A 72,089-nucleotide genomic window follows, 5' to 3' on the forward strand; every position below is an offset into this window, starting at 1 on the left:
TGAAATGAGCATGAACCATGTGTGAGTTTTGTTTGTATGTTCTCCTAAAATAGGTACTGTTTTCTATATTCCAAATGTAGAGTGCCCCATGGCCAGTTGGTACAAAAGAATCACAGAAGAAGAACTTACTGAGAAATAAAATGGAGAAAATATTTTTGCTTTTATGTAGTGATTATATCAAAGTAAATTTTAATGAATTTCACAGGAGAATATAAGTATATAAAGCATTTCTGCAACTTGAAATATTTCTTCCTTAGAAAATATGTTCATTTTGAGACATATCCATGCAATGAAAAAGGAGTCCAAGGGATTTCACTGAGCGATTAGGAAAGTTCTTACAAAAATATTAGGAAATGAATGCTTTGCTTTTACCGTACCTTAGCCGTGGCTAATACTAAAAACATTCAGGTCTGAATGAAATGGTCTACAAAGATCTACTTATCACTTTTCATTTCTGAGTCGATCTATGTCAATTTGTCAAAATGAAGGAGAAATACAGAACATTTCTTTAAGATTAAATGTAATAAAAGGAAATTATCTCAGTTGTTATACTTTATTCATTATTGTTCTATGGCTTGAAACATGTGGTTTCAAACAAATATATTTCTAGAATTCATTATTAAGATGAGGTGAAAATTCAGTGCAATAGAAGATATTTTAGATACAATTACTTATGGGATCCACAGTACTTGAAAACTACCATATCTGATTTCTACATCAGTAATAGATTGCTTAATATATTGGTATTTTATGGTAACAGAATATGTGATTAATTTAGTCTGGTGCTACTACAGTGACAGTATAACCTATTAAATATATTGTAGGGAAATAGAATACCAATTAAGTGAAAAGCCTGTGGTGAATTTGTTTCTAAATTTCCATTAAATGTAGTAGTATGTAATGACAAATTAAGTCTATGCTTTTGTCTTTCAGAAATCTCAAGTAATATGAAATATAATAAAGGTAATTCTTAAAGAGTAATGATAATTTCTTCCCATATATTCTCATAGCTTTTGTCTCGTAGTTAAAAAATATTTTAGACAGAAGCTTTTATTATAATCATTTTTACTCATATTTAGTTAAAGACAAATTTGTAGTATGATTCTTATCTTTCAAATTAAAAAGAAACTTTTACAAAAATGCTTTTTTTTCCAGCAGTGTATTCAACATCATCATCACCTATCATGTCATAACACTTTCATTTCATGAAATGAAATTTTAAATTTCTCATCTTTAAAGTTCAGAATCCATAGATTTTAGATCACTCTCATGCTGATAATGCACTTCAGTAATTTTGCTGTATAGCAAACATTTATTTCTGCAAGTATTAAGTAGGTAATTAATCTGGATAATGTCATAAATTGGAGGGTCTATTTAAAATGCCAGAATGCCAGGATGTTCTTTCCATTAACATTAAAAAAAAAAAAAAAAAAAAAGGAGACCAGAATTATTACCAGTGCATAACAAATATGATTCAATGAATAACAGCAAGGTGCATTTCCTTGTGTACAACTGCACTACTTTAAGTATAAAATTTCATTCACTATGTTACGAAATGTGAGACATACATTTTATCTTCTTTTTCTAAGCTAAGAATCTTTTAAACTAATAAAAAAGAAACAAAGGCAACATAATGCCAATGTATCTCTGTCAAAGTTTTTAGAAAAAAATGAAAATGGACATTGACTTAATTCTTAAAGGTTTTCAGAAGAGATAGTTTTCTAATTTTGTTCAATATCTATGAAAATGTTCAATAATATAGGCGAGCTGCTTCTGTGTTCCGTGCAAGCTAATTCACGGCCCTTTACCAAGTGTTGTCAACTTACAGTTTCAAAATCATCAAACCAGCCAAAAATCTTTATTGTTATAGCTACAGAAAGATGAATTGTTTAGTGCTTGATTTAACTGAGTTGAAATTTTATTGATTAATGAAGAAAAATCAAATAGTAGTTTTGTGTTCCAAGGATTGTGGGTTTTTTGGTCTATTAGGGTTATTTCGGTATCAGTTTTCCCACTATATTCTTTGTCCTCTGACATTATTTGAATTATGTTATGACAAAGTAAACCTAGGCAAAGGGAGTTCTTTTCTTTTTCTTTAGTGCGTCAATCCACATTGTTAATGATTCCCAGAGACCATTCACACATTATCTTTGAGTTTTTTTATTTGACCCACAAAATTTTTTAAAAATAACAATAAAGTACCTCTCATATATTACAATGGGACTTCTTGAACTGTAATCGAAAAAATTTTGGTTACAATCTCATAATCATAATTTTTATGTGGGTGGACAGCAAAAGTTACCTCATCTTGGCTGTAAATAAAGATTAAGGAGATAGTCCTTAAGCTACAAAAACTTAGCTGCTGTAGTAATTTTTTTTATTAGCTGAGAATGAAACTCAAGAATAAAGAGTCAAATACTCTTTCTTAATCTACAGTCCATGCGTATGTGTTAGAAGCACAAGTTTATTTGGACTGATTTCTTTTTTGAATATATGAGTGAGCATAGTAATCAACTGGTTTCTAGACTGAATGTTATGCTCCTGGTAACTATCACAAAGTTACTGTGAAGAAGACAGTAGTGCAGAAGATTTTTGACAGCAATCTCATTCTCAGTGACTGAATTGGAGATAGGTTACTGACAAGAAGTTATCTTCTCAATATTATGATTTTTGCATATTCTTCATACTTTTTCTGAAAAAATCCCCAACAGCAAACAAACCAATTCAAACAGGAAAATAAATTATTTTAAAATTATGCATCCTGTAAATAAGCAAATAAGACTACAAAATAAACCATTTTTTAAACTTTACACATGGATAACAGCTTAAAAAAATTAGGTGGTAACTCTTCTTGAATGACAATATTTCTGTTTGCTCAATAAATGGTCTCAAATCTATCAATGCCATCAGATTTGCCTTTTTCTGTTTCACTAGCCACTGAAATTACTATTCCTGTTACTTTTAATGATCATCTCTTCTTTGTAGAAAAACATGAAGGTATAAATCTTGTTCAATACTTGGAAGAGAAGCAGGCACATGCAAATGCCATTAGCACACTAGAAGCTTATTTTCTTGCAAGCTGTGGGACAAAAAGAGGGGGATGGGGGGCATTAAGTACTTTTTCTTCAGTGTTCCCCTAAAGAACATTTCATCTCTGTTTTTTCTGACAGTTTATTTATGTGCATTGGACCAAACAGATGTGACAGTAGGACTTCCTTCCACTAACAGGTCCAAAATAGATTTTTCAAAAAATCTTAAAAAAGATTTCCTTGACATGGATAAAAATAGCCTTATACTACATATCTTTATCCCACTGAGTAAAATGGAGGTAATGATTTCACTAAACAAGTCATTTTCTAGTCTTTCTATAACAGATCCTTTTGCCAGAGTCTTGTTTTCATAGCTAAGTTTCAGTGCAAATATCTTCACTAGTATTTATTGCGAATATGCATTGATAAATATTAAAATGTAATAAAACATTTGCAGTAAATGTAAAACATTGCAGATAAATTTTAAACCAACATTAGATATTCAATTAAAATAGTTGCAAAAGGAGAGATACAAATGGCCATGTCAGCAACTCTGATAAACTGATTAAGTGGAGGAAGAGGTGCATTTAAAAGTCAGAAACATCAGTGCTACTATATGTCTTAAAAATTTATAGCAAGATCCCATAACTACTGTTATTAAATGCTGCTGAAAGGTCAAGTAAAATTAAAATAATGTATGGGCCATAATTAGTAATTAGGAACAAGCCATCAATTTCTTTTGCCTGAAGAATTTTCAGTACTTAATGACACTCACTATGAAATCAGGCAAGAATGTATCAAAAAAAAGTCTTCATGATAATTAGTAAATAAATGACATAGGGAAAAAGCATTTGCTTTATCCCTCTTTTACCTTTAATAGATCATTAACAAGTAATTTTTGTTCTACTGTATAATGCAGTAATATCTACTAACTAAATCATTCAAAACATTTTCAATCATTATAAAATCATCTGTTTTATCATTCAGGGTTACCTGCAGGATAGTACTTGAAACATACATTTCCCCTGACTGAGCAGGGCTGGTTAAACATAGAGGTACCACATACATTAAGTACTGTAGGTATTAGAATGTCAGTATTTCTGTGAGCGACAAATAATTTTAATTATTTCCAGTACACAAACTCACCATCATATTATTAACAATAGTTTATATTATTTTATATATTAGATTGTCATATTGTTACAAGTCTCAGTAAGTGCTAATATGTGTTTGGGAAAGGAAATATAATTTTTGAAAATGCCACAGAAATAATACAGAAACCCAAATTTCATTTTCAAAAGTGATTTGGGCTTACCTTATTGTAGATACATTTTTCTGAATCCTGATGGAGCCAGTTAGAGGTATTGCTATATTTAAATATCTCAAAGGTTCATGGACATACATATTAAAAATGATTTTGAAAGAGAACTTCATACAATAGAATGTAGGTATGATTTCTAAAAAAAGATTGCTCTTGCTGAATGTTTGTAAATTAGTACAGAAAATACAACAGACTGTTTCATTTGCTCCTGATCAACATCACACTTCTTTATTTTTACTTCTACTCATTTTCATCTTGAAATATAAACATAAGCAGCTGAAGTTGCTGACCACATAAAATGTAGGACTGAATGAAAAGATCATTCAGTGCCGGCTCCTGAACACTGACCATAAGTTCCGAACAGCCTCATTTTCTAACCTGTTTTACTAAGAAATATTACATATAACTTCAGCTCATTCAATCTGACAGCAATGACTCCTGGAAAAGAGTTTTTTAAACTGTATTACAGAATACATCTTGCTATCATTATGACACTATTCATTGTCAAGTGTAATCTGACTGCAGCCATGATTTTATTAAGATAAAATTTTCAGGAAATATATATTTTATTGAGGCACTGAAAATGGTTTAGTGTAATATAGACACTGCCTCATATTTTGGTCACTGAAATATCAAAAATAAAGGGCAACTTCCAGAAGCTATACATAGATTCGTCCACCAAAATATCTTAGCATATGTTTTTTCCTTGTATAATTCTAGTATGCTATTATCTGAGTATGTCTGATATAATGAAAAGTTTTAAGTTGATGATAAGATTTTAAGGATGGAAATTTTAAACATTACTTCATGTATTAAAAATTATGGATTATAATTGATTTGGGAAAGAACTCAAATTCATTATGGGTATCTCTTTTTGGGAATAGTACTAGAATGTGAAAAGGAGAAATTTCATAGAACCGTATAAAAATATTTCAGAAGTTTGCATTCCACATTGTCTGGAGAACACATCCATGTCTGGATACACCAAGTTATGAAAAGGATTTTATTTTAATTGTGTTTCTATGATATTTAAAATTAGAAAGAATCTGAAATATTTTGCTGAGCTTTTGCCAGCTGGGAAAATGCATTAATGGTAGAAATAGAAAGCCCAGTATATACCTGACACTGTTTATGCTGAGTGTTCATGGAACTGCAACTCAATTGCAAGACAAAATAAGTTTTTCAACAGCACATTTTCAGTCATCTCAAATTCATCTTTTACCATTTTATGTTGTATGTTGTGATTATGTGAGGATGGATTGAGAGAGGTGGAACTGTTCAGCCTGGAGAAGAAACGATGCCAGGAAGGCTCAATAGTGGCCTTCCAGTTTCAAAAGGAAAGCTGTAAGAAGGAGGGGGACAGACTTTTTAGCAGAATCTGTTGTAAAAGGAGAGGGTGGAGGATGCCCCATCCCTGGAGACACTCACGGTGAGGCTGGACAGGGCTCTGGCAACCTGTTCCCACTGTAGGTGCTCCTGCTCATTGCTAGAGGGTTGAATTACATAATCTTTAAGGGTCCCTTCCAACTCAAATGATTCTATGATTCCATGATTTTTTTAAATAAATTTTATTTTTAAAATGCATTTGTCGATGTAATAATTCTAAAATAAGAATCATGAAATCATCTGTAGAATTTCATTCACAGTCTCAAATTCTTTCCTGACAGAGCTAAAGAAAATGAAGTCATGATTTAGGTAACATACTGTGATAAAAATAGAATGGATGAGGGAGAAAGATTTGTTTCCTTCTTTAAAAGCACATACAATCTGAATGATATCTATGATAACCTTCCAAAACAGGCAGCTGTTATCTATCTGGAACATGCATCAAATTAAATTGATCTCCTGTCCTGTCTATCAAATATATTGTGCAGCATTACATCATTGATATGTAATGAAAAAAGAAAACTCTGCTGTGACTGAACTACATCTGGAACTGCACTGATGATGGATTGCAGCTGCCGTCTGCCTTTTATGTGAAATGTGATATATAGGTACACAGAAGTATGTACTTCAAAATCCTTTACATATAAAATAATATCTAATAGGTGTATGCATTTTTACTTCATCCAATGTGCGGTGTTCAAAATACTATCAAACATGTAAAAAAGATATACATACAATATTTCTAAGACAAGTTTGTAAAGTATGGAGTCTCCAGACAACAGTTTACCTTAAATCATTATGAACCATTGGGAAATTCAGAATCTTGTAAGTTTGGAGCTGAGTTCAATAATGACAGATCATTAGCATGAAAGAAATACATGGGGTATATTATATGTTTTTGCTGTTCTATTGAGCACCATTTAACTCTACCCTTATCCAACTGTCTTTTCATGTTCTAGAAAGTTGAAATCTGAAGACAAAATTTAATTCATATTTTGTATTTCTTCTTTCTTAAGCACAATATTTATATTCAGTTTGTATTTTTGTTTGTTTGTTTGTTTTTAAAAAGCCCATAGAGAGAGTTTGCTCATCTTTCTATTCAATCTGGTAATCTTGACAATAGTTGTGCATACTTTTTGCAATACTTCTTAACACTAGACAAATAATAACATTCTAGTCTCCTGGTCTTATTTATATAGTTTTCTTGCCCTCTTGAGAATATCCTTCCAAGAAGCTTATAAATATCTACAGTTTATCCCATTAAACACATTTGGCCTTTAAATGATAAATCAATGCAATTCAATAACACTTACTCTGAGCTAAATCTATATACTACCTGTTACTTTTCTAAATAATCTATGTAAAGCTCTATACTTGAAAAATATATTATCAAACGTCTCCCTGCATCTGACTTTTTAAAAAAGAACAGTTGAAACTAGAAGAGAATATATAACTCCTGACATAGATAATATTCCTTGATTTAAAAAACTGAAAAACTATGCACATTTTCTCATTTAGAAAGCCATACATTGGTTGTTATCTCTTCTAAAAAGACCAATCCAGAATGTGCACAGTACCCAAGGTACTGGCTTTTCACTTTAACTATTTGTAAAAAGATATAATGGAAAAATAATGAATACATTTTTCAGGCCAGCTTTCATGAAATCAGAATCATAGAATATCCTGAGTTGCAAAGGACCCTCAAGGATCATTAATCCAGCTTCTGGCTCCACACAAGATCATCCAAAAATCTAGCCATATTTCTGAGAGTGTTGTTCAGATGCTTCTTGAGCTTTGGCAGCTCAGTGCCATGACCATTTCCCCAGGGAAATCATTCCAGTTCCAGCCTACCCTCTCAGTGAAGAACCATTCCTGATACCCAACCTGACTGCTCCCTGTTGCAACTTTCTGCCATTCCCTTGGATTCTATCATTGTCACCAGAGAGAGGAGATCAGCTCCTGTCCCTCTGCTTCCCCTTTTGAGGAAGTTATAGAATGTGATGAGATCTTCCCTCAGTTTCCTCCTGGCTGAACAAACCATGGTATTTCAGCCACCTCTAGTATGTCTTCCTTTTTAGACCCTTCTCCAGCCTTGTAGCCCCTTAGCCTATTCAGAAACATTGGTGCTTCCTGGACATGCTAAACTTGATGACTGGCATATGGCCCTATGTTTTGACAAAGCAGAACTGTACTAGTTCATCTCCCCTCACCGTCATTAATACTTCATATGAATTCATCCTATGTCATTACAGGTATAACATGAGAAACCTATTTACATGAACTCTATTTGGTCAGCTGAAAAAAACTAGCAAATTAATTGCAAATTAATAATCATATCCTTCAATGGGATAAATTGCTCTTTGTCTTTATCTTTTCAGGATCTCTATATTTTTCCTTTTGACTATGGAAGAAGTCCAAGGTGACTTCAACTCTGAGTTAGAGTGTATATTTAGATGCTTAGTGCTAAATGGGATTAAGCTAGTCTTAAAAGTTTAGGGCACAGTAAGGCTGATGCTTCAAAAAAAGATTTACTTAAAATGATTCCACCCTTTTTTCTGCATTAGTAGTTTGAAGTGTCTGGAACAGATTACAGAATTTGAGTAAATGCACCCAAATATCAACAGTAAAGAGACGTAATTGAATTCCATTTTAAAAATAGGTTAATTCCAAGTAATCTTCTGATTTATTGCCTAATATTAGCTAAGTATAATGTTATAGCAAGATCATGCTGAAGTTCAGGAAATTGCACAGGAAGCGTAACTTGTGAAGATGTTACAAATAAAAAAGATAATTTTCACATTTTTTCCCTCACACAGTATAACAGCAGTCTTTCAAAATTGTAATGGGAATAATAGAAAGAAAGATGTCTTTCAAAGATATATTAACCAATTATTGGAGAATCTGAAGTGAAATCATCATCGTAGCTCAAGAATAACAAGAAAATTTCAGACCTGAATGAAAACCGAAAGTAATTGAATTTTACAGTGGGAAGGAGGCTGTAATATAAAATAAATAGCCAGATTTTTCACTATTTGAATTTGGTATGGATTTTTGCCTGTGAAAAATACTACTAATTTAGATCTTGAGGATTCTAGAACAATTTCTTGTATTCTTCTTTTCGTTGTTGTTTTATTTTGGGAAGGGAGGGTCTAATTACATAGCCTTGTTTTAAAACCCTGCTGATGTCAGTAGGTCATTTGATTCCTCCACTCCATTTTCAGACTGATGGTACATGTGCATAGATGTAAATAGATTTTTCTGTATCACCATGAAAAAATGTCATAACTGTGCATTAATCCTAGCTCTCTAGTTAAAAGCCAACACATTAACGATATTAAATGGCTAAGACTACACTAAAATATGCAAAATACAAATTCAGTTAGTATTTCAATATTTCCTTTGCTGTAAGAGAAGTTAAAATTTGATGTTAAATTTTAAGGTACCTGAATATCCTCATACCTTGGCTGATCCAAAAGTAATAACTCCTATTTTGTCAGCCCATGAGATTAGAGGTGGATGTTGGTGGTGTGGCAGAAGAAGTTGAACCTTCCTGCCAGAATTCTATTACTCTTTGTTGTCATATGGCAGCAGCATATGTTGACAAATGGCAGTAGAGGGGCAACCTGACAAAATGGCATCTGACTTGGAAGTGCATATCAAGTAAGGGTGTGGAACTGAATTCTTCCATGTGGAAAAAATGGCACCCACTGACGTTCTTCAATGCTTGCTGAGTGTACCTGGAGACAAAAAGTGAATGTGAGCACAGTGAGGTGATGTGCTTCAGCAATGACACAGCAACAGTGGGTCACTTCTGCTGGTGCTGATTTTTACAAGCACAGCATCCTGGCTCTAGTTCATTGCTGTTGAAAATGCACAGATTATGATGGTGACTATGTTGAAAATAGTGTTTTGTAGCTGAGAATTTGTTCTGTCAAACTTTGTTATTGTGCTCTTTGTATCTGTTGTAGTTTTCATGGAAATGTATAAGCGGGTTTTTGAGCAACCTACATAATCTTCTTTATTGAACATTTTCTAAACCAAATATAAAGACAATATTGAAGGAGTTTCCTCATTATTGAGTTCCATGGAACAAGAACCATAGTTCATTTATTATAATAGGAATACGAGTGTTGAATTTCCTTCATTATTAACATTAATACAACTAGATTGAGATGATTTCTGTTTTATGATATCTTGGATAGATAATATGTAAACATTTTTAGTCACGGATTTGTATTTTGTATTTTTAGTATATCTATCTCAATTTTACAGATTTTTGGGAGTCCTTGATTTTAATGAGATTGCTGGAAGAATGAGTGAAAATTTCAGTATTCACAAAATGCAGGTATGCTATAGACCATTTCCAAAGCTGATAAATAAGAAACATTCTTAAATCAAATTTGGACAAACCATGAACTAAGCAGGCAGATTTCCCAGAACTTGTTTTGCACTTTTACAGTATATCTTCATGATAATCTCTTGTAAGCTAGGACATCAACGTTTACATATCTGGTATGAAGGAAAACAATTGCAATGTGTGCAATAGTTTGTATGAACAGCCAAAGCACCAAGCTTTTGATGAACTATTTGAAGCCTGAGGACATAACATTTATGGGAAACCACACAATGTTTTCTATAAATATATACAGAATATTCTATAATGACATTAACATGTTATGAAAGGAAACTTAATTCAGTCTCATTTTTTCACTTCAGAATAGTGGTGCAGATGATGAGATTGTAAAATGGTAAGCACTGCACAAAAGTCAATAGGATAATAGATCTAGTAATGTACATAAAATCATACTTCTTTCAACATTCAAGCAGAAAACTAACAAGTAAAATTTGTAGCCAAATTCATGTTATTTCTGTTGAAGTTTGACCTCTCCACAATTACAACATATAGAAATAGAATAGAATATATAGAATAGAATAGAAACAGAATACTATGGTGGGAATGGTAGCAAGATTTTTCTATGTTCAACTTATGACTTAATATGCTTTTAAGAAAACATTAGATAAATAGGTTCAACTCTCCATGTAATGTGAAAATACACATTTATAAATATATAAAAGATTGTGTAATCACTTAGGACAATTTTTTAAATTTAAGACTAATTCAAAAATGTAATCATTTTTAAAAATGACTAGGAAGAAATATGGTTAAAATAATATTTTCTTTTGCTATGACAGGTCTTTTGAGGTATCTAAGAACTTATTATATTTGATTGATATTTTATAATTTGTCTACTTCCGTAAGTAAAGTAGCAATTAATACTTTCCATTATTTGGAAAAAAAAAAAAAGTTTAATATTTTACTCAAAGAATATCCTAGGAATTGGTTACACTTGAGAACAGTAACTTTTTATGCATTCTTCAAAATGAAACAAGACCTTTTCAGAATAAATTTTTTAAAAGATCTGTTCATTTTTCCAGTCTTTTGACCCAATTATCCCTGAAAGCATAGAATATCATGATAAGTCACTTCCTAGACTCTGGTCCATTCAAACTATACCTATCTAATCATTAAAAGAATTGAGTTTTTCTTCTCTTCCCCCACAGTGAAATTAAATAAAATGCATTACCTTGCATTCTGAAAATTTTATAAACATTTTCTAAAGCAACATATAAAAACATAGAAACTAAGAAATATTAAAAAAAAATTAACTCTCTAAAATTCTTCTAAAATTAATTAATCATTATTAAAACTAAAAAAAAAATCATGATGGTAGTATCTAAATCCTACCCTGCAATAATAAATAACCTAATGTTGGACTAATTACTTCTCCATCTGCAGCTAAGTAACTGATTATCAGCAGTTGGGATTAAAGCTTAAATCTAAGGTGATATTAAGTACAATTCTTAAAGTTGTTAAAGTTTATTTTATGGAAAATTCTATCTGAATAACTGCAACTTATTGTCATGATTTTACCAAGAAACTGCTTCAGGAGAGGGCAAAAAGGCTGAGAAACAGGTGAGTGAGAACCTTTCTGATTTGTTATGAGATAGTGACGATGAAAGTTGATATTAGGAATTTTAGATGATTATGGAACTGAATTCCACTAGGCATAGCCCTGGAAATAATAATACTTTAAAATGGATTAAGGAGTAAATATCTTGAAAAGGGTATAGTAGAATTCAGATATTAATCTAAGTGCTTACAAATAGATCCATAAAATTTCTTTGAAATGATAGAGGATCATCAATGATTATAAGAACAAAACGTGGTTTTACAGAAACAGAAGGAAAACAAACAAACAAAAAGTAGTACAGGTAGATGGTGATTCTACTACTCCAAAAATAACAACTTTTCTCAAAATTAACTACTACCTCTAGTCAATAACAGCAAGAGGAGATGTAAAACCTGAAATTGTTATTAATTTCAGTTCAATAATGATAGCTGGGGATCTTGCACCTGGACAATTTCTGACCTGGCTTAAAACTTGCGTATCGCCAATGAAGACACAGGCTATTGTGGAAGGAGGCCAGCCTACTTTGGTAAGTCAGTGTTTAGCTGGATCACTGCTCCCACCATTCTCCTTTCTTGAAAATCTATCAAGCTGAAAAGAAGAAAAACTCAATTCTTTCAGTTGAGGAAAATTGATTGATTTTTCTGGTCCTAGGGAGAAGTACAAAAAAGGGGTGTTTTTTTCAGTTGTGTTGGGTGTTTTCGTTGTTTTTTGTTTGTTTGTTTTTGTTTATTTTTAAATTGTTTTGAAGGTTTTTGTTTATGTCAATCTTTTGGTCAGGCTCATGAGAAGTCTAAAGCGTTTACAGATTAAGTTCATTTTGATTGTGTAACCCGGTATTTCTTCATGTTAGAGACAATGAACATAATGATTATGCAGACACAATACTGAGATTGCTGCATAAAAATATATGTATATATTTCATATTGCTGTTTTCAGTCTCTCTATTCTCATTTTCACCTTTCTTCCAAAACAAAAATCTTTCACAATCATTTTGTGAGCAGCCAAGTGAACCAAAAGGTCAATTTAATTAAAAAGGAGGAGAACTTCAGCCCGTAGGGAAAAGGGTCCAGTAAAATGCCAGAGGAGTTTCTATTAAAGAGATATAAACAGTCAAAGAAACAATGACAAAAATCCACACTGGTGTCAAAAACATAAAAATGTAATGAGATTATATGACCTTTTCCTATCTTAAAAATAAATTGTCTTGTCTATATAACAGAGAAATGTTGTTTATTAAATAGCAGGAGTATAATTTTCAGTTACATAATTTTATCTACAATTTTCTCAGAGGTTCAGGAAAAATTCAATTTTAATTAGTATTTTGAAGAGTGCGGTAGTAAGCTGAAACTTGTTTTAAAGTTTCTCCCCTGAAAGATGAATTTACTGAATCTAATATTATCATTCAGTAAGCCTCAGAGAAAAGATATAATTGTAGTGCATAACTAAGTTAAACACTCAAAGAGCAGGAGGTTTAATCTTCTATGGCCTTCATTAGTCTTCTTTAGTCAAAAAAAAAGAATTTATTAATGAAAAATAAAATGCTCTGTATACTTTTATGTCTAATTTACTGGTGGGAAAGATCTCAGTGTGAAATTCCTTTCTCACTTTACTGAAATACTTCACAAACAGTAATGACAGACATAAAATAGAGGCACCTTATTTATTAATTTAAAAAAAAAAAAATCATTAGGTTTTTTTCATTATAGTACAGTAAAGTGCATCCTTCTGCCTTTTGAAATACTGACAAAACTTTTGATTTTGGCAACTTTACCTCCAGTCTTCAGCATGAGCTTTTCATAAAATGTAGAAAGGATGTAAAGCAAAAAGATTATATGATATAATACATAGTATAATATTATAAAATGATTTTCTTCAACTTAGGACTTGTCCCAAAGCCGTAACACATTAACTAGCTGTCTCATGACATAACTGCAAACTGATAGCTGATTCTGTAACAGACATGTTTTGAGCTCTATTTTTTTTTAACATACAATAGAAAGCATTAATTGCAATTCAACATAACTTTTCTCTATGAAATGACTGTATGAAAACTGTATTGAGGAACTTCACTATTCAGTTTCACAGTGCTTCCAAAATGTATTAGCATTTAAAAAAAAATGGGAATTTGCACTGCATAATTACATCTTCTATGAATAGTAAAATAATTGTTTTAAGTGAATTTCTCAGATCATTTATTCATCCTGGGTTTTACAAATGAATCATCAGCACATTTGTTTTCGTACCAGTAATAAATAAAAGCTACACAAATTCTCTCCACCTGTATTTATATGTGTAGACTCTATCTGTAATGAGTAAGTTTATCTGAAAGAACCTAGGGCCTTACAATTACTGCTTAGTTAATTATTGCACTGATGGAATAAACAGTTGAATCAAATTTATTTTATTGTTTTTAATCTGTAGTTTAAATAGGGAAAAATAAAAATAACTGTTATGAAGAAAGGAGATAGCATTTTGAATCCAAGGGGAGTTAGGAGTTAGGTCTGCTGAACAGAAAAGTAGCCTCTCTCTTTTTTTTTTTTTTTTTTTTTTTTAAATAGAAAGTTTCAGACCCATTTTGATATGTCATTGATGAACAAAATTTCTTTTTCCAGATTTACAATATTATTTTTAAAATAAGTGAATAATAATAAGTAAAACAACAATTCTAAGTGTTACTCTAACATATTATTCCTATGGTTCCTTTTAGACAGGACTTTATAGCAATATTTTACAGCTATCTTGAGGAGCTTAATAAGAACACTCACACTACCATTCTTTGGCTGCCACAGGTGAATTCAGAACTATTTTTGTCCAAGGTATTAGAATAGATCTGAGGATATAATAATGTTTTCTATTCTTCCATTTGGTAGTTAATTGAAAAATATATGTTTTTTTTTTTTTTAATTAAAATATATTAAGAAGTTCAAGAAAAGATCTGGAAAGATTTTAGATCCATTACTCCTAACAATTGGTAATAAATGGAATCTAAGCTTCTAATTAGCTTTCAAAAATTGAATTGTATTTCATATTCTCTGAACAGTTTCTTCTTGGGTTAATATTTATGAGAATTTTCACTTCATTAGACATCTGTTTCATAACAGTTGAGAGGGATCTCATTAAAGAAACTTGATTCAGTATCTGTATTTATTGTATTTTATTGTATTGTCTCTGCAATTGTCTCAAACAAACAAAACCAATCAATTAAATACCAAAGGACCTTGCTACTATAGGAGTACATTAATGGTTCAGAATAAAATGTTAGTTTCTGTAGCTAAATCCCATTTTAAGATTTTGTAGGATTGAGTTTGTTTGTTTGTTGGTTGGTTAGTTTGTTTGTTGGTGGTGGTGGTTGAAGTTTTGTTTCTCCAACTAATTAAGTCTTTACTTGCTTAGGAATATTTTGAGAGAACTTTGAATTCAGTAATGCAATTTAATTTCTTAAGAAACTTAGGAAAGCAATCTGTACTGATTGAAAAAACAGACTGAGAAGTAATAGTTATCAATGTTCACATGTGTTTTGTCTGAATTACCACTTTGATTCCATATCTCTTATTTGTTAGTAAAGGGATATTGCTGTTAGACATTCTTTCATTTGTTTAAATGACATACACATACTGTGTATGAAATTTTATAAATCCTTTCCTAATAATTCTCATAATACAAGCATGAAGAAGAGAAAGAAGAACAGAATTTCAAATGGTCCATTCAATGAGATTGAATTAGCAAGATTTCATAACTCTGCACAGCTTTCAGATTTTCAAGAACTACTAAAATTAGAAGAACTTATAAAATTTCCAGAACTTAAAAAAAAAAATTAAAATTAAAATCATTGTATGAAAATGAATATTCCTAATCTTTTCAAACTCAGCCTAAAAATAGCCTTAATCTGTAAATACAGATTTATGCACTGCTTTTAAACGGGTTTTTTGAAATTCGTTTTTGGAAGAGGATGCTTTCTGTTTGGTTTAGTTGGTTTTTTTTGAGACAAAATGGATCAAAATTCAAAGTAATGTATTTACTAATAAATTATAACAATTGCTATTAGCATGACAATATCTGTTATATCTGCTCAAATATTAAAAATAATAACCTACAATAGGACAAATATTAATATAATATATATATTTATTTAAATTAAATTTGATTATTTTTTCTTTGAGCAAAACATGAAAGACAAAGATCTAAATGCCTATGGAAACTCAGCTGTTAGTGAGAATCTCAATTTTTCCATATACTAAAATTCATGCAATCAAGGAGAAATATTATATTCAGTTAAAAAAAAGTTTGTTCTGATGTTTCTAATAGATTGGTGAGTTATCTTTAATTTTGTAAATAAGGAAAAAAAAATTCTTTTTTCTTCTTTGCAATACAGTTAAACAGCTGTTATAATGAATTCCAAAGGTGGCTGTACTTCTATACTGACTGAAGTGCTTGTTATTGACAAATAAGCATTATTATACACTCTCAGATTAAATGTATTAAACTCACACAGCGTGTAAAGAAGTTTATGCTTGCTTCCCTCAATAACTGAATTTAGTGCATGAAGAAAAGCATGAGGGCTGCTCCAAAAATAATGCCTCCTGTTGTACCATTTTCAATATTCTTATTGTTCTCTTTGTATCTGTTGTAGTTTGCATGGAAAAAAATTAGGAACCCTTACTTTCAGAGCAACCTACAGATCTATCTTATGAGTGTACAAGGTGAAAATCAGTCATAAGTGCAAGCAAATCTGTTCAGCTTTATGGCATATGCAGTTGTACCCTCCCAGTGTTTGAACCACACCCATATTGGAAAGGATATGGAAAGGTCGACGTGACTCAGTTCCACTCCTGCATCTCAACATGTGAGGAAGTGACTTTTGAAACAAAGTCTCATAGAGCAATCTAGAGATAAACAAATGCAACGTATAAATTTACTTTTTGATCTAAGTTTGAAATGCTGCATACGTAAATTCTTTTTCACAATTGCTGGTCTTCTTAGGATAAAACTCTTCTTCCTGCACTATAATAAAGAATTCAGAAGCTTTAGGTTTCTCTATAACAATAAGGCTGCTCTTTAATTTTGCTATACTACATCAGAAATGCTTTCTTTCTGCCTCGATGGAGAGACCCTTAAAACTAATCTAAGGAGGTGCCCAGTCAGCTATTTTGAATTCCATACTCTGTGTATACATTATTGTGGATTTCTGCATTTTAAAGTATTTGTACAATCTATTGCTAAAACACTTGGCAAGTTATCAAAACATGACTTGAATACTAAATGCTCTTGATTTGACTCTTGGGTATAGAGAAGTTTAACAGTGCTCTTTGGAATTCCACAGAGTATGAGGAACATGTAGTAATTGAGCTTTATGTTCAGTTAGACTCAAAACTGAGAACATTTTATTAATCTACTGGAATAACAAAACAAAATAAATAAATAATGATCATATATCATCATTCTGAAACATTTTATTCAAAGCTTATTAAATAAAAGAAATCCAAGCTTCCTAATGCTTATTTCAGAAATTACTTCACAGCCTGGGTTGGAGGACATGAATGTATAGGCTTTGTGCAGAAAATGGCACAAGCTATAGTTGAATTTTTTTTTTAGAAGTCCCCATTACTACAGTTTTCATATTATGTGATGTAAAATTCTGAATCGGATTTTAAAAGTACCCATAGAAAAACATAGCTCAGACACATCCTTACACGTTTGACAATGGTGGAGCTCTCTAGGCATAGCTATATGAAACAATGCCATACTATACAACTATCTGAGCTACTTCCAAAAATTCTACTGGAAATAGAAATTGTAAAATCAAGGAATTATTCTTGAACTAATTAATTCCACTGAGAAGCTATGTAAGAAGAATCATAGAATCACAGAATGAAACCTGATAGCAGCTATTGAATCATAGAATGAATCATACAGTGAATCACAGAATTGTTTGGTTGTAAGGGACCTCAAAGATCAAATTCTAACCCCCAGTCATGGGCAAGGTTGCCAATCACTAGATCAGACTGCCAATCTGGCCTGGAGCTCCTTCATGAACAGGGCATGCACACCTTATTTGGGCAACATGCTCCTTCTTTCAAAGAAGCACTGCAATAATTCAGCACACTGCGTCCAAGTGCAAAGGAAGGCTGCTGTTGTATGGGGTTGCACAGAGATAACTTAACATGTGATTACTATGTCAGATTTCTTGTTCTTCTAGTCTTACCTGACCTGACTCTTGAAACTCTCTGACAGATTTCTTATTCATGTTATTTTTCCAAGAAATATAGAAATATATTTTGGAGGCAGAGATTCCACATATTTCTTTATATTCCCATGGTGAGAGACATCATGGGAGCAGGAAAATAAGAAGAAAAAACATAGTATTAAGGAGTATGCTTATCACGGCATAAACAGCAAAGCCCATAGTTGCTTTTTCCAGATCTGCAGATCTTATATGACCATCTTCATCACAAAATAATCCAGTCTCCATTAGTATTCTTTCACATTTTTAAAGCAGCATTACAAAGTAAAGATATAGTCAATGCATGCTAACACTTCACTACTTCCAGTATATTTTTCAGTTTTTTCATAACATAAAGCCTTACAGAGGAACAAAGAGGGGGAAAAAAGAATAAATCTGCTGAAAGCAGCTTAATAATTTCAATACTGGTTGAACCTTTCTTGCCTCAAGTCAGACCAGCAGATCAGGAACCTGCTTTAGCATGGGGGTTGCATTAGATGATCTTCAGAAGTTCCTTCCAATCCCTATGATTCTGAGATTCTTTGATTTAGTACATTTTCCTTCCATCAGCTGGAGTTGAACCCCAGACTTGCTCTAGGCTTTCTGCTGCATGAACCCAAAGGTAATATTTGTTGGTATGTGTTATAGCTGGATGACTCTAGCAGGTTAACAGTACAAGCTATATGTAGAAGTCACAGTTCAGATACCAAATTGAAATATGTTTTCTAAATATATGATGACCCTAATATCTTCTTGAACAGTAAATTTTCTGTTTTGTGATAGTCTTGTGAGTTCATTTGTAGGAGGTGTAGGTTTTATGTTTTTGAAAAGTAAAATTAGTCAAGTACCGGCTGTCAAGCGATGTCCCCAGTGAATGAAGAAAGAGAAACATCACTCCCATTTTTAAGAAGGGGAGGAAGATAGACCTGGGGAACAACAGGCAGATAAGCTTACATCTATACCTATGAATATGTATAGATATAATAGATAGAATATCATGGAGATGCCATGCAAAGGACAGGCTTGAAAAGTGAGCCCATGTGAACCTAATGAGGTTCAACTAAGCCAAGTGCAATATGTTGCGCGTGGGTTGCAGCAATCCCAGATATGTTTACAGACTGGAAGGAAAACTCATTGAGATCAACCCTTCGTAAAAGGACTTGGGAGTTCCTGGTAGATGAAAAGCTGAAGATGAGCCAGCAGTCTGTGTCTGCAGACTACAATGTGAACTGTATCCTGGGAGCGGGAGCTGATTATCCCTCTCTATTATACCCTCATGAGATCTCATCTGGAGTACTGTGTCCAGGCATTCTCAGCTGGGAGAAGAGAAGGCTCTGAAGACCTCACTATGATTCTGACAGCAGTAGGAAAAGACGGAACACTTTCAACTAAAAGAAAGGAGATTTAGATTAAATGTTAGGAGCAAATTTTTCACTGAGGAGGTTTTGAGGTATTGGAACAGATTGCCCAGAGAAATTAGTGATGCACCAACCCTGGAGGCATTAAAAAGAAGGCTGGTTGGAGCCCTGGGCAGCTTTTTGGCAATCCTAGTGAGCACAGGGAGGTTGGAAATGGTTGATTTTTAACATCTCTTCCAAGCCAAGCCATTCTATGAATCCATGATTAACACCACTTTCTGCAAGTTCTGTGTTCACCAGTCAAGAGTGCCATGATTACCACACTGCATAAATACTTCAGTGACACATAAGTAGGTGAGGCAGGTTACTTGAGAAAATACACATTGCATGCTGTTCCTGACCTCAATATGACAACTGCAGACTAGATTTTTTTTTAATCGTCAGAGAAGATGAAAGTTGATCTTGTGAATTCTTGTCCAAATCCATGTATTTCATTTAGGACTTCTACCATATACCAACTATATACCAAGCTTAGGGAATCGGGAGATATGTGTTAATTAATTTGTCTTCTTTAGCAGTTAAGGTTTCTGGATAGGATGGAATACGAGTATTTAATTCTAACAGCATTAAATTACAGCTATCTAATTGCAGATTTTTAGTTTACATGACATGTTGAAATTCATGTAAGCTTGCTCTTATTTACCACATACATTCCCTCATTCCACTGTATTAGCAGGGAAGCCTACACCTCAAAGGTGACTTATTGGCCCAAGACAGCTGTCTAGCTAGTCACAGTGTCAGGCTATGAATTGATTCCTTTCCCATAATGAATGCACCAGGGATGTTACTGTTTGGCAGTACATGGATACAGCTTCTAGGACTGTGTCCAGCTTATAGCCAGAAGGAAAAGTTTCTATTAAAATTAATAGCCTGCTTGCTGCTTTTTATCAATGTATTATTGAAATGGTGTTCTTTCAAGGTTGCACAGCCGGTTTAATGCTGATTATGTTTTAAGCCAGAATGGATAATTAAATAGGACAAAAATGAGTGTAGGGTTATTCATGACAGAAAAGATGCCAAGAACTATACAACAGAGGCATCTTGCTGATAAAGCAGAGAGAAAAGTTATATTTACTGCAAAATTAATAATCTATGGGCTCTCCCTTCTGCACAGGAAATCAGTTCTTAATTTGCAACATACTAAAGCTAGTCCTCAGCTGTTACTTGCGCTGGAGAAACTCTTATGTGAAAACAGCATAGGAAAAGCAAAATAGCATACGTTCTCCAGCTTTTATGGATTTACCTATACTAAGTAGGTAGGTCCAAAAGTAATCCATCTTATTTATTTCCATGGAAACTACAACAGCTACAAAGAGCACAATAACACTATTTGATAGAGCAAATTCTCAGCTACAAAACAGTTTTCCAACATAGTCACTACCATTAGCTATGCATTTTCGACAGTGATGAACAAGAGCCTTCATTCTGCTCTTGTAAATACATGTACAAGCAGAGGTGATATACTCTCTCTGTTGACTCTGCTAAAACAGTGCTTCACTGTGTTCACATCCACTGTTTTGTCTCCAGAAACATTCAGCAAACATCAGTAAATATTAATGGAAGAAATTTTTTCAGGATGGAGGAATTCAATGCCTCACCTTTGCTTCATCTGCACTTACATGTCAGACAACATTTTGTCAGAATGCCCCCTCCTGCTGTATGTCACATGGCAACAAGACATAATGGGATATTTGTTGAAAGGTTCGACCTCTTCTGCCATACCACCAATATCTGCCTCTGATGTTGTGGTCAACATAATAAAATAGAAGGTATTACTTTTGGAGCAGCCCTCACTATTTTATTTTCTTTTTAAGAAAAAAAAAAAAAAAGTTGAAAAACGAAAAATTATAGAGAAAAATAATATGCACTATATCAGGCACTATCTTTGACAGCTATGTTTGCCTTATTTTCTGAACTTGGAATAAATATTTTTTGTTATTTTATTTCAGTCCAACAATCATTAAGTGATTTCTCTAAACTACATTTAAGTTCCTGAGAAAGATTTATTTTCCAGTTTCCAGTAAAATGGATGGTGCCTGCAGATCTCTGCAGTAGCACTGCAGAAATAATAGCTTAGTGTCAAGCAGCTACATTACATAATACTAGAATATAAATTCTGTTAAGGTTTTATAAAATGTTTTATTCTTTTTATCTTCATTTAATTATTACTGGGTGTTTCTCAACAGTGGTAGTACCAGCTTTGTTTTTGTGTCTTGAAAATTAAATATTAACTATATAAAGTGAAAAACTGAAGGTTTTATCTCAAAACATAAAATCTTGATCAAAGATGAAAGAATAGCTGGCAAATTAAGATTAAGTATCTAGGAGATATGCAAGCATAAGTAAACTTTATCCATAAAGAAAAAAAAAATCTTTAATTATGGTAATTTCTAAATTTTTTTAATTGATTTTACTTAAAAGATTTTAATAGCAAGACAGTAAAAAGGAAAGAGATTTTAATGTTTCCAACAAAAGTTGTTTTCTAGGGAAAATATAGCAGTTTCAATTGATTTTATGTATGTAAAAGAGAAATTAATGATATTTAGATTGTATTGCAGAATTGATTTCAACACTGGAAGTGCTAATTATAAGAATGATATCAATCAAAAAACAGGTATTAGTGAAAAATTAGTGTTCTTAAATATTTCTTAACTTCAGAACTAGAGATTAGAGGGAAAAAATAAGAAATCAGTTTTACTCATTTTCACTTTATTTTTCTAAACAAATAAGTTCATTATGAAGAAGAGAACCACTCTAAATATATATTTTGCTACGAGTACTTATGTAATAAGAAATTGTTAATTCACTCTCAGAAATCTATTTGTTTCTTACTAACTCTAATTATTAGTTCTAACTTTTTGCTGCTTGTTCTATATGGATTGCAGGTTCTCGTGGGACCTTGATAAATTAATTTCAGTCACTGATTGTCGCTGTACAGCATTGAAATAATTAAAAAATATATTTGAGAGCTGATCTTCCGTTTTAAATTGAACTCTTTTTTGATGCAATTTTGATTATGTTCTTACCTCCCAAATGAAAACCTAAAGATCTACAATCTTCCCAAGCACAGGCGATTTCACACATTTTTATGGCAAAAAAAAGTTCAGTAAGATCTTGCAACCATTAAGTTAGTTTCAGCACTAAATGAAAACCACTAATATGAGCTATTTTCCTCAGTCTGTAATTGGAAAAATTTTCTATGAAGTTTTTCTTAACCACACTTTAATTTTTGTCAAATATCATATTCATTTATGTTGGTCAACATATTACTTTGGAAAACTACTGGATATCAATGGAAAATGAGTAAGCACTGCGATATGTCCTCTGCCTCACATGATGCTGAGGCCAGAAGAAGTTATTGCTATTGTTATCAGCAGCTCTATTTTCTATTTTAATATGTAACTTTTGCAATTATTTTCCGAGTTCAATTAAGAACTAGTGTTCTTCCACATTAGTACTTGTCAGTACCACTTAAATTCCATATCTATGACACAGTATTTCACAGTCTTTAAATGATGAACAAGCCTAGTATACACAAAAGAATGAAAAGAACATATCTGCCAGCTGTTTGTAGGGTTCTCCTGATGAAAAACTTCACGTTCTCTAAAAAGTTGAGTTAGAGGTCTAACAAGGCAGTAGAATAAATTCTTGAATTACAGTTTTACATATATTAAATTATTCTCCTCATCTGTCAGTGAATGTCTCCATAAAGTTTTAAATCTCAGTTATTCAAACATGGAATGACTTGTTTTCTCTTGGTGGTGAGATATGTGAATAACTAACCTTGTAAGCACTATTGTAATCTGATTGTCAGACATGTTTTTCCTGTAACCTAATATTATAGGCAGAGGTAATTTTGCTCAAGTTCATAGTTTCGTTGCAGAATTTGCTTTCAAGCAATATACTAGAACTTGAAATGCATTTGAAATATTAGTTTTCTGCTCACAATTATTGAATTTATGAAGAGATTTCATTCACATCTCAACATATGTAGTGGTATTTGAAATTAACAAATTTCAGATTGAATATCTAGTTACATAACTGTGCCTAGTTTTTATCCATGGATTTAGTAAGAATGCTCACAAAGAACTTGGTTTTGAGTAACATCACTTTCTAGTTCTGAAGTAGCCAGTTGTCAATCCACCCCACTGTTCCTCTAGCCCACATTTTCAAAGTTTCATAACAAGAATGCTGTTATATGGGAGACCACACTGTGTCAAATATCTTGCTGAAGTCAAGGTACACAACATCCACTGCTCTCCCAGGCAGCGATGACATCATAGAAGGCTATCAGGTTGGTCAAACATGATTTCACCTTAGTGAATCCATGATGACTACTCCTGACAACCTCCTTCCCTTCCAATTGCTTGGAGATGCCATCCAGAACAAATTGTGCATCATCTTTCCAGGGACAGAGGTGAAGCTGATTAGGTAAATATCTATGTAAATATTATGGAAAGTTGTTTCCATTACTTCCTCGCTCAATTTCTTTGAAGAAACAAACAAAGAAAGTGATATAAACCATGTGTTACAAATATTTCATTACAAAATCTGCCATATATATAACATCCCACTGATTTTTAAAGGCTTAATATTCATGATCTAATGAGCAGTGTTTAAGCTGCTGATTCTCCTATTATGAATCTTTAAACAGGCTTCAAACGGTATAGAAAATAAATGTTATGTTCTTATTTTTTCTATGATTTGGCATAAAGCGAACCTTTCCTTTCACCTTATCTCATTTGATAAGATTGCATTCTGTGGAGGACAGAGATGTATCTTGATGAGTGGTGTGTAGAAGTTGAAGATGCATACTATCTCTGATAGGTAACAGGTACTTACTACTGAAGGGTACTACAAACCTTCAGCAAATCTTTCAGTCTACACCACCATAGTCACTAGACATTAGTACAGTGACAATTCTCCCTTTTTAAAAAAAGTTTTGCAGTGGTATTCCATGAAAACAATACTTTTAACACATTGCAAAGTGATATTTACCAGCTGAATGAGATATACAACATTGCATAAATCCTAGGTGAAATTCTTGTCCCAGTGAGACTTTTTTCTTCTAATTATAGAATGGCTACTACTCTGTCATAGTCCAGCATATAAAGTTTCACAATAATGCAAACTAGAATATAAAATATAAAAGCATACATTATGACCTCTACGGCATTATAAATGGATGTGTGACATCATTTCTTTTATAATTTAATTATAGGACTTTGCAATTAAAAACACTGTACTTGCTAAGAAAATACAGGAAAAGATGGCATGACAGGAGGGAAAATTAAATAACTGTTAATATTCCCTGTCTCTGATGGCATGGTTTATGTATCTTTTTTTCTTGTTCATAATAGCAGCAATTCAGAACAAATAGAAAAGTGAAATATTAATGTCTTAATTTTCAATTAGGAGTTTTTGCACTTGAGAAGTGGCACCGATACTTTCTAGAAGAATCCTGTGTATGTTGGTTAATATGTTTAAATGAAGAAAAAAGTCAATCTCAAATTCAGCTCTAATGAGCCATGCACAAACGTCAGGTCTCTGCTGTCCACTCAAATGCCATGGAACACATCTGACTTTATAATGAGCCAAACAGTTGTCCCCTCATAATCTCATTTAGCCTTCTGTTAGGTATCTGTTTCCAAATTTCACAATACTATAGTGGAGATTATATGCTTTCAGGGCTAAAATCCAGTAGAAGATGTACTTGTTATAAAATCTCTCACATTTTGTCAAAATTATTTGCAAGCAGTTGCCTTCATATCCTTTGCAGGGAGAATGTTTGACCTCACAGAGTCCAAATGGCTTATTGCCTAGTTTTGATCTACTTTGTACACTAATGGAGAAGAGATCAAAACCAGATGACAGACATCAAGGCAAATGGCCAGTGGCAGAATGGTTGGCCTGTAGGCAGATAACTGAAATAAACCTGCCAAGTATTATTCATCTCAAGGGAAAACTACTTCAAGCTGACTGCTTATATGATTAACTCCTGAATGGTTACTGAGTACCACCACCAAAATTTATTTTGAAATTTGACAGCTTAAACCTTATTTTTCTGTTATAAAATGTATTTTCTTTCATTGGTTTTAGAAAGAAATGCAGAAGAACTACTGTTTCATAAATGCATGTGAATGCAGACAGCTCTTGAGAAAATACAAATATGGCTGTAAGAAGAACACAGTAATTCAGTAGTTTTATTTTCTTTTTCCATATTACTCTTAGGGAAATGATAGCGTTAAAAAAATTTAGTTTCAAATACCTATAATCAAGTGTGTTTGTAATTTGTGTGCTGGATTACTTTCTCGTATATTACCCAAGCAAAAGGTTTTAAATATAGATCTGGCGAAAGAAAAAGTTTTAAAAAACAAACTTAACAACAGTTTATTTTCTTGCTGAAAATAAAATGTTAGAATATGTTTATGCACTATGATTGTTTATCACCTTTGCTGGCAAATAAATTCTAGATTCAGAATTGCTAAGAGCAGAAGGGCTTTGCAAAATTAATGTCTTAGTAAACAAATGCTATTATCATAATTCAAAGTCACAATACATCCTCCATAAATTACACTTCTTTTTAAAGTATGATAGCTTGTATTTCTTAACTCTTAAATCTCTCAAATGTGTTCATGTTTAGATGTTGAAGATTAGAATACAGAAGAGTATAGTAAAAGAAATCCCAACATACCATTAACATGTTACTGTTCTCTTTCTTACAGAAAGTAAAACACACAGAACATAATTATCATACACTGATCTAGACACCCCACTCCCATCCCAAAAATTATAACTTAGCCAAATATCCTAACTATTTTTTCCTGGGTTTTCACCTGTATGTATATATATACATACAAACTGAAAATCATGTATTAGCTTCTAATAATAATATGATTATTATGTGTTACAATCAGATCCTTAGCTGAGAAACATGAGAAAACTTTAGTCAGCCAGGAATCCTGCAGGGTAGAGAGGAGGAGAAGCACTTTACATTTATCCAGAAGTTTCAGTCCTTACTCTGAATTATAAGGACCACATCATTCACATGCAATTTCCAGAGACCAAGGTCTCCAAGGATGTTCTCAGATCTGTATCTATGACAACTAACCCTAGATGATCCAGCTGTTTATTTTACTGATGCAAATAATAAAAATTTTCAGCAGACATTAAAATATAAATATAATATTGACATTTCTTAACTTGTAGACTTAGTAAAAACAGATTATGCTGTTGGAATGATACAGAAATTGTAAACTTAAGTGTTTGCTTTGGGTATCCAGTCCTATACAAAAACACTACTGGAGTTCCTGATATTCTACAGTTTTAATTACATTTAAAACCTTGCAATGGGATTTCAAAGTAATCTCTTGCATAAGCTACTGATAATGTTGGTTTTATACAATCCTCCAAGTGTAAGACTACTGTGGTGGAATTGCTTTCTAACACAGATAATGTGGTAACTGACAAATGAAGGCTATCATAATAAAAATGACATATAGTAAGTTTTAAATCCTTCTTACCCATTGTTGTTGGTATATTTTCATTTTTAGCTATTTTGAGGTGGCAAAACTTGCAGCATGATTTTCTTCTCTATACTCATAAAAGAAAAACTTAGTCAATCTCTAATAACTTTGTGTATGTTGGATGTTTTTCAGACTCCATCTTCTATGTTTTCTTTCCTCTTCATTGATCTGGAAACACGAAAACACACAGTTTAAGAATATATGAGCTGAATGAGATTAGTGTCTGTAATTGAGACAGCTTTGCTTATGTACGGAGTAAGACTTGTTAAACTTTTTGACAAAGAAGTGCAAGGCATATTCAAAGTCTCCTTAATTTTACTTTAAGAATTAGAAAATAATAATAATAAGTAAAATCTCTGTGTAAAAGTAGCATTCATTTGCAAGAAAGTTAATTATAGCCTACTAAATGGCAGCTGTTTCTTGCAGCATGTGCAGAGAATTTCTTTATTTATAGACTGTTACACAAAACAAACCGAAACATATTCTCTCTATAGGTAAACAACTAAGCTAAACTGATAGCAAGTTTCTTCAAAGAAAATCTTGTGAACATATTTTATTTCTACCTCAAAGTTTCTGTTTATCTTATCTTCTGTTTAGCTTATTCTGTTTATCTGATCATATTCTGTTTTAGTTTACACTGTCCTTTTTACAGTGCCTTTCAGTTATATTGATTCCTCTGGTAGGTAATGACAAGAAAATAGATATGGAAGATAGGTTTGAGACAACAGTTAATCAAAAATATAAAACATTCCATTTAGGTTTGCTAGCTAGATTGGGTTCAGGCTAGACGATTTTCTATGAAAGTGATAATGTTTTCTTTTTGGGGGAAAAAAAAAAAAAAGAACAGTTGGATAGATATTTAATTGTATTTATTAAAGTAAAACATTCTGTTTCCAACAACAACAACAAAAAATTGTATCATAAAATTTCAACAAAAAACAAAGTTACCTCTGAAAAAATCCTTAATTCCAAAAATATCTTATTAAAAATGATGATCTTACAAAATATTTATAAATTTATATTTAATTTATTGAAGTTAACTGGGACCATCACTTTCCAAATGAAAGCCATTTCTTCAGTTGCAGAACAGATGATCCATTCTATGTTTAATTGTTGTTTACTTTTCAGTAGTTGAAAATCCTAGGGTATTCTGAAGCAATTATGGTTATCAACACTAAGTAATGCTGTAATTATTTTGTAATTGATAAATGAGCCTTCTTTAGCAAAATAACAATAGTATATAACATCTAGAATTAGTATCACTACTGCTTTCTAATAAACATATACTTCCCAGTTATTTTATATATATTACATATTTATATATACATATATAAATGTTATATACTATGTTGGGAATTCTATATTACTTGACAATTACATTCATACATTTTGCTTACTGCTTTTTTTTATTGTTTTTTTTTCCTCCCTAACTCATTAAAAATAAATATTTTATGGGGAAAAAATAGAATTTCTAGGGTTTTTTTCTTATTTTGAAGAGAAAGAATTTGGGAATATGAGATATTACTTGAGAGGAAAATCAGCTCACTCAGCATTCTTTATTTTCCTTTAGAGTTCATTTGAAGAGAAGAAGCTGTGTTAGCAACTTAAAAGTTTATTTTTTCCTTGACAACGGAATGAGATGAGATGTTGACAGTTGTTTCTGGAAAAGAGGCATAGTTACGGTTTGCTGTGTGTGTAATCAGAAATTGCACTGCAATCTGTTTTGTCATCTTGTTTCAGTACTGTATAATGTATATATGTATTGTCCTGTGTTGCCAGCAAGCCAAGAGAGGCTATCATTCCCCTCTGCACAAGTAGGATTGCATCTGGAGCACTGTGTTCACTTCTGGCTTTCCAGTCCAAGAAAGATATAGAGCCACTGGATAGAGTCCAGTGAAGAGCCATAAAAATGTTTATGAGACTAGAGCATCTCTTGTGTAAGGGGAGGCTGAGAGAGATGAGTATCTTCAGTTTGAAGAAAAAAAACAGCTCAGGGAATCTCATCAATGTGTCTAAATTTCTGACGTCTGGTTAAAGAAAGGATGGCTTTTATTTACTTATTATGGAATGATAGAGTACATTTTCAAAATGCTAAAAACTAATCTATCTAATTCAGGCTTATTTTTTTAAATTGCAAATAGTAAACTTCTTTTGAAAAAGACTTTTTCCTGTTCACTTGAGTTTTCAACAACTGTCATTTGCTTTTAAATGGAGCATTGTTTGCTTGTTCATTATTTCTGTGCAGTTTTGTCCCAGTGTCTTACCTCAGGTTTGCGATTAACCAATTTTAATGGACCATCTATTATCTGACTAACAAGAAAACAACAACAACAACAAAAAAAATTTCAAATTCAAAATCTTTGAAATAATGTATTAGACTCACATGTTGGTACTAAATCCATTGTCTCTGAGTAGAAGTACATTAAATACCTTCTTCTATTGAAGACAATGGAGAAACATAAGTGTGTTATCTTACCAGGTAAAAGGAAAACATAAGCAACACAGCTTCTTAATATTTTGCACAATATGCTACCAATGTTTCTTCATGTTCTGAAACACTTCAAGTTTTATGAGTCTTTGATATTCTACTGAAGTTGAAATATTAAATCCTTTATACACATTTTTTGTATTTGATGTTTAAGTATAAACTGAATTTAGTTCCTGCACTTAAAGACGTTACTAAAGGCATTACTAAGTATAAGCATCTGAAAAGCAAAAGAATAATGGAAATTAAGATAGATAAAGGACATTGAGAGTTAAATTTATTGAGCTAACCAAAACATTAAAATATGTAAAATATTGTATATAAGTAAACATGCTGAAAGATTCTCCATGTACTTGGAGAATGGTTTTGTAATAATTTGAAGGCATGCTTTTTATTTATATTCTTGGTCTAGTTTCTTTTACACAATATTTTTACATTCTTATGAAAAAATTCAAAGCAGAACTTCTGAATATCTTCAAAGTTTTTTGATTTTATTAAACTTATATAACTTCAAGCTGAGCAGTGCAGTTGATAGACTGGAGGGAAGGGAAGCCATCCAGAGGGACCTGGAACAGGCTGGAGAAATGGGCCCATTTAACAAGGCCAGATGCTGCACTTGGGCTGAGACAATCCCAGGTACTTATACAAATTGAAAGAAGATCTCCTTGAGAGCAGTCCTGTGGAGAAGGACCCGGGGGTCGTGGTGGATGAGAAGCAGGACACAAGCCAGCAGTGTGTGCTTGCAGCCTGGAAGACCAAAAGTGTTCCAGGCTACATTAAAAAAAGGGGGGGATCAGCAGGGGGAGGGAGGTGATTGTCATCTTCTATTCAGCTCTTGTGGGGAGGACCCCTCTGGAGTACTGCATCCTGGTCTGGGACCCCCAGCACAAGAAAGATGCAGAGCTCTTGGAACAGGTCCAGAGGAGGGCCACTAAGATGATCAGAGGGCTGGAGCACATCTCCTATGAAGAAAGATTGAGGGAACTGGGCTTGTTTAGCTTGGAGAAGAGAAGGCTCTGGGGAGACCTCATTGTGGCTTTCTAGTACTTGAGGGGAGTGTATAAACAGGAGGGGGGTGTGACTGTTTACAATGGTGGATAGTGATAGGACAAGGGGGAATTGTTTTAAACTGAGACAGGGGAGGTTTAGGTTAGATATTAGGAGGAAGGGGGTGGTGACACTCTGGAACAGGTTACCCAGAGACATTTGTGAATGCCCCCCATCCCTGGAGGCATTCAAGGCCAGACTAGATGTGGCCTAGTGGCTGGCAACCCTGCACGTAGCAGGGGGGTTGAAACTAGATAATCATCGTTGTCCTTTTCAACCCAGACTATTCTATGGTATGATTTTATGATTCATTCAAAAAAAAAAATTAAAGAGGAAAGCTTTTACATTATTACATTCATGTAAATGAATTTTTCTACATTACATACATCCATGTAAATATGATTTGTTTAAACATCAGAATAGAGTAAGACGACAGCCTGATATGAAAATGACCATACAGCAGGATACTTCTCCTACAAACATATTTGTATTTTGTAACTGCTTTAAAAAAAACTTTCATAAAATATAGTCATGTTAAGATTTCTTAGGTGGCCCACCAGTTTATTTTTATTGTCATTCAAAATTCATTGCATCAAATAAATTTCTGGCTGATCATCCTAGCAAGTTCTTGAAGTATTCGTAAGGGTTGTAGGGCAAATTGAACTCCTCTGGAATATACTAACCCACAAACCCTGAATAAAATTTATGACAACTAAACATTCCAGAAGCTCCTACCTCCATGAATTCAATGCCTTTCAGAACTTTTCACTTTTTTTTTCCCCAACATCTGCGTGACCTACTTTCTTCTTATTAACTACGTTTTATTCTGTTACCGAAGACCAGAGGTTATACAGCATAGGAACTCTCTGCTTTATTTAAGACCGAAAAAACCTGTTGAATTCAATGTCACAGCAGAGTTTTGTGGTAGTGAGGAATTGCCTTGATAAATGGCCCTGACATTAATATTTTCATGACTCTACCTTCAATGTCATTGCATCACATTGCAGAGTGCTAAAGTAAGGCCACTGCTACCTTCTGACAACATATTAAGCTGAAACTCACTCTATCACTCTATTTCTGTATCCCATAGGCACAATAAATGGAGAAAATAACACATTTACAAACTGATAAAGCCCAGCAAAGCTAATAAAATCAGACACTTTATAGCTTGGCTAATAGTGTCCTTTGAAGGGCATAACATAACACATCATGTACTGCTTTGGAGGAAATCAAATTTCAGAATATTGCTGTACTGAATATCTGTTTGAATAGGCGGGAGATACTAAAGCTAATCAACTTATAATAGAAAAGTTTTAATTAATGCACTGTTTGTGTTAATGTGAATGTATTCGGCTTTGATAGGAGCAGCAATAACCTACCAAACTGTTCCAATTTCAGTAAGTGTTCTCTAAAAATTTTAGAAATATTTCAAATATTACACTCCCCTGCCTCACATTGTCTAACAGTCTATTAGAATCATCATATATCACCATAGAACACTGAATTTTTTTTTGTTAATGCCAGATAACTGTGACATTAGAATATTTTTTAATTGTTCTGGGCCCAGAAATCAATGTAAACTTTCATATTCTGATATGAGATTCTATGCAGCCATAAAAAGATATGAGTTATCTTTGTTGGCACATTATTAGTTTAAAATAATACTACCATTCCACATTTCTTTTGATCTGACAAAGCTTGATTTCACCATGCTTATCTGAAGTAAAAATTTCTAGTCTATGTTGACATCTAGCTGCTTATTCCAGCTACCTTGAGCCCAGACCCATTTTAACAGTGTTTGACCTGTAAGGAGTTCAATAACAAACTTTTTAAGTAGTATAGAAATGTGGTGAAGAATGCCTTGAAAAGAAATAGCACTTATTTGTGCTCTGATTTTATCAGATCTGACAAGCTAATCAAGGTTAGGGCTGGATACTAATAACAGGAGAATTCCAAGGGCAAACTAGACTGAGAAAGAAAGGCTGTACTCTTCCAGTTTTGTCATTATCTGGAAGATTCTGGAGAGAATTTTAGTGTGGTTTACAGGCCTTTTTGGTGTTTTAAGTCATAAAAATCTAAAAAGTGAGATCAACTTACTATAATTATTAAAAAATAACATGTAAACACACCAAAACCTAAAAACAGATAATAATGTTCTTTCTCCAGGGAGCTTAAAACTAAAAGGCACAGCAGTAGGTCAATAAATAGTAGCACAATCAATTATTATTATTATTTTAAAAACAACAATACGAGATATTGTTTGTGAATAATTTAAATGAAAACCATCAAATGATATGAAAGCTTTTATAAGTAACTGGCTTGTAATGCTTTCAAGGTACAGCCTTACCTTCCACTGAGCTTTAGTGCAATTGCTGATTTACGTCATTCACATTTATTTATATTTTGTCTTTGAAATGGATGCACATCTTAGGTATGTGAAATAATCTTTACTAATAGGAAGTTTGAAAACTCTTAAGAGATTTCAGAATTTAAAAATTCTAACCAGATTTTTGTGAAGTTATAGTTCTCTGAATACTGAATTACAGGACATACTTGTCTGAAAATCTACTCTCCATCTTGCAAAATAAGGGTGCACTATGCTGGCAGTTTGAACTAAGACAAAACTGACTGTTTTGAAAAATTCCTAAGAATGTTACAATGCAAACTATAAATAATACAATTTGCTAATTATTACAATAATTCTATAAAATGGCTAAAATATTTGAGTCAAATATCTTTGAAAAACATTTAGCCACGCCATATGCATGCTGCTCATATAGTTTTCTGCAGCATGAGAGAACTTCTACATAATGGACAGAAGTGACCAGATGACAGTAGTCTTTCACTCAGTGAAAGCATCCAGCTTTGGGAGCAGGTCCAAAACCATCTCATCGTGGATTATGCATGGCCTATTCTTTTCCCCATCCCTATCTACCATCGCAAGGGTCTGGGTCTAGAGAGCAATTAGTTTTACTATCAAAGACTGAGGCAAAGAAGGCATTAAGTAACTCAGCCTTACCATGATCCTTGGTCACTGTATTACCCTTGACATCCAACAAGGCGTGGAAATTCTCTCTTGCCATCCTCTTACTGTGGATGCTTTTATAGAAACATTTGTTATTGTCTTTCAGTGATATACTCCTTTGCTTCTGGCTTCTCTCATCTATCAGAATAACAGAAGGGAAATAGTTTAGAGAAACTTATATTCCCTTGGTGGTATGATGTTAGATATCAAAGTTTTATTTAATGAATAGGATACAAAATTGACTCAAACTTTTATTTCTTAGAAGGTAGATACTATTTAATAACAATTAAATTCTAATATTCCTAGTTTTACATCCTTAAGCTTCAGTCTGTAATTTCTGACAAATTAAAAATAAGCCATGTGCCATTTTCATAATGCATGAATTGAAGTATACATCACGCATGGCTCATCCTTCAAAGTTATGTGACGTTCAGCATCAGGACATATTCCTGCAATAAGTAGAAAAAGCATTAAAGGTTAGCCAAGGTGCCCTCACGTTGACTCGTAGCCTTGATATTCATACTGCTAAGCAGTGTGATAAAGTTTATGTTCCATTAGTGTGTGAATGTGCTCTTTGGAATTGCTTTTTCTTCATGACCAAGCAATTAGCAATAAGGAAAAGGGACACTGCAAGTGAAGCAGATCCCATCCAGAAGCACCCTGATGTCCTCTCTCAGCACTGTACCAGATAATGGTACTGTTACTGAAGATTATGAGCTTTAGTTTTGTATTCAGTAAAAATGAGATTAACAGACCAGTCAGATTTAAGTCCCTCCTTCTGTGTTTGAGGCTTTTTTCTTCTTTTTTCTACTTTTTTCTTTTCTTTCTTCTCTTTTTTTCTTTCCCTTTTCCAAGTAGTAGGAAAGTGCACAAGAAGGTAGAATTTCACTGTCAAGCAACAAACAATCTAAAACACAAAGAAACCTTACATGAAGTTTTCTTAAGTGAAAATATAAGAAGATTCAAACACCATACTAACTACCATGCATACTACTGCAGCTTTAAAATTATCAGGGTCTGATTTCAATGTTTAAACAAGTTCAAATATATGAGAAAGTGGTACACTACATTCTTAAGCTGCTATTCATCTCTGTGGGCCCCAGTCATCTTCCCTTCCATCTTCTTTGCTTTCCATCACCTTTCCTTACTTCTTTTTCCTTTCTATTGTTCCTTTCCTTTATTCCTTTGATTTTTTTTTCCCCCTTTTCCTCCCTTTCTCCCTCTCTTTCTTTCATTCCTTTCTTTCTTCTCTTATTACTTATTACTTTCCTTCATGTCTTTTTTCTTCTTTTCTTTTTCTCCTCTTTTCTTTCCCCTACTTTTCTTTTTCTCCTCTCATCTCTCCCTCACCTCTTGTGAACACAAAGCTAAAGCTTGGCCAAATCTCATTAACATGTGGGAATGTAAATAACAAACTAGAAAAACTTAAGTCTTACAAAGATCAGATAACCAAGGAGTGTAGGTAGCAAACATCCTAAAACAAGCAAACAAAGCAGTATTGTTAAGGTAAGAATTGTTAAGATACCAATTTTCTACATCTGCATTTGCAGAGATAACATTTTGAATAGATACATAGGAACTGAATGAATTTTTTTTTTCAAGTGTAAAGGATTTGTCTCCAGATAAGATACCTCATGAGTGTCTTCCAAGCTTCAATTAAAAAAAAAAACTGGTGAGCTAACAGCTTCATATTTGTAATGTATATAAATAAAAATGTTTTGAATTGATGGATTACACTGTAAAAACAAAGGCCTTCATTCTTAAAACTGATTTAAGGCAAATAGGAAGAATATAATCATTGAATGGTTTGGGTTGAAAGGGACCTTTAAGATTATCTAGTTCTAATCCCCCTGCTATAGGCAGTAACACCTCTCTTAGACCAGGTTGCTTAAAGCTCCATCCAGCCTGGCCTTGAAGGCTTCCAGGCAGGGGACATTCACAGTCTCACTGGCAGCCTGTTCCAGTGGGAACTTCACCAGACTGACATGCCCTTTCAAATGTAATGGATAGTGGCTTGGCAACTCCATCTACCAGTTCCCTCAGAACCTGTGGATGGATCTCATCAGGTCCCATGGACTTCCTCACCTTCATGTTCTTTAGATGGTTTCAAACCTGATCTTCACTTAAGCAGGCAGATCTTCCTTCTCCAAGTTCTTACCTTTGCTTTCTGCAGCTTGGATAGCGTAGCTAGAGTCCTTGCTGGTGAAGACCAAGACAAAGATGTCATTGAGCACCTCAGCTTACTCTGTATCCCTCGTGACCAGGTCTCCAGCTTCCTAACCTAAAAGGGCCCACATCCTCCCTGACCTTCTTTTAATCACTGATATACCTGTAGAATTTCTTCTTGTTCCCCTTTTACATCCCTAGCTAGATTTAATTGTCTCCATTTTAGCTTTCCTAACATTATCCCTGGCTGCTCAGACAACATCTTTGTAGTCCTCCCAGGTAAACCATTCTTACTTCCACTCACTAGACTTTCTTTTTGCACTTAAATAAGTCCAGGTATGCCTTGTTGATCCACAGAGGCCTCCCTTGTACTCTTCCTTGCCTTTCTTTTCCTCAGGATGCAGTGCATCTTGAGTAAATCATTGTTTATAATAGGATACATTGTTATGAACTCTGAACCAGTAACTTTAATCAGCTTATTGAGGATTCTACATAAGAAAAATAGCTAAATAAAACCTAACTTCACAAATAGAGAATTCAACTCTGTTTTACACTAGTTTCATTTGTAAACATTTCTGCCAGTCTAGACATTTGAAGCCTGAAGTCCAGTGGAATAAAACTTGATCTCATTTTATGATTAAGGCTGACATTTCAGGTAGAATATGAATTAGAGTGAAAATTAACAATGCTTATTATGCCTGGAGGTTGCAAATCCAGGTCCAGCAATGTGAGAATTAAGAACCCTTAGAAATATCTAGCAAGATCAAGAACTGCTAAGCATTTCCCTACAAGATCCAACAAGTTTATGAGAAGAAACTTTGTCAGAAGGCACAAGTCAGTGCTCATCCTGAAAATATAATAAAAGCTAAATGATTATTCTCCAGTTTAGTCAGGAGTCACAATACAGAAAGGAGAAGTGAGAGATAAGAAAAGTGGAAAGGAAAAAGTAGTAAGGAAAAGTAATAGAAAGCAAATAAGATGGAAAGGAATATGACTAGAGCCACAAAGATGAATAGCAGCTTAAGAGCGTAGAAAAGAAGTGAACGTAGTAGTTTTTACACATACAAGTAAGAAAAGATTCTGAAAAGGAGGGAATTGTTACAGATGACACTGCATGCTTTTATTTTGCTGAGCTTCATTCTCTTTCATCCATAGACTCCTAAAAAACATCCAGCAATAACGGAAGTCATATGTATATTCCTTTCCTCAAACAACTGTCATTCATATTCATAAGGCCAAATTGCTCTGAGGAGCATGGTCCACAGCAGAACCCAACAGCTCTGAACATTTTGCTCTCACAAGTACAGTATCACATCCTCTTAATTGATACAATGACACAGTGCTGTTTCATTTATCTTGTACTACCATGAAAGTTGGCTTATTGTCTACTTCAGACAATCTAAGCTTGTCAAAAGAATAAATAAAAGTGGCTTCCTGGAACAGTAATTTTTTTTTTATTTTTTTTTTTAAGTGACTATCTGGCAGGTACCAGTTCCTGAACTCATGTGCTAGAAAGGGGATAGAGGATAGCATTCTAACTTTTTGTTCCAACTCTAATTGTACTGACACTGGATTAGAACAGTCATTAGCAAAAATTCTCCTTGAAAATGTAAGATCTTCACCTAGGAAATTATAAGAAATGGCAACATAAAACCACTTTTTTTAGCTTCTTTTTTTTAATAGATTACATTTTAAGGACTTTTATTTTAAATCAATCTTCAACATTATTTGAATCTATTCTAAGGGGATCATAGTACTGTACATATAATTCCCAATTCTACTAATTCTATAGCATTATCAATTCCTTATATTGTTGAAATAATCTTCTATAAGCCCCTGGAAGATTAATGCTTTTATCTATGTAAATATAAAAGTAAACATAAAAAGTAACCTCTAATATGATATTAGAAGCAGCACTAGAAAGCTACTTGAAAGTCAGTTCAGAGTGCCTTTTCAGAAATCTTTAGCAGAACTAGCGCAGAGCATTCCAAAGGTAAACTAATGAAAAGTTTGGTTTGTTTCTTTCAATCTGCCATTAAAAATAAATGTTAAAATAATTTAATCAAGAGGCTGTAGCAGCCCCACAATTCAGAACAGGAATATGAAATATAGCCAAACCCATACTATCAGCAGCAAGGATAATCTACATTTCTTCTAGCAGGACTCATCTCACTAAGAGGGAAGTCCAGATAGACATCTATTTGCATGTGCTTTGTAGAAATCTATCACAATTTAGTAGGTAAGTTCACCTAAGATTTCATTTCTATTGAACGCTTATTTTCGTTTACGTCAAGTCCTATGGCAGGAACATATTCTTTCATTTACTGGATTTGTCTTGAATCTGTTTATTTACCATTCTGCCTTCCTTTGTTGTATGTGTAACAATGTTATGAAATGTTTCCTATGATTTCCTCTTCAGCTTTCCCTACAGCAGCTCAAATTGTTCACTAACTTTCATGAGAAGGGAAGATGAGAAAAGCTTCCATTGCAATTAGCTAGACTTTAGTTAGCAGGACAATAGCACAAAACATCACTTTTAGTTACCGGAAGTACCTCTATACTTATATTTATTAGAAAATTATTTTTCATAAGCTGCAATAATTCTTTTTTATAGTATTTAGATCAAAGAAGTGTATGCAAAGAGAAAAAATAGAAACAGATGAATTCACAAATTAACCCCAAAACATGCTAATTGTGCATTCTTACATTTGAGCTCTATTTAAATTTTTTACATTCTTACACAATAAGAATGTGTAACATTCCTAGTAACAAACTCCACATTTGCAAATTCAAGTAGGGATGCTTGACAGATTACATATTCTAGTTCAGTAACCTTGATTTTCTCTTTTACTGGTCCTCAGCAATTTAAAAGACATTGGCAGCCTAGGGGCATACTATTAAAATGGATTTCACATGATGTGCATTTCTTTTCAGTTTTTATTATTCTACTGAAAATTTAATATTGTTCTAAGAAAAATAAAAAGAATATTGTGTTCTATTCGTACTTCTCATCCCTATTCTTCTCAGGATTTCCTTGAAATAATGGTATTCAAAATGAAATGCAGGGCTGCTCTAATTTCCTAAAATGAGATTCTACAAGGGTTGGCAGCTACATTTTTTAAAAGCCCTTAAGAATTGGGAAATAAATAAATAAAATCTATCAACTTTTTTTTTTTTTCCAGTCAGAAGCTGTACGGTCTCTAAGTTCTACTATGTATATAAAAACTTTAATAATAATTTATTAATTTTTGAAGAGTTACACTTACAATAACGGAAGTGTGTTTTTCCCTGAGCACAGCATTTATAATAGTGAAAACTCATGAGTTGGACTTAATAATTAAGAGCAAAGTTTTCTTTGGTGTTTCTTTATCTGACAAAATAGTTTAGAATGATCTAAAATAATCTACAGAAATTGTTAGGAGTCTTAGCAAGGTTTCATATAGCCCTGCAGCAGATGATGGAGGATAAGCTTATTGAAATCATTTACCTTCAACTGGTGAACATCTCTGTGTTCCAATATGTGAGAACTGGTGCTGCAGCATCCAGAGAGGGGCAAGACAAGAGGACACTCACTCCACTCACAGGATTGAGCAGGAACACCCCACTGACTTGATGCATCAAGTCCTCCATTCCCCCCTGGAAAGTCAAAGCTAAGCAGCATCTGTTTTCAGGGAGGCCTAAAAGGAAAGCTCAATTGCTGTCACCCACGCAAACAAGGAAAGGAATGGGAACTCTTACACACAGGTACAGCTTTCTAGGAGGGAAGGAGAACACAGCGCAGCCAATGACCAGGCAAAAACCCGGATCCACAAGCAGCAGACAAGAGCCTCTGACCCACCCCCAGGCTGCATGGAGGCCACAGACTTCAACATGCCAGGGGGTCTTTCTCAGGGGGCCAAGGGCCAAATGGTGCAACACGCACCCCAACCACAGGGCTGTCACTTTGGCAGGTCACCAGCAGGTAACCACACCGAGTGGCTGGAGGAAGAGTGGCAGGGAAAGGGCACTACCCTGCTTACAGGGTGCCCTCGGGGTCCAGCGAGCTCCATTTCCCACTGGGGTGCGGAAAGGTGGCTCTCACCCTCCATACAGACGGCCACACTTCCCAGGCAGCCAAAGGAGCAACAAGGCAAAAGGCCAACTACAGCAAAAGACCTGAGCCCTGATTGCAGGAAGGTCGCCCAGCACAAAGCTGACCTGGACACCCAAGATGCCGGCAATGCTCTCATGTGACGTGACATGCTTTTGTCCAGGGAGCCTCTCTCTTTGCCCATCTGCAGTAGTTTCCTTCCTTCCTCTTCTTGCTCACTCTTGCCTCGGAGCTCCACCTCTTGATTCTTCTTTCTTCAGCAGCTGATCCTTCAGATGAAGGAGGCCACCCTTAGACCCGAGGACCGCCAACTGCCCCAGCTGAATCCTGAATGGAATCAGACTTTCTGCTCTGGTAGCATTGCTAACTTTTCCCAGGTACTTAAGCCACTAAATGTCAGGTGAGCATCTTTTTAATTCCCTGGCAGTCCTTTCCAGCATGGATTTTACTGCTCTTCTCTTTCCTCAGCCTAGGAATGGGATTTCTTATTTCAGGCACCCGCCACCCCTCAATTGGCATTTGCCTCATTCCCCTCACGTCTCAGCTCTCCAGCAACACCCTCCCCTTTCCTTTGCTCACATGTGGCACTCCTCAGCCCAGAAGTGGTATTTCTCTCCACCTTCCTCAGGTGCTTTTCTATCTGGGAACTCCATTTCTCTTCCGAGCCTCCTGTGTCACTCAGCACAGGTACAGCATTTGTCTTTTTCAGCCCAGAAACTTCTATCTGTGCTCCCTTCAGGCCATGAACAATTCCCACCTCTTCTTCCTTACTCCTGGCACTCCTCAGTCCAGGAAGGATTCCTGCCTCTCATCCCTCACACCCAGCACTCTTCAGCTCTGGAATGATTCTCACCTCCTCCCACACACTGTCAGACACTCCTCAGCCCAGGAGTGATTTCTACCTCCCACCCCACCTCTCATGTCCCCTTCAGCTAGGAAGGACACCCACCTCTCCCACCCCTCAATCCACCAACCATCCTCAGCAACTCTGCTCACGCTTTCCCGCTCTACATCATTCTGCCCTGCCACCACCTTCCTTCCTAAAAACCCAGCAGTGATGATGCTTGTCCCCTCACCTTAGACCAGACAGCTTTTTTCCAGTTTCCCACTTCAAACATTCATCAACTTGCCACACTCTGAAGAAAACACTGTCACTCACTTGCCTGTCGTGCGCCTTATATAGGTATCCCACTGCCTGCCAGCCAATAGGAGCAAAGAACGCCGCTCTTACTTCCCACTTTCTTTTTCTTTTTTTTTTTTTTTTTTTTTTTTTTCATCCCATTTCACCTTTTTCATTTGGGTGCAGCTGGGTGGGGGTTATCTCAAGGTTTTCTCTCAGGTGTTACTGCCTGTCCACTCAGAGCAGGGCCACCTAGCAGGTGGTCTCATCTCATAAACCAAGCACTCCCTCTGAGCCTTTCTTCTCTTCTGGTGTTTATTTGCTTTGATTGTTGCATTGACTTCTCAGGTGTCTGCCCCCAAGGGGAAGATCCCATCTGAACTTAGAAATATTGTTACAGAGAGAAAAATATGAAAATAGCTGATGCCTGATGGCCCCACCTCATCTAGTTTAACACTTAGCAGACAGATTGTATCTCATTGTAGCCATTTATTCCTGGAGTTTAATCTGCAGTTCCACTTCTTTGAATACCCCCTGGTCAGGTCACAGTAGTGACTGAGCAGCTCCATGGGGTAACAGCAGACAGCTGGAATATGTGTGCAGCTGCACTTCTTTCACCTGTTTATAGCCTGATAGAAACACAGTAAGGTATACATTCAAGATGTTATGAAAATGAGTATTTTTAACTATCATGAGAAACAAAATTTTTTTATTATTGTTATTTTATTTTTTATTTTTATTTTTATTTTTATTTTTTATTTATTTTTTTTTTTTGAGTAGTTGAGAGAAAAATTGTAAGTTTCCATGCAGAAGTTTTGTAACTGCAAGGTGTGGAGTGCATTCCCCAGGTGAGGTCTGTACCACCACCTAGTTAATGAGGCTGAACAAACACAGAGACCGTGGAAAACACCCACAAATTTGTTTTGCCTGAGTTAGCAATTCTCACTGGCTTTTGACTAAGATGTTATTCCAATTGTCCTTCCCATCTGGACCTTGTATATGTATGAGTCCATAGTGCCTGCAGAGAGAAATCCAGACCCCAGCAGGACCCACCTGGCCATGTTGGAGGCAAAGGGCTGTGTCTGAATGGCCTTCTGCATCTAATATAGCACACCCACACAATTCCATATATTAATATAAATTAAACTTAAGTAGTAGAAAACAGTGGATTTTCACTATAGGCCAATAGAATGCAACAGAAACTGTAAAAAATGAAGGGATCCTATCACACATGGCACAGCCAGCTACTGATAGCATGCCATCTTCTAAGGATTTTGATGATTTAATTATATAAATAGGGGGGATTTTTCCATCCTCAAAACTCCACTAAAGAATAAATAATTACAGCTCAAACAAACACAAATGAATTTTGAGCCTTATCATCACAATTATGATTTTACAACTGTTATTATGTGAGTAGGGTAGAGGACATTGGGTTCCAGAGATTATTTTTTCCTGGTTGTGATTTTAATTGATTGATGTTACTTAGCTTGCTGGGAGGCTATAAAGAAATGGCTTTAGTTTTCAGAAAGTGGATCCAGCTTCTTTATAGCCACCATTTCCACTTGCCTGTTGCTCTGCTCTCTACCTAATTCAGACACCTTAAAGGCCTGAGCCAAAACATTTTGAAGTAGTCTTACTATCGCTGTCTGTAAACTCAAGATCAAGTACTAGGCCTCCATCTGTTACTATTACAACAAGTGAAGCTGAAAAACTCTTTCAATCTCTCCTCCCTAAACAAAATTTTAACTCTTAACTATCTCTAATTCTGTATGGTGCTGATAAAGGTTCAGTAGAACATGTAAGTACACATTGAACTCTTATGTGTACTTCACCGCAGGCTTCCGTGGATCATTTTGCCTTAGAAATGCCCCAGAAATATTGTTCTTTCTTCAGGAAGCTTTTAAAATGAGTTTCTTGTCATAACCAATCATATAGCAAAAGAGAAATGCAGATCACATCTAATATTTAGGTGGAGCACAGTCATCTGGGACTGCTGCTGGGTCCTTATTCAGTGCAACAGCCAGTTTCCAAGCAACAAGAGATCCAGGCTTGGAGCTCCATAAAAATATGTTGCAAAAGTTCTTCATGATGTTATGTCACAAGTGCTTATAGTGTTTCAGCAAATTTGATTATGTTTTCACTGATGTTTACTGATATTCAAACATAATTGATTATAGTGATTTGGGCCAGACTCATGTTGTGAATATAGCAGGCAAATAATGAGATCTGTTATAAACACATTTATAAAAGAAGAAAATGTCTGAATGCTTGGTAAATTCAGAGAAATTGAAAGAAGTATCTGACATCTGTATTAACTCAAACCCCTAAAAGAGCTAGACTTGATTACATTGCTTTAGACTTATTACAGGTTGAATTTTACTTTATCATAGAATCATAGAATGGCTTGAGATGGAAGGGACATCAAGGATTATCAGCTCCAGCCTCCCTGCTGCAGGTGGGGCTGCCAACCTCCATACCTAATACTAGACCAGTCTTCCCAGGGCCTAATCCAACCTGGCCTTGAACACCTCCATGAATGGGGCATCCACAACCTCTCTTAACAGCCTGTCAGCTGCATAAAAGGAAATTACCTGCTTTCTAATGATACACTGAGTTTATTGCTTATTTTATCAATTCCAGGCACAAGCCTACAGATGAATTCCACCTTCTCCGTCTGCAGTCCCACTTCTTGGTTTTTCTTAGCAGTATCAATTTCATCTTTATCCATTTCTTCCCTTTTACCTCCTGGAATACACACCTCCCCAGGTGGTCTTCTCAACTGGAATTTAAATTGGAATAATAACTGGAATTACTACTGTTATACATAATGAGCTTGTTTCGTCTTGTATGGCTCATTTTGCAGAACCACTTCAATGATATTATGATTTTATAAGCCCACCCTAGTGCCACCAGCCTGCAGGCAGGCTTTCCTTTAAAATCAGAAGATCATAAAACATCCTAAGTTGGATCACCAAGTTCTACTTCTGGATCCACTCAGCACCACCCAAACCCAGTGTCTGAAGGTGAGCGGTGTCCAAATGTGTTCCTTGAGCTCAGGCAGCTCCCCACAGCTCTGAGGAGCATGTTCCTTTTAATGCTGCAGCCTAGCATGAGAGTTGCTGCATAACCAGAGCTCCTCTGTTTTAATTAAAATATTGTCTATATGACAACCATTTTTCTTCATGGCAAGAAAATTATTTACAATGACATTTTCAATTGAATTCTGCTGGAACTTCATATATTTGGGCCAACAACTCAAATGCCAGGGCAATTAAAAAGCTAAAACAGATCTGAAAAGATTTACAGTTAATCAATGCATGGAGGGAAATTCATTAAACTACTTAGAGTAGATATTTTCCTCACTAATAGACAGAAATTTTACCTTCAATTTCTCAAATTCCTCCTAAGATCTGGAATCATGTTACTTCTACCATTTCCACACTCAACACCTTTCTGACATGGAAAAATTCAGGTGTCAATCTGTTTTTTAGTAGCAAGCATATAATAAAAACTGTAAAACTGTTTAGAGGTGAAATAAGTGCTCCAATATTTCTAAGCAGCTCTACTTGATCTTGAACAAGATTGAAAGACAGTAGGGACTCTATTGAAAGGCATTAAAGATATTTTCATTGCACTACTGATTCTGTAAACTTCGCTCTATGCCAGATTTGCCAGTTTGATAAAACATTTCTCTCTATCAAGTAAATATTTCGGTTAAGACCTACAAAATCTTATTTCCACTTTTTGTTATATCAAAATAACCTTGAAGACATTTCTGTAAACCAAAAAAGCTAAGACTGTGGCATAAAGATATCAACTCTTCCCTTCTACAATGTGCCACACTATGACTATTTCAAATGATTATCTGAATTATTTCTGTTTTTCATATCCTTATTATTTTCTTTATTTTCTTCTATTTTCCCTCTTGGTTTCACAGGAAGATATAATTAAATATTTTTCTCTGTTCTGTATAGTACTAAACTAATATGTTCTATGGAAGCATGATTTTCAGCTCCAGAGTTAAGAATGGTCCAAGTTTTGTGTGCAAAGCAAGGAATGAATGACATTATTTTGTAACAAAGCTATGTATTTCTGTTGTTTTCTGAACATTTCAAACTAAACTTTTGTGACTGAATTTAAAAATTTTATCCTGTTATTTGGGCTTGACAAATATTGCTCCTCTGCCTTCTATTATCCTCAGAATAAGAGGATAATTTTCAGGATTTCCTGTGTTCTTCAGTCAATGTTTGAAGGATTTCTTGTTATAGCCCGTACTTAATATCCCAAAGGATGAATGGATTCTTGCTCTTATGGGCTCATTCCTGAAATGGTTTATCCACAGAGGCTAATACATACTATTTTACTGCAAAGAATTCCATAAAGCATTGTCTCCTTTCAAACTTTACAAACATTTTGGCTATTATTCTGAGATAGCTATCTGCCTCTCATTGTTTTCAGTTTTTTCATAAGAAAGATATCTACTGGCTTTTTCTATGGGAGCAGTTAGAATTTTCCAAGAGAGATCAGCAACTTAACAGCATATAGCAGAAAATTGAGACCATTTTGAAAATAAGTGATGTATGATCTTCTCTGAGAATTTTAAAAATCTAGTGAAAGTAGTGGTAAATGTGTCTTCTTAACTTTTTTCATAATTTAGTTTGAAAAAATAACTCTCTTGTTTTGTTTTTTCCTAAGGCTGAATTGAACATTCTTTCTGAGAGACCCTTGTAATTTTTACATACATAACCTTGCTCACTAACTAATTTATGTATTTAGATATTCTTAGCACAAGGAAGTCCTTAAGAAAGTCTTTCTTAATATCTAATGGCTTAATTTTCTACAAATTAAGATCAGTATTTCTTGCCCTATCCACTGGCATAGAAAATACTGTTGTTTTTTATGGCTTTTTTTTTTTTTTTAATATATATATATATATTTAAATATAATAATAATATAAATTAAAATAAAAAATTAGTTGTTTCAACCTTTCTACTGGTCGTATTTCATAGATACTTGCCTTCTTAATCATATTCCTCAGGACTGACTCCAGTACCCAAAAGCATTACTCCAAAAACTGATCAAAATTATGACAAAATATTCCATGAGAACCTCATCAAGTAAAGGAGCAGAATTATTTGTATATGCAAAATAATTGCATACAGTGAGTATATGACTATACACACCTGCAGTTTAACTTTTCAGACTTCATGGTCACCTACTTATTTCCCATCTTGTATTTACTATTGCTTTTTTGAGAATGGTAGTTTGTACGCATCAAACTGAATTCTATTTTCTTCGTGTAACATGATTTTGCCAGTCTATCAAGATCAGTCATTTCAGAAGTATGTCATCTGTCCTCGTTTGTGTGTAGACTTTGTGTAAACCTACATTGCATTTCAGCAACCAGGCAAGTAATGTCAGTGCTGACCAGAACAGGATTTGGGACAGACTTTCTATTAACCAGTGGTTATTAATCTCTAGCCACATGGTGTTTTTACAAAAATATTTGCTTACAAAAAATAGTATGTGAGACCTCTCATTCTATCATTAAAATCACTTCTCCTGCTTTATTCCATATCTATACTCCAATCATTGATTAGAAGAGAAAGTTTATCTGGCTTGACATGTGTTCTTCCTTACAAATCCATTTCAGCTGCTTCTTCACCTTGCTATCCTCTATGCTCATAAGTAAGTTGTTCAATAATTTATTCTACCATCTTTTGGGGCAACAAAGTTCACCTGTCTGGTCTGTAATCTTCTCATTTTAATATTTTAAGGTAGCTTAATTAGCATTGGAACATTGTCATGTTGCTAGTATATATTGTGAAAAAAAAAAAAAAAAAAAAAAAAAAAGATTGTTAACTACCTGCAGTATCTAAGATTCAGTGAATTTGGTGCTTTAAACTGACAGAGAAATTTACAGGAAACTGCTTTGAACAATGAATTGCAGGTACATAGCCTGAAAGGAAAAAGGGGGATTGGCTTAAAACATTTTGGAAGTAAGGGAAAGCCTCCTAGCTGGGGATTCTGACTTTGGATAAGGCCCTTAGTATGTGTCTTGCACTTGCATGAGTCTGGCACCTGCATCAGTTTGACAGATAGATCAATTTATGAGCCTGACTATGCAAACTGAGAAGTATTCACAATGGCTTTGCCTTTACACAAAATGGGAAACAATGATATACAGACCATAATTTTTATTGACAAATGTAGTACTGCAATTTTATGGGAGTCATCACTGTGATAAAGTTTTCTGTGTCCATTCTGAACAATGGAATCACAGTGAACTATACTACGATTGAGTAAGTAAAAATGGAGAATTTGAGGAATTTTATATTCTAATAAATCTGCAGCTAAATAAAATATCTAGAGGAAGGTTTTTGCTTTGCAATCATTTTATAATCATTTTATTCTGTTTTAAAATCAGTCAATCAAACAAAATCACACTAAATATAAACCAAGGAAATGATATTTCTTCTTTTGTGAGTTATTTATGAAACTATAAGGTCACCATCTGGTAGTTGTCTTAATATCCATAATGCAAACTTCTTTTTGAACAGCTGTTGATCTGTGACTGTGGGGTTTTAATTTAATCTGAAAAAGAATATGGAAGAATATGGGTTCAAATACTCTCACGCTGAGGATTCTTTTTCCAAAATTTCACCAAAAATTTCCTAAGTGGAATATGGAATGATCAAAACAACTTTAGACTAATGATTATCCTACTAAAATGAAGGGAACAAAGGACACTATAATGACTTTAGACAGGGTGGATTCCTTTGTCTTTTCTCTTATGCATCCAGCATTCAATACCCGGCACTATTGAGGCCAGAGTTTGGAAGAGTGCCAATAGGGACTTGGCCTGGTTTGTTTCCAACCGCTTTTAATGTGCAGATATCTATGCACTGTATCAGACATTATGAGAGGTAACTCCAGTAATTCTGAGAAGAACATTAATTGTCAGAGCAGTACTTCAGAAATGTGCTATAATATTGCCTCAGCCATTACTATCAATAGCAACTTAGAGCCACGACAAAAGTTCTTCTACCGAAATTGGGATGTAATTTGTACGTAACTACTGGAATCATTTTTAAAAAAGATTGTTAAGAAGTTTGATAAGGCCTTTCTTGCTTTAATGGAGAAAATCAGGACAAGATTTGACAGTGATAACTACATGGGTAATAAAGTTATATGACTTAATGTTATGTTTGTAAAGAAAGATCAAATTTTCTGATTAAAAGGTAAGGAAAAACTATTTCATTAAAATACCATTTTAACAATTTCAGTAATGGTACTAATCCCTCATTTTATACCAGACCTGGCATAAAAGCATATATTTGTTTATCAACATACTAACACATTTAAAAAACATATGCTAATCTTGAATATATGCTAGAATTCTTCAGTCATAAAATTAGGTTTTACAATGTGCTGTGAGAAATTAATGCAATTTATGAAATGTGCTTCATTAACATCTACGGCTCCAAGGCAGTCTTTGATGATGTGTAGTTTCTTAGTACCCGTGGGACCATTGTCAATAAGCAACGACTGCAAGCAATGCATGTCCTGCAACCAGGTTTTGAAGATCAATGAATTTGTCATAGAAATTCAAACAATCTTATTTAATTTATTGTTACTGTTGCTTATAGAATTATTTAAGTAAAATCAAGCTAAACATGGAATTTACTTTATGGCCAGGGAGTTGAAACTACACAGAAGAGATTTACAGAGCATTCGATTTGCATAAATACAGAATTATTCTTGACAAGAAGCTTCAGAGATATTCAAGATTTAAGCCAATACAGTTCTGCACTTTAAAAATCATGCATAATGTTAGACAGCTCTAGAATTAGATACCTCATTAATGCTGTTAAATCATATGAAAGCCTGCATTCTGAAAAACAAACAAACAAACAAACAAACCTTCAAAAGTACTTAATGTCAGAAAAACAGAACTTCATTTGCAAAGAGCATTATAAAAACAAGATTCGGAATGAAATCTTTATGAGATAAATTTTGAAGAAATCTAGAATGAACAGAAGAAGGATTTTTGTTTTTTGGGAGGGGCATGTCATATTGATCTTGATTATTTTACCGTTATGACTTTACTGTTGCCTCCAGACTAGGATTTTTTGCTTTGACCAAATGATGTTAATTAACAAATGCATAACACATCGTAAGAAAATATTGTCCTGTATAAAAAGAAGAAAATCTGTGGCCCTTTGAACGTAAACAGTGCAGATTCATGTTTCTGAATTACTGGCTGAATCCAAGACCTTGAATAAAAATAACAAGATGGATAAAAATCTGCCAGGATTTTATGGCATATTGTTCACATTTCTCTTTCCCTGAAATGTTCTTATTCAGAACAATTAATTTTTTATTGCAGTAAGTAAACTGAGGTAAAATTCAAGAAAATATATATATATATATATATATCAAATCAAAACTACATTTTTGGGGCTTCTAAATAGCTTTTATGGATAGGTCAAATTTTGAGAAAAAGCTATCTATAAGTGCCATATTTCAATGCATTTACTTACAATCTAGGCAGTTTCCAGTGGATGAAAACTCAAGATTGGATTTGGTGTTTAGGCTAAGACTATTCAACTTGGACATTTTGTGACTAAGTCAGTGGTGGTTTCTGTTTACAATTTGCAATAACTGTTTGTTGCCTAAATGCTTTAATATTATTGTATCACACTGTATTTCACGTTATAGTCCTAATTTGGAAAGAAAAAAAGGAGAAAGCCTCTGTATTTTTTCAGAAAAAATAAATAAAATAGTTATTTTTTAGTATTAGAATTTCTTAAGTGTGACAATCACTACTTTAGCCAATTGAAATGTTAGATGTTACTGCTAGGTAGTATTTTTCTTGTTACTTTTAGGTAAATATGTTCTCACTCACTAAAATATTGTGTTTTAGACAGACTATAACTATTCACATTTTAAAGTTGTCAAAATATTTTATACTTTGTAAAAACTCTATCTTCCCAGTTTTTATAGAAAGTAAAAATTTTTAGTGTTCTTTATAAACAGGGAATTATCAAAAATTGTAACTTACTCAAGATCTCATTGCTAATTTGTGGCAGAATAACTAATGTTAAATTTTGCTTACAAAATCTTTGTTATATAGTTCTTTTTTTAAAGAGATTGAAAGACTTAGAAGTTTAAATATTTTGAAATCATTTCTTATGGACATTTGTTTGTTTGTTAGTTTGTTTTTTGTTTTTCCATTTAGTTTCATTTTAAGGTCTGCTTAAATCTAGATGATACATTTCGACTAATTATGGATTGGACCAGGCTCTTTTCGCGCAGTGCCAAATGACAAAACAAAGGGAAATAGATGCAAACTGAGACAAAGGAAATTTGTTATGAACATGGAGAAAAATTTCTTTATTTTGAAGGTGACAGATCACCAGAACAAGCTGACCAGAGGTTGTAGAAGTTCCTTCTCTGGAGATATTCAAAATCCACCTAGACACTTCACTGTGTAGCCTCCTGTAGGGAACTGCTTTAACAGAGTGGTTGGACTAGATCATCTCTAGAGGTCCTCTCCAACCACTATGATTCTGTGATTCTGTTATATTATTATTATGTTATAATATTGTATATCCCATTCTGTTATTATTATTACATGTACTCATAAACTCTTCTACCAGAAAATCACGAAAGATTTCTGAAGTTACTCCACAATACTCGCACTGGTAGTCATGTTTTGTACAGCAAGGACTGAACAATATTAATATTCCATAATGAAAATATCGCATTTTACAAACAGACATGTGCAGGCTGTAAATAACATACTACATTTTATAGATGATTTTGCAATCTTAAAAATAGTATGAATATTCCAGTAGTATGAAGGCTGTTCTGAAAGTAATGCCTCCTATTTTATTATGTTGGTCCACAATGTCAAAGGTGAATGGTGATGATATGGCAGTAGAGGTTGAATATTCCCACCAATACTCCATTACATTTTGCCATGAGACAGAGGGGTAGTTTCACAAAATTTTGTCTGACATGGAAGTGTTTGTTAAGTAAAGGTGTGAAATTGAATTCCTCCATGCAGAAAAAGTTGCATACATTGACATCTACTGACTTTTGCTGAATGTTTCTGGAGACCAAGCAGTGGATGGTGTGTTTCAGCAGTAATGACCACATCAGTAGGTACCTCTGCTTATTTTTACAAGCCCAGCATACAGGCTCTAGAAAATGCACAGAAAATGGTGGTGAGTATGTTGAAAATAGTGTTGTGTAGCTGAGAATTTGTGGTCAAACATTGTTATTGTGATCTTTGCATCCGTTGTAGTTTCCATGGAAATAAATTAGAGGCATTAGTTTTGGAGCAACTTGACAGGTCACATTCTTTGAGATCACATTTTTTAAGCATGAGTGAGTACCTATATTTAATGTGAGATACATTCACATACACACACATTTTAAAATATTTATATTGCACTATGTATTCTACAGCATCTTTATACATTTCTACAATGTACTTACCTTTGAATATATTCACATGAACCTTTTAAGTATTTAGAATTGTCACTGTCTTTTCTCACGGACTTATTGTTTACTTTGGATATATATACTTTTTGTATCTCTATTGTTTTTACAAAACAGAAAAAATTTGAACTACATATAAACATACCATACTTCCATTTACGTAAATCTGCATTAGCCCAAACCAATTGCATTGTTTACACAAGAATTAAGTGCAGTGTAGTAAAAGATTACAGAAATGAATTGTGTACAAATAAAGCACAAATAAACTAAGTGCTATCTGAAAGAATAATGAACTGTTGATTAATAATGCATTAGAAGTTAACATTGAAATCAAATTAGTCATCTCTGGAAGTCTGTATGCTCTGTTTTTTTCTTGTCACTGATGGTGCAGTAATAGTTTTTAAAGCAAGTTTGTTTCTATGACGAGTTCATTTAATATTCAGTATAATAGCACTAATAATAATGAGCTCATTTGTCTACCATTATATAAACATTAGATAATGGATATCTATATTAAAGTGTTACTGTTATGACGGTGGGTTTTTTCTTCATTTGGTACTCAGTGCTAAATCTTTCAAGCAAAGCTTTTATGCAAATTGCTGTTTTATCTTTGAATCAAAACTAGTTTAGTGGACTCTGGAATCCCATTATCATCAAAGATGCTTTTGATACGAGACTCCCAGTAACTTGACCTGCCATGAGTTTTATTGTCATTAGTTCTCTCCCAGCTTTTTCCTATTATCTTTTCTCCCTTCATAAGCTTTGTACCCACTGCTACTTGTAGCAATGTAAAAAAAATGTATAGTGATACACTTGTGAAAGTGCTCTGCAGATGTTAGTAACATTGAGGTGTCATAGCTTAATACACTGGATTGCTCTTCAATGAATGATCTGTATAGCTAGCCCCATAAAGATTGCCAGTGCTGTACTTGTATTTTCAATGCGGAAGATATTTATATTAAAGATTAAGATATATAAGCAGCAGGAAAGCACAGACTGGAATTTTATTTTTTCTTTTAATGTTTATTGTATTCCAAAATTCTTCAAAGTTGATGTTGTGGAACAGTTTGTTCATAGTCATTTTTCTATGAAGTCATTTTAAGGCATCAAAATATAGGCAGAATCTTATCAGATGACTTTTTTTCCATAATGTGTGAATATAGAAAAATAACATACAATCCTAACTGGCTCAGCTTCACATATACAGTCTTTCTTTGTATCTGCATTGCTTAATAGGCAGCTGTCCCTATGGTAGGATAAAGTAGACACTGTTTTCTATCCTGTTTCTGTTTGTATGACCCTACTCCTAGGGCAACACATCCATACTTTTTTTGCATACTTCAAATCTCAATCATGCCTTACTGTTGTTCTTTATAACATGCAACACTAGGGTCTTCTAAGAAGGATCTTGGGTCTGACTTCCCTGGCTGTGTTGTCTCCATCTCATCACCAAAAAATATAACTGGCAGTCTCAATCCAAACCTGTCCTTCCTCTCAGGGTTGCACCCATTCACATGCCATCTGGGTAGGGTTAGCCTATTTTTCTACTTGTGACTGTGCTCAAAAAAACTGTATACATTGTAAGAACGCAGAATTAAGATTTATGTCAGGTTTAGGCCTGAAGATCATGTATAAGGCTCTCTCTAAAATGAGAACAGAGATATTCCATAATAAGCAGGGGTCCGGAAGGACAAAACATTGAACAGTATGAGATAATGGACCCATATATTGGGGGTTGGAGTTGGTGCTCTCTGGAGGTCCCTTCCCAACCCCTAAAATTCTATGATATCAGTATCATCAACACTTGGTAAATCCAATATTCCACTCCTATTAACTTAAAGCGACTGGGGAAGAGGAATGACAATTATTATTACAACAATCATAGAAACATAGAATAGCTGGGGTTGAAAAAGACCTCGAAGATCATCTTTGAGTTTCAACCCTCCTGCTGTGGGCTGGGTTGCCAACCACTAGACCAGGCTGTCCAGATTCACATCCAGCCTTGCGCTCAGTGATGGGGCATCTACAACCTCTCTGGGCAACACAGAGGGTGTGTCACCACCTTCTGGGTGAAAAACTTCTCCTAATATCTAACCTAAATCTCCCCTGTCTTGGTTTAAAACCATTCCCCTTGTCCTATCACTATGCATCCATGTAAACAGTTGTTCCCTCTCCTGTCTATATGCTCCCTTCATGTTCGGGAAGGCCACAGGGAGGTCTCCCCAGAGCCTTCTCTTCTCCAAGCTAGACAAGCCCAGTAGCCCAAGTAGAAATAATAACACAGGCAGAATAAAGATCAAACTTTAGGGAATAAAGATAAAACTATTTTAAGTGGAAATAAAACTGTTTCAAGTGGAACAAGCAATCTAAAATAAAAAAAAAAAAAAAAAAAAAGATGAAAGCTATTTTGAAGAGAAAAAGAGGAGAAAGATAATGATGACAAAGATAAAAAAACAGACAAAAAGACAAAGAGATAAAGAAGATTACTTTTGAACAAAAAGTAAATATTGCAAAAGTACTTCATGAGAACATGGAGTGAGAATAAAATTCGTAAAAATAGAGAAAGAATTGATGAAGATGTTCTGGAATGAAGAATTAAAAAAAATACTAGTAACTCAGAGGTATTGTGTAAATACAAGTTACAGTAAACTTGGTTTTACAGAATTTCTCAAAGTGTGCTTGGTATTTAGGAAACAGAAAATGACTTTCAGGAAGTTCTAAGTTATTCTACTGAATGCACAAGTCTCAGAATTTGATAATTCAATATATCTGTAAAATTTTGTGAGCTATTGCACTGACTGACTGAAAATCAGACAGAAATGAGAAATGATTGCCCTATATCCCACAGCTTTGCAACTTTGGGGCATCCAGATCAGCATCCGCCTACTGATAACTTCATGTTAACTCATGCTGTGTTTGTTATTTTGTTAATGCCAAGAAAGTTTTCTGGACAAAAAACAACAACTGTCTCAAATTTTAGAGTGGATAAACTACAGTAATTGTTTTTTCTCCCTTAGTTTCCTGTAGCTGGTATAAAATCCAAGTTACTGAATAATTTTTCAATCCTAAACAGAAAGTAGAAAGTAGCTGCTAACATGATATTTCTGGGATAGGATCTTAAGCAGTCACTTGATTATATCATTATTATGTCTTTTTCTTTGATAAGCTGTAGCAATTCTATCTCTGTTATCTTCTTTTTCTTGTGATTTTTCTTTGTCTACTTCTTCTTTATTCCTCTTCAGTTAAGGATTCATCAAGTCATGTATGCAGGCTGCATGCAACTACTTTGCTAAGCCATGTCTGATGGCTAATGACTCTTGCAACATTTAGCAAAATGTCAGCACCATCCTGTAACTCCATCACAATCTTCTAATCTGACAACCGCATCAGTCACAGTATTTAGGGTATATGTCTCTGATGTATCACTGAGCCCTAAGATGTTGCATCAGAACTCCTAACATATTTTTGAGTTCCATGAACCAGAATGTAATTTTTGATGATTAGTTTAGAGCTCCTATGTGAAGAGATGTCATGAATATTTAAATGGGAAAAAAATCTAGTAATACAATAAGTTTGAGTCATATAACTATATATATAGACCAGACCAACTTGCAAGTATTCTTCACATCTGCTCTGAAATATGCCAATTACATGATGATGTGTTCCACTATTTTTACATAATTTACTTTCATATATATGGCAATACTTCATTTTTTCAGTATCTCCAAAAGTAGCTATGTCCTTTGTCTCAAAACAAAGGTTTTTACCATTGCTATAATACAAAAGAATCAGAGGAGATAAGAGAAACAAGTCACATGCATGTGAATGAACACTTGCATGGTGCTACTTATATTTCTTCGTGTGTTGCTTTTGCTTTTGTTTTAAAGGACTAGTTTCAGAAATACTTTTTAATCTTGAAATCTTAATGAGAACAGTGCAGATTGGGTGTATCAAATGTGCTAGGAATATCTAGTGTTTGGGTAGGGGTAGTGTTAATATTGTGTTTTATTTTTAGTATATGGACAAGAATAGCTATTTTACAGATCTAAAGTATAGAATAGAATTATGCCAAAATGAAACCTCTGGTAATGAATATCAAACTGAAATTTGACACCCAGAGAGTGAGATAAGAACCAGAGTATGTGCTGAATTTATTTACAAGCATAAAAACACATTGAATCAACTTGTTATTCCACGAAGTCGAAACTTCATCTGCCACAAAAGGGTTAATGACTTTCACTACCTTTATGTCAGCTACAGTAGATGATAACTTTCCACATATGCAACTACAGTAGAAGCTTTGAAGTCACTGAACATCATCAGGGTTTCCAAGGATCAAACAGCATAGTGAATCATGTAGTGGTGTTGGGAGTTCAGGTTATCACAGTGGCAGTTCAAGTAATACTGACAGCAGTGACAGCTGTTCTGTTCAGAACCTTTCTATCTTCTCTCCCTGCCCTTTCCCATACAGAACTCCCACAAAGGAAGGATGACAGGATATTCAAACCAAACTACTTCCAACTGCGTATTTTTAAAGTGTAGTTTGCAGAGCATCTGGAACAGATATACTTGTGTCCCCTCACAACTGTCAGTGCTAACTTCAAAGTAGCATTTTTCACACATGCAAGTTCAGTTTACATGAAGGCAATCTATTAAATGCAATTTTATCCGCAAACAGTTTTTTTCTAACCTACAGAATCATGAATCTTCTTCATGTAAATATGAATTTGGAAGACAAATTTTCTTGAACGGGGTCTATTTCTCACCAAAGGGTGTGCCATTAAAATAAATGTGAATGCTGTCAGTGATTTCAAAAGTGTGCTGAACAAACTCTTTCTTTGTTACCTTCAGGAATATTTAGAACAAGTAAAAGTTAAAGAGTAAATGAACTCACTGAACATACTACATCCGTTCAATGCAGTCTTTACATAAGTAGATGTGGATCAGTGGAAAGAAAGTCCTATTATTCCCACTGCGCTGTGTACAGTGTGGAAATTCCAGGTCTAATCCATTGTTTACACAATAACATTTTAAAACATTTATTTTTCTTGGTTTATGCCTTTTGTCCTCACTATTTTTACAATCCAAATTGTGAAGTATAGTATTTCTTTAAAAATATGTGGGTTTTGCTGTTGTCATGTCACTGGATCAGACAAAGTTGTACAGTAAGTATGATAAATGAGTGCTTTTTGATTGTTTCTCTCTTTAGAGCAATAAGGGCTATTCTTTAAACAGTGAAGGGAGTCATAGTGTGGTGCTATAGCCAGTATATCAATCTCAGATGCCTAATGAAAGAAATCAATCACAATCTCATTTCCTAACGTGAATCAAAATCATTTTCAATTACACTACCAGAATTTATAGCTATTTCGACAGCATCTTTTTTATGTGCAATAGCAAAGCTTATTTTGGAAAGAGGAAGATGCTGATAAAGTGGTCTAAGCAATCCAATTAGCAATTGGTGCAAGCATTCTCTGCTGCTAAGCACTACTTCATATGGCAAGATTAAGAATACTGGACAGTACACAGCAGTGATCTTCTCATAAGTGAAGACAGAGCTGCAGGCCTAGCTTTGTTTTTTGTTGTAGTACAAGTCAACCTTCTGTTTCTCTTTTCTTTTTCTTTCCTCCCTCTTTCTGTTTTTACAAAACCTGTTAGCCCTTTCTTCAAGTCCCTGGGTGCCATGATAAATTTAGTGAGCTATCAAAAGCTTCTTCTATCTGTTATAGCAGATGCCTAGAGCTACAGTGTGAAATCAAAGAAAATAAACTGTTGACATGATTGGTAGCATACACTGTGTACATCACAGTAGGTTTCAAACAGCTGTTTTTTTGCAAAGCTCAGAAAGGTTGGTGACTTTTTCTTAATTCTGTAGTTATCAAAATAATACTCATATTAAAAAAAAAGTAAATTGAAATTAGGTACAAATTAATATGACATTCAAACAGATGTTCAAATTGTGCATCGTGTCACAACGCATAATTATGGCAGTTTATGTTAGCTGAGAATGTTTCCTAATCATTACACAAAGTACATAATATTAAAGCCAATACTATGTGTTCTCTTCAGAAAGTATAAAAAACTCATGTCCTTATTTGTATATATGAACTTGATGCCGTTAAACAGCTGTAAATTTTGTTATTTCATTTGAAAATGAGCTTGATTTGCATTAAAAATGGATGATGATTAATTTCTTTATTTTTAATATTTGAATTTTATGTACAGTTGATTCTACCATATGCTGAATACCTCTACTCTAAAATGAACATAAATACTTGGTGCTTACTGACTACACTAAAGAGAAACTGGAGCCAACTGGAGAAATTGTTGGAGCCAATCCAGAAAAGATCTATAAAGCTCATAAGAGGGCTGGACTACCTCTCCCATGAAGAAAGCTTGAAGGAGTTGTGCTTGTTCAACTTGGAGAAGAGAAGGCTATGGGGAGACCTCATTGAGGCCGTCCAGTACTTGAAAGGAGCCTACAAGCAGGAGGAAGACTGACATTTTACACGATCTGACAGTGATAACCAGAAGAGGGAAGATTTAGGTCAGATGTTAGGAAGAAATTTTTTACTCAGGGAGTGGTGAGAAATTGGCACAGGTATCTCTGAGAAGCCCCATCCCTGGAAGCTTAAAGCTTCAGGTCAGGTTGGATGGGATCCTGGGCAGCCTGATCTGGTGGATGGCAACCTTGGCCATGACAGGAGTGTTGGAACAAGTTGATCTCCAACCTAAGCCATTCTATGATTCTATGAAGAATGAATGCAAAGAACACATTAATCACAGCATGCATTCCTCAAAGGGAAATGATTCTTAACCAATCTGATTGCCTTCTGTGATGAACAACTGGATGGATGAATGAATGAGAGGAAAGCAGTTAAATTTGTCTACTCAGACTTCAGCAAGACTTTTGACAATGTTTCCCTCACAGGCAAGATCAAGAAGTGCACACTGGATGAGTGGATTGTGAGGTTGAAAACTGGCTGAATGACTGATCTCAGGGGGTTATCATGAGTACCACAGAGTCTAGTTGGAGAGGTGTAGCTAGTGATGTTTCCCGGGGATCAATCCTGAATTCAGTATTGCTTAGCAAATTAATCAGTGATTTGATTGAACAGACAAAGTACCTCCTCAGAAAGTCAGCTGATGATGCAAGTCTGGGAGGAGTGGCTGATACACCAGTGTGCTGTGCTGCCATTCTGAAGGATCTTGACTGGAGAGGAGCATGAAGAAGAACCTCTTCAAATTCAACAAAGGCAAGTAGAGGGTCCTGCACCTGGGAAGGAATAATGCCATCCATCTGTACAGGCTGGGTTATGACCTGGTAAAAAATAGCTCTGCAGAAAAGCATGTGGGTTGACAATGATTTCTGATTTCAACTAGTCTGTGATTCTATGATTCTGGTTCTGTGGTAGTTATGGGATAACCTAAAGTAATCAGTGATGCACTACCTACAAATTTGTGTTTGCAGGAGTAAATCGAAAGTATATATTTTTTTTACCCAAAAATAAGAAACTTCAATTTTGGAAGTTTCTTGGAAAGGCTATTTAAAAGTTGTCAGAACTGCTGGAAGAGGAGAATTTTAATTGCTAAGAGAATAAATCCTAGCTATGCGTGCCATTAATTTTGGAATAAAATCTATTTAGTAGAGAGCAGCATTTGTAAACTCATAAAATTCAATTTCATTTGATCTGAAAATAGAAATTTTCAAATAAATAAATTCCTTAAGAATGAAGTTTCACAGTCATCTGCTCAGACTAACTCACATAAAGTGTGTCATAAAATTCTAAATAAAATATTTTAATAGAAAGTGTATTTTGTAAAATCAGAAAATTAATTGGAGGTTCTCATATTTCCCCAAATATATTTCCATGTTAAAATGAAAGATTTAAAAGGTTTATCCCAAATATATTTTCACTGAAAATAATATCAAAACATTTAGTTTCCAGTTTCGGTTGTCCTCGTGTCTTATTGCACCCTACTTTTTTTTAACTGCCTGGATTCTGACATATTCAAATCAAGGTTAAGGACATTTCTAAAACTTTCAATGTGCTAGGCTGTTTGTTATTTACCTCTAGCTAGGAGAAAATCTAGTATTCATTTATCAAAGAAAGGCATTTCTACAGAAATAAGTATCTTTTCCTGGTGAATTTGTACTATGAACAATTCAAAGATCCTAAGTAGTTTAAACAAAACTGAATTTTACTTCCTCAGGGATAATAAAATAAATTAATTATGTCTTGTGGAAAAGCCAGAGGTATTTTGGTGCCATTTCCCTTCCTGTCTCAAAATACTGAAACTGTTCCTAATACCAAATACGGATGGTTTCAGATTGGCTTCCTGCATACTCTCTTTCCTCTGTCTCTGTCCCTTACTCTAATCAATGTTGAGCGCATGTGACTTTCAGAAGTAAGTGATGCTACTGGAAAAAATAATGGTGAGGGAAAACAATTCTGGTGATTTTCTACTCTTCCCTTCCTTCTACACACCTACGCAGACATTTGTGTCACAAGCAGATACAGTTGCCTATTGCTACAAACATCCCTTTCAGGGAGAAATGCAGCTGCCCTTCTTCCCTAGAGCTATCTGATATAAAACGCTGGCACTAATCTCCAAAGAGCAAAGTAATGAACACAGGCTGTGGAGCATCATTCATGCATTACTGAGGATGAATATTTCATTTTTATTTAGTGAACAGCTACCTGCTTATCTAAATCAACCTACCCAATTTCTAGCACTTGACTGCAGCAATCATAGACATGAATACTTTTGAATTTGCTTTCCTTCATTTTTCATGAGATGAACTTCATGTTTGTGTTTGTAAAGCTGTTAAATAACTCACTGAACCTTTCCCTAAGCATTTGTGTTTTTGTTGTGCACAAAAAATGCAGGGGTTTGTTTTTCTTTGGTTGTTTTTTTTGTTGGTGGTGGTGGTGGTTTTTGTTGTTTTGTTTGTTTGTTTTCCTGGGGAGTTTACACATGCAAAAAAATAATAATAATTTGTTCTTAGCGTCTGTTAAAACTAGTGATTTTTTCCAGAAGTCAGAGCATAGTAAAATACCTGGTGTGCCAGTTGTGTTGGTAGGATTGTTCAATTATTTCCCAAAGGAATAAAGATGGAAAACAAATTAAAAGCTATTTTGTTATGTTAATGTTCTGCAATTTTATGTGTGTGCTGTAAATCTCTACCACATTTTTGTTCCATAAGTTGACTTTGTGCTAAGAAAATCTGCCTCTTATCATCATAGTATTCAAATAATTCAATGTATTGTACTTCACTAAGTCAGTAAGTTAATGTTCGGAAAAGATAGGGCTCACATTTAAACCCTTCTTCAAAAAGGGTTCAAAAGCAGCACAAGAATAAATGTACATGTCAGTATCAATGCTGAAGAAAGGAAATACATTAATATAAAATGTAAAAGTGGTATAGATGTTCACTAAATGCTCAGAAGTCACTTCAAGCCTAGTTCTGAATACTGCATTCTTTTTGGCAGAAATTATAGGAAGTATTTATATAGGGACTGATAATTTGGAAGTTCTCCAACACATTTGTGCACTGCATTATGTGTTCAATATTTTTTAAGAAATAAAGCTAACATTTCCACAGTGCAAAAACTTAGGCACATAGATAATTTAGAATGCACTTTCATATACAGCATTATTATTAAATAGAAGCTTATTTGCAATCATCAAATGCCTCAAAAAACCTCTGTATATGAATATTAAATTAAACCTCCATCTTTTTTGATTTTTCCCTTCTGTCCTCAAGGAAGATCTCTAGGAAGCTAGAGAAGGAAAAAGGAAACCAGGGAAGCTCTTTCCTCTAGGAAACTCTACTGTTGTTATTAAGCTTTCATACTTTTTCTCCTTTTAACAATAACACAGTTAGCAAAACAATGGCTTTGAAAATCTAGATAGAAAATTAATGCATTTATTTATTATTTGACATTTAGGAAGTTTAACCTCACTATTTCTTCGAAGACTAACCATAATATTCTTCTGCTGCTAGCATAAATATTTCACAAGATGTATTTTTCTTCTTCCTTTTGCTGTTTGGCCTTTTTGGTTTTCCTCGGATCAAAGATGAACTATCAAGCATTGACAAGAAAATCACACACAGATTAGTTTTTACTAAGTTTGGGTATGAGAATAATCCAAGCAAGTCAAATGGTAATTGCTACCTAAAGAAAGAATCATCATATTTTCATCAGACTTTTTCTTTGCTTTATCTCAGATGCATTTTTTTATTGAGTTTCTACTTTCAGATCCAAAGGATGGGTAATAAGGTCCACTGTTCCATGAGTTCTGCTCTGAAAATAATACCTCCTATTTTATCATCTTGGCCCACAATGTCAAAGTCAGGTGTTGGCGCTATGGCTTCTACTAAGCTGAGTCTTTTCATTAATATTCCATTATGTTCTGTTTCCAAGCAAGAGATGACAGCAGAGGGGCAATCTGACAAACTGACATGTGACATAAAAGTGTGTGTGAAGCAAGGTTGTGTAATTGACATTCTCTATGTGGAAAAAATCAGACCCATTGACATTCATCAAAGCATGGTGAATATTAATGGAAAACAGTGTTCTGTTGTTGAAAGTTTTCTCTATCTGCTCTTTGCTTTTATTCTATTTTCCATGGAAATAAATAAGAGACATTAGTTTTGCAGTGACCTATGTACATAGTTAATTCTTATTTTGATATATGTTCTCATTCATATATTAATATTCTGTAACTCCTTGTCTCCTTAGTTTACTGCTTCTTTATAGAAATTAATTTGTCTAATGTTCTCAGAGGGCTTGAGCACCTTCCCTACAGCTATAGACTGAGAGACACTGTTGCCCAGTGTTGTTGCCTCCCTGGAGGCGTTTAAGGCAGGCTGGACAGGGCTTTGATCAGCCTGGCCTAGTGGGAGGTGTCTCTGCCTATAGCAGAGTGGTTGGAATAGATTATCCTGAATGTCCCTTCCAACCCAAACCATTCTCTACAATTCTCTGAGATTGTGTGACTCTACAATTCTATGATATGTTGCTTCCCTTCTGAATCAAGTTTTTGGATACAGAAGCATGTGGATGGAAAAAAAAAAAAAAAAAAAATCAGCATATAATTTCAGCATTATACTCTGCACTGCAGTGGAAAATTGAGTTAATCAGTTCATAATGCATGAATAACACCTTCCACATCTCAAGAGTGTGTCTAGACTTTGCTTTTTTCTTATTGTTTCTAAATGCCTTTCAAGTGGTCAAAGATATCTCTGTTATTTTTGTACTGCCTCTTTTCCTCTGTATGGGTGGGAAGAAATTTTCTGTGTTTGGTCACAGTAGAAAAATTCTGCAGCTTCAAAAGGGCTATATAATTATTTAGAGTTTTTGATAGTGAGTTTTGATATAAATTTATTTCTAGCTAAGTTCTGGTGACTTTGCATGCCAACAATATTCAGGAAAGTACAGATATTTTAGCACTTCAGGAAAATTATCAATATGCAAAATCTGATTGTTAAACAGCCTAATTGTTTTAAAAGAAAACACTCTATTGAGGGTTTGCTCTGGGCTGAATGCATTTGTCCTAATTATCATCTATTTGAGTCCAAAATTTTTGAGACAAGTTGCTTTCATGAGAGCTTAGATTCCATAATTATCATAAATTCATTCCAGGTTAAGAATTTGCAGCATTACAAAAAACAATGTGCTTTACTGTGGTTTAATATTTTCTATTTTCACATTAAAATCTTTATTTAGAGTTGGTCAAAAGTTATATCCAGGCCAGGAATTTGGGTTTCAGTGTGTCCTTCATTCCACAGCTTAAATGATCAATAAAGAAAATAGTTGGTGATGTATGGACAGAAATTTGACAACCTTTGAATACAAGATCAAAAAGAACTTTATAAAGAATGATGCTGTCATGCAACAGAATTATATGATGTTTCTTTATGTAATCTCTGTCTTAAGAGACAGTGATATCATGACATCTCACTTTTATTCAGTAATGTTGGGAATAATGTGACATCCTAGCTAACTGATCATTCTTGCAAGAGATCACAGTCATCTTGGTAGTAAGCACAGTAAGAAACTATTGTCAGTCATCCTTCTAATATCTTTGGAGTTCTTTGTGGTATATGAACAGCAATAGGAAACAGCAATATACATGACTGCTGAGCAGTTCAAATCAAAATCAGCATCAAAAAGATACAGGGACAAACTGCAGAATGCCAGACCTTATTTTTCAATAGTTAAGACCAACAAAATTTAACTTCAGAATTTCATTCCTTCCTAAGCACATCCAGGAACAATGTAACAGGAAATGATTTTCTACAGGCAGATGTTAGATACAAATTAAGGAGGTTTTATATTCTATTTTCTTTAGCCAACACAAACTAAATGACTCTTGGCCAAAATAAATGGAATTTATGAAGAAGCAAGTAATTTTGCTATTTTATTTGGTTATTTTCTTACCAGAACAATATTATTTCGGTGATGTTCTCCACTTTTTAACACGGTGAATCATTGAGGAGATATTTCAATAGAATAAGGGGAAATGGCTTCAAGCTTAAAGTGGTAGATTTAGGTTAGATATGAGGAAAAAGTCTTTTACAATTAGGGTAGTGAGGCACTGGAACAAGTTGTCCAAAGATGTGGTGGGTGTCCCATCCCTGGAGACTTTTAAGATGAGTCTGGATCAGGCCCTGGGCAACCTGATCTAGCTGTGGTGTCCCTGTTCACTGCAGGGGAGTTGGGCTAGATGATCTTTAAGTTCCCCTCCAGCTCTAAGGATTCTATGATTATGCGATTCTATGGACATCCCTGAGTTTTGTCATGGGCTTAAAGACTAAACTAGAGATCTAAAATATAAACAAATAAATAATACGTTCCAGGTGAAATTGTGTATTCCAACATGGTTAATTTTTTAAAAACATTTTTTAGAGATAGATATTATTTCCACCGTGGAGTAAAAGCATGATAGGAAGTCTCATTTTCTCACAATTGAATCCCATGATACAAAGTCTAATTTTCTCACAATTGGAATCCCTTTTGTCATCTTCATTTTCAGATCTATTTAGTCTTGCAAAGCTCTCTATAGAAAGACAGTCTGAGAAGTGCCATACTCCATGAGGTGTCCTATTCTGTATCTTTGTGTAGTGAAAAATTTCATAGGACACTGTGAAAGAAATTTCACAGAAGCTGAGGGGAATAACAAAAGATGGAACTTTGAATATTTCTTTACACAGTGAATCTTTCAAACACAAAAGCGTTTGCCATTAGTCCACTGCTGTTTCAAGTTTGAAGGAAAACAGCAATACACCTGGCAACTGTGAACCTGCAAATTCAGTGAAATGTAAATGTTTCTTTTCAATTCATTTTAAGATCAGTTCCCTACTTTGATGTGAATAGTGATAGAATAGTAGTGAGTTGGAAAACGTTTCGAAAATTGTGCCTCAAAATTCCTAAGGCTCTTTCAAAATAGCCCTAAGAAACAAGGAAAGAGAGGTATCACCTGCCAAAGCTGCATGAAGCACGAGATAGAGAATTATAGCCAATCTCTCAGCTGCATCTCTGATAACATCAGCAAAATGCAGGTGGATCTTGAGAATGTGAAAGACACTATTGTTCTGTAAAAAGCACACTCTTCTCTGGTTTTCTTTGTTAGTTTTTGTTGTTGTTTTGTTTTGTTTTGTTTTTCAATGGCAACATCAGTAGGAGTCATACTGCTTAAATTTTGTACCGTATGCTTTGTCATTGTCTGAAAATTTATGTAGCTGTTGCTATGGCTGCAGCTTCATCCACTGCAAATTCCGAGTTCCTTACAGCTAAAATGCTTCATGCAGTACAAATTTTCACTGCAGTGAAACAAGAGTAACACTATGAAAAAATCCTGTTTTTTTATTCAATATGTATTTTCCATGCCATACGTGTTCGGAAAAACTAGGTGCTGTCAGCCACTAAAAAGCAGGGTATTTTTGTTTTGTTTTTATTTTGTTTGTTTGTTTTTTAATGCTACAGAAACTAATTACTGTCCTCTTTCTCTCCAATGTATTGCAGAGGGCAATATGCTTACATGTATTTATATAGCTTAACTTGCTTTAGTAACCTCTATACTTATTTCCTCTTTGTCTAGTTTATAGAATCTTCTTTTTCTCCCAGTTTAAACACAATTATTCAAAGCTTTTTTTTCAGTACTTTTAAGAGGTAAGTGCCAAGATTTAGCATGTATAACATTGTCTGAAGCATTTGTTCAGCTGTCTGTTGAATTCCCTGAAACTAATGCACAGTCTCTGTTAATGTCTCAGTCCCTGGAAACCAGAGCCTATTCTCTTCTATAATTAATCTTGCAGGTACTGCCTTGACATTATTGGTTCACCAGCAGAGCATAACTGCCTCAGCTATCAATAATAATTCAACACATTAGGATGAGGCCTGCATACACAACCAACCGACGCTGGATTGTGTGCAGACTACAGCACTCCTTGGTGACTGAGGAAAGCAGGAAAAAAAATTAAAAAACAAATATCCCAAAACTCTACAATTGAAAATGTTTTAGTTGCTGGGTAATTTTGCAATATAAGGGTCTTCATGTTACTTATTGCTGCTGCTTTACTTTTTTTTTTTTTCTCTCAAATGCAGGCACTATTTGGCACAATGGTTGTGATTGTCTGTTTACTGAATCTTAATACTAAAGCTGTTACAAATTGTCTTTCACAGATGGTGGGAGCTTCTCAGATCAGGAGAGGCTGGGAATTCATTACTCAATATTTCTGTATTACTGATTGGGACGTGAGAAGCATAAGCAATCTGTCCTACTGCAGGGCTTGAGCTCTCCCTCCTCCTTCCCCCAGCCCCAAAATTATGGCTAGCTGGAGAAGGGATTTGTTTTTTTTCTCATTTTGTGTAGATAGCAGCTGTGTAATTTCAAGTAGAATGTTTGCTTTGATCCTCCTTTCTTTAATTGAAATCCACAATTATGAGATTTGTTTATTTTATGTTTGCTAGTTTATTGGTTTAATCTACAAAATGTTCTGCCTTGCTGTCCTACACAGTTAAAGGCAAGGGCACAGTTGGGACTTAAATCACAAATTTGGAGGAGGTTCTTAGTCTCACAGGTACTGGGGGGGATAAAACTTCTTCCATTTGATTTCAGATCATTTTATGTACAGGGTAGCAGAACAAGAACACAGGCAATATGCCAACTAATTGCAAAGAACATCCCTAGGTATCAACTTTATGTAAACAAACCACATTAAAGAAAATTTGAATATGGAGGAAAAAAAATCCTACTCTGATACATTATTTGGGGATGTCCTTTATTTAGAAACTATTATAGTAACAGGGCTCATTATACAATGTTTTGTTGCCTTTCAGATATCAGCTTCTAATTTCATGATTTTAGTAAAACATTTTAGAACAGCCAGGGTGTTCACAGTTTGAAGGAGGCACTGCCAAACTGACAGATGCAGAAACTGGGATTATATGGCAAAGTAATCACATACAAACCAGAGGAACAGAGAGAGCAGCTGGACTAAGATTTACAAGGGATTTTTACCTTGTTAGGCATTAATTGGAGTGAAAAAAAAACTGCAAGACTTAGTTAATCTATGAACTGTTTGATTATTTCTTTTGGGTTACAAATGTCAGTAAATCTCATTCAAAAAAAAAAAAAAAAAAAAGCCTAATGAAGAAAAAATATAATCTTTCTCTCGGTGTTTTTGCTAAGATCTATTTATCTGACAGGAGTTTTGACCAGGAAAAATACTTTGTGTTTTGACATGTACGCATTTGGGATAGCTTTCTTTTCTTGTGAGATAGAGGCCTCAGAATAAACTGTCTCTAGCTCTGTAATTATCATATAGCGTGGTTATCATTATAATATGCTTCCACTAAATTACAAGGTAAACATAATGTCCATTAATATTTGCAAAATAAAGTCAAAAGTAATCTTTATTTCACTCCCTTTGAGGCAGAAACGTACTTATTTTTTTGTTTCCATACAATCTTGGATTATTCACCAGTATCCTACAATGTCTCCCTAATTTAAAAAAAAAAAAAGTGAGAAACCATTATAGACCCAACTTCCCTGTGATGGACAAGAAAATGTACACCTTAATCAGGATGCTCGAAGCCCTGTCCAACCTGACCTTAAATGTCTCCGGGGGTGGGATCTACCACTTCTCTGAGCAATCTGCTCCAGTGCTTCACTCCCCTTACTGAAAAAGACTTTTTTCCTCATATCAAATCTAAATCTTCCCCCTGTTAGTTTGAAATCGTCTGCGTCACAGAATCACAAAATGGCCCTGGTTAGAAGGGACCTCAAGGATCATGAATCTCCAACCCCTCTGCCACATGCAGGGCCACCAGCCTACACATTTAATACTAGATCAGGTTGCTCAGGGCCCCATCCAATCTGGCCTTGAACACCTCCAGGGATGGGGCATCCACAACCTCTCTGGGCAGCCTGTTCCAGCACCTCACCACTCTCCCTGTAAAGAACTTCCCCCTAACATCCAACCTAAATCTTCCCTCCCTCAACTTCAAACCATTTCCCCTTGTCCTGCTGTTATCTGCCCTTTCAAAGAGTTGACTCCCCTCCTGTTTGTAGGCTCCCTTTAGGTACTGAAAGGTCACCCCACAGCCTTCTTTTCTCCAGGCTGAACAAGCTCAGCTCCCTCAGCCTGTCTCCATAGGGGAAGTGCTCCAGTTCCCTGATCATCTTTGTGGCTCTCCTCTGGACCCTCTCCAACAGTTCTGTCTCTCTTGTACTGGGGTCTCTAGACCTGGACACAGTACTCCAGATGGGGCCTCAGAAGAGCAGAGTAGAGAGGTTCAATCACCTCCCTGTCCCTGCTGGCCACCCCTCTTCTGATGGAGCCCAGTATACCATTTGCTTTCCAAGCTGCAAGAGCACACTGCTGGCTCATGTTAAGCTTTTCATCCATCAGGACCCCCGCGTCCTCCTCTGCGGGGCTGTTTTCAAGGACCACTCCTTCCAGTCTGTATAGATGCCTGGGATTCCTCCAGCCCAAGTGCAAAACCTTGCACTTTGCTGTGTTGAACCTCATTAAGTTCACCCAGGCCCATCTTTCAAGTCTGTGAGGTCCCTCTGAATGGCATCCCTTCCTTTCACTGCATTGGACTCACATCTCCCATATGGACTCAGTACTCCAGGTAAAGCCTTACCAACACAGAGTAGAGGGGCAGGATCACCTCCCTTGAGCTGCTGGCCACACTTTGTTCAATGCAGTCCAGGATATGTTTGGCTTTCTGGGCTGTGAGTCTGCCTCATGTCCTGCTTACCATACACCAGTACCCCTAAATTCTTTTCCGCAGGGCTGTGCTCTATCATTTCATTCCCCAGCTTGTACTGGTAGTGGAGTTGCCACAACCCAGATGCAAGACTTGCACTTGGCTTTGTTGAACCTCAGGGGGTTCTCCTGGGCCAATTTCTTGAGCCTGTCTAGATCTCTATGGAGCTTTCCTATTTTATCTAGAGCTTTTATATGATCTCATAAACTTGCTTCAACTTAAAAGAATTGTTATGATCACTTGTAAACAAATTTTTCCTAATTGTTTCAGACAGGAAACATTGCATAGTATTGAACCCTCATATTCTAATAATATTCTATGATGTTCTAACAATATCCTATAATATTCTAATAATATTCATAATATTCTAGGATAGAATTAGGTTAGATATAAGGAAAAAATCTTATACAGTAAGGGTGGTGAGCTTACCTAGTGTTGTGACTGATACCCCAACCCTGGAGACTTCCAAGGCAAGGCTGTATAAGGCCCTGGGCAACCTAATCTAGCTGTGGTGTCCCTGTTCATTGCAGGGGAGTTGGGCTAGATGGCCTTCTGAGGTCCCTTCCAGTTCCAAGGATTCTATGTTTTTATGAACAAAATTATGTCAAGCAGGGATATGACTGATACCCTATCCTAAAATTTGTTATAGATATTAAATACAATAAAAGAAAAAGATTCATAGCGAGTTTAGATAAATTTGGATGGAATAAAGAGTCTAAATCTATGAAGCCAGGAAACTACATTATATTATTTGAATGACTGAATTATATATAATTGACTTATATATATATATATATATAAACATATGTAATATACTACATATAAAATAACTATATTATATATAAACAGAATGGAAGAGAGGAAGGTGGTATGAGATAACCAACATGGCTTCACCAAGGGCAGGTCCTGCCTGACCAACTCTGTTGGAAATGGAAATACTTCCATTGAGAATTGTAACAGCATCCATGACTTTATATCATTGAAGGCCTCCATGCCTAAATCACATGTAATATTTTCTTCCTAATTAAAACATCTTTTATACTAAGTATGCCAGGGGAGAATGCCATCAAAACATGTCTTTAAACAATTAAAAGATCATTCCAGACTTTTTATGAATACCTATTACAAGTTTTAAGGTTTATAAAGGAAAAAAATATGACTTTTAAGTAGACTTTTTAGATACTAGCAGTTAAACATTAATTTTTGAATATGAAATGTACTTTTGTTATGTATGAAAAGAAATACATTGCAAAGAGTGATATATGTATGACATAATTTGGGGAAAAATCAGGTGGTACAGAAGACCACAATTTTGAATGATATATGAATTTACTTTTACAGACACTCTAGAATGAGTTAGAGAGAGAAATACTATCAAATCAACAAAGATTCTTCTTTTTCACACGAAATCATGTCTTTATCATGGTGTCCAATTTTATTACTAAGGATTTTTTATTTTAATAGTGTAATTTGAGTAAAACTAAACCAGATACAATTACTTGATCACATAAATAAAAAATGTCATCAAAGTATTTAATTTTATAATCTTCTTCAGGAATTCGTCATTAACAAAGAGCAACCTCCATCAATAAGAACAATAAACCAGAAAAGACAAACAAATCTTTTAACTGAGAAAATATTTTCCATCTGCCTTAAATCTGTCCTGCTCTGTTATTCTAATATCCCACAGCGCTATGACAACCATTTCATTTTTCGCCTTTATTTTTTTAAATTAAATCTCATTAAATTTAAATTTAAATGGTGACTCAGATAAATTCACAGGGCAAGAACTCCTACTCATCAACTTGTGTAGCAGTTGACTGTTGATGGCACTGTTGCATCCAATCATCACTGCTAATATTTATTCACATCCATTTGAAAAAAAAAAAAAAAAAAAGCATTATTCTACATCCACTTCACATAAAAAAAATTCAATCATTCCTTTCTGTATCTATGCACATATGGCTGTATCTGGCTACCTGTTACTATCTTTCTTTGTGTTAGCATTCCTACATATCCTATGAAATTTTCTCCAAGAGGTTAGCAAGTGAATAGACCTTGTTGGCAAGAAGCTTGTACAGATGTCTTGAAATCTAAAATTAATAATAACTCATATATACTTGGGGTTTGATTCCCCAACTGTAAAATAAGTATAACAAAGTTTGGAAATTTGTGAGAAAATATGTTATATAGTCTTATGTACTATAGGCCTAAATAAAACTCAGGTTTTTGAGTGATAATAGACATAAGATTTATAGTACATTACAGGTAACTTAAAAGTTCTCTTGAAAGGTCAGGGACAGACAAACCTATGAAATGATTAATAATAACCCCTCATTCAATATTAATTAATGAAATGTGTTAATGTTAAGTATTTGAAATTCCCACTGAGTCATGCTTTTGAACATCTTAACCTTTGATATTTTTGAAATAACATATTTAGCTTATCTGTTTTGTATTCCCACTAATAACACTTATGGGTTACTGACAAAATTGTTGAAATTTGTCTGATATCCAGGGGATATCTCTACAATTTTGCTTCCTTTTAACACCCTTCCTTTTAGTATAACTTTTTAGTAGAAATGAGATTTCAAATTCTCTGATAGTGAATGTAATGGCTTGGGCAACAACAATTTAGCAGGAAAACTGACTTGAAGAATTCAGATGCAATGAAGATGAGTCTTACTGAAAAATCACTCCGAATTTACAAGAAAGGAACAACAATAACAATAGACATTCTGCCACTGCATACATACGCTACAACAAATTGAATTTTATAGAGTACCAAATGGCATAGAGAAGCTTAATGTAGATTCACTTTTTCTTACATCATCCTATTATGAGGGCATATGGAAATGTACAATGTTGAAAGAGTAAAGAAGCTGTAGAACACCTGACTACAAGTTGTTTGTTAGGTATCAGTATTTGGTTCCAAAATTTTTTGTCAAGTTAAAACAAATTATTTTTCCACTCCGTTGTTCACATACTAAAAGAATAACTTTTATTTTTTTTTTAAAAAAGTGATTTGGCTTTATTTTTCTGCTGTTTTATGTGGATTTAAACTATTTGGTTGTCATCCATGCATCTTGTACTAGTAGAACCTCTTTTACACTGGTAGCTCCAAAAGAAATGCCTCCCATTTATTTCTGTAGAAACTACAACAGATACAAAGAGCACAATAGTACTATTTGATACAGAAAATTCTCAGCTACAAAACACTATTTTGCAACCTAGTTGTCACCGGTCTTAAACTTATGTGAAATTGATTTACCCCATGTATTTACTTTCATATGTCTGCATATGCATAGATGAAGCCAAGTAATTCATATCCCCTAATCCATATAAGAAACTCACAAACTGTTCAATGATATACACAATTTGAGATAATATATTTTATTAAAAACTGGCAAATGAGTACAAGTATATGCACATGGAGCAGAAACATCTCAGTTGAGAGAAAGAATAGCAGAAGAAGTTAAAGCCT

The 72,089-nt window shown here is 34.4% G+C and overlaps 1 long non-coding RNA gene across 2 annotated transcripts; it reads right to left on the reverse strand.

The window, feature by feature from the left end:
- Positions 1-33,689: 33,689 nt before the first annotated feature.
- Positions 33,690-40,818, reverse strand: LOC116229042 (uncharacterized). 2 transcript variants are annotated; one of them, XR_016467288.1, is made up of 5 exons: positions 40,762-40,818; positions 39,793-39,954; positions 39,083-39,231; positions 34,185-34,336; positions 33,690-33,878 (listed from the first exon to the last, which is right to left on the reverse strand). It is a non-coding gene; the product is annotated as an uncharacterized LOC116229042 (long non-coding RNA). The 2 variants fall into 2 exon arrangements; XR_004166930.2 differs by lacking the exon at positions 34,185-34,336 and having other exon boundaries at positions 33,694-33,878.
- Positions 40,819-72,089: the final 31,271 nt, after the last annotated feature.

Source organism: Phasianus colchicus, chromosome 5, assembly GCF_987193195.1.
Source record: "Phasianus colchicus chromosome 5, bPhaCol1.hap1.1, whole genome shotgun sequence".
Taxonomy (NCBI): Eukaryota; Metazoa; Chordata; class Aves; order Galliformes; family Phasianidae; genus Phasianus; species Phasianus colchicus.